Source organism: Onychostoma macrolepis, chromosome 11 (assembly GCF_012432095.1).
Source record: "Onychostoma macrolepis isolate SWU-2019 chromosome 11, ASM1243209v1, whole genome shotgun sequence".
Taxonomy (NCBI): Eukaryota; Metazoa; Chordata; class Actinopteri; order Cypriniformes; family Cyprinidae; genus Onychostoma; species Onychostoma macrolepis.
Window position 1 is genome coordinate 12,323,754 of NC_081165.1, and position 60,948 is coordinate 12,384,701.

Below are 60,948 nucleotides of genomic sequence, written 5' to 3' on the forward strand. Positions count from 1 at the left end.
ATGGTGTGTTGAAGGTATGGTAATTGATTAATTATCATTCTAGGTGTGTCTCAAGGAGGTCACCATCTCACGGGACGGCTCATCAGAGAATCTTCCGCTAAAGAGGACCGTCAGGGTGGTGCGGGTTGATGAACAGTGCTCCTCTGGTACCTCGACCGATTTGTCCTCTATTGGCTCTGAGCTAGAGGTTAGAACGCCATTCCTTTTCTTTTCAGAGTTGCACATTATGTGGCCCATAAATGACGCTTTGACATGACTTGAAATGAAATGACCCAACCTGTATTGTCTGAGAATCTGAGACCTACATGTGTGATTTCACACAGCTGAATTTGTGTACACACAACCAAGTTAAAAGTAAAATAAAAAATAGTAGACAAAAATAAATAGAATTGATAAAATGGAAGAAAAAAAATCAAATATTTATTTTTATTTGTTTAGTATTATATAGTATATTTATAGTTTAAATGTAAAATTTTAAAATATATATTTTTTTTCATTTTTATTCATTTAATTATTATAAATGTTATGTTCTAAACCTGTAATATAAATAAATTCTAACATTTGATGTTTCAATTTTAACATAGGTTTATATATATATATATATATATATACACACACACACACACAGTATCTCACAGAAGTGAGTACACCCCTCACATTTTTGTAAATATTTTATTATATCTTTTCATGTGACAACACTGAAGAAATGACACTTTGATACAATGTAAAGTAGTGAGTGTACAGCTTGTATAACAGTGTAAATTTGCTGTCCCCTCAAAATAACTCAACACACAGCCATTAATGTCTAAACCGCTGGCCACAAAAGTGAGTACACCCCTAAGTGAACATGTCCAAATTGGGCCCAATTAGCCATTTTCTCTCCCCGGTGTCATGTGACTCGTTAGTGTTATAAGGTCTCAGGTGTGAATGGGGAGCAGGTGTGTTAAATTTGGTGTTATCGCTCTCACTCTCTCATACTGGTCACTGGAAGTTCAACATGGCACCTCATGACAAAGAACTCTCTGGGGATCTGAAAAAAAGAATTGTTGCTCTACATAAAGATGGCGTAGGCTATAAGAAGAATGCCACTTAGGGGTGTACTCACTTCTGTGAGATACTGTGTATATATATATATATATCACAAACCTCAAATTATACATGGAAAAACTAACATTAAACTAATAATAATAATAAAATTATAAATAATAAAATGTAATAACTGGAGGCTGCAGTACTGCTTTAGGAGGGTAGATGGTAGCAGAGTTTTAAAGACTAAAGCAAATCACATGTAAAATCTGTGTAAAATAAATGTTTGAGTTTCCTGACAGTTTTTCAAAAGGATTTATCTACAGTATCTATTCAACATACTGCTTGCACACTTATCTGAAAGAAAATTGTCTATATAATCTAATCACTCAGTATAACAGTATCACACAACAGTAACACTCAGTATCTTAATATAAATTGTACATGTCACAGTTTTGCTGAAAATGTTGTTGTGTTGCAGTCTAGTCCTTTCTTGGCTCTCTAAATGGCTTTTGAGAATGCCAAGTGATTGAGGATGTCATTTAATCTAAAACAAAGGCAAATCGCCCCCGGACGAAAACAATTGAACTTTGTTTTATTCACTAAACAGGAAAAAGCTAAGCATGTGAACCGCCTTAGACACTGTGTGTGAGTTCAGAGTTCAGACATCTGCTGTCAAGAGCAATCTTCCAGTGATGAATGTGTGTTTTCTGATAGCTGTTACTGTAGGGAAATTGTTCAATTTCTGAGCCATTAGCATTGGTTACTGGCAGAATTGTAATGTAAGTAATATAATTTGTTATATAAGGACTCATAACTAGCTGTGAGAATTGAAAAAATATTTAAACAGATCTAAAAAAGTATCTAAATCAGAAAAAATGGGCATGGGCATTTTTAGGTACAACTATGACAATCAAAATGGGAGATTCCTGCAATTCCATTGCATTGTGTCAGTTACTGTAAGCAGTTGTGAAAGAGAAAGCTGGGCTTGGTGTTCCAGAAGTTCATGTTGTTGCTTGATTGTTTTGCTGTTAAAGATCTATAATAAAGGAACAGGGCAGGACCTTTCTGCATCGGAAGTGGTACAAAATGCTTGTTCAGTCTACAGGAGATTTGGCCCTCGCTCTGCTATTTTAAGAGTGGGTCTGTCGCCCGCCCGATGCGTGGAGAACAGTGGACAGGCCGAGGGGTTTTCTGTTTATTGAGGAGGGGTTGTTTGTGTCTGTGCTTATGAGTAACTAAACATTCCTCTGCAGATATTTGAGCCTTAAAGGAGTAGTTTAGCCCAGAATAAAACGTTACTGCCTCCAAATCATACACAACCTCATCTCGTTCCAAACCTACATAAGATTCTTTGTTCTGCGTAACCCAAAAGTAGATCATTATGAATTATTAAATGCATTTTATTCATGTGTATGTTTTTATTTATTAAAGGAATCATTCACTAAACTTATTGAGTTATTGGTTAAATTACATACTAAGTCCATTTCATTTATTCATTTAATACATTATTCACTAAATGTATTTATTAAATTAACTTATTAAATGCATTTTATTTATTTTTTGTTCATTAAATTATTTATTCATTAAACGTTTATTAAATAAATTATTTATTAAATTGTTTATAAAAAGCACATTTATTAAATTAATTTTATGTTACTTAAAGGCATTTCATGTATTTATTTATTTCCATGTATGTGTTTGCTTGACATTTTATCATAAATTCTTTATTAAATACATTTTATTCATTTATTTATTTTATATATTTAAAGACATTCACAAAAATTGCTGAATTATTGGTTCAATTACATATTAAAGGAATTTAATGTATTCACTTAATGTATTTAAGTGAACTTTTTATTAAATGCATTTTATTTATTTTTGTTTATTAAATCATTTATTCATTAAATGTTTGTTAAATGAATTTTCTTAACTTTTATATGAATTATTCATTAAGTGCATTTATTAAATGAAATTTGTATCAAATGCATTTTATTTAATTAATTTTTATATTATTATTAAAGCCATTTTTTTTTATATATATATATATATATATATACAGTGAGGAAAATAAGTATTTGAACACCCTGCTATTTTGCAAGTTCTCCCACTTAGAAATCATGGAGGGGTCTGAAATTGTCATCGTAGGTGGATGTCCACTGTGAGAGACATAATCTAAAAAAAAAATCCAGAAATCACAATGTATGATTTTTAACTATTTATTTGTATGATACAGCTGCAAATAAGTATTTGAACACCTGAGAAAATCAATGTTAATATTTGGTACAGTAGCCTTTGTTTGCAATTACAGAGGTCAAACGCTTTCCTGTAGTTTTTCACCAGGTTTGCACACACTGCAGGAGGGATTTTGGCCCACCTCCACACAGATCTTCTCTAGATCAGTCAGGTTTCTGGCCTGTCGCTGAGAAACACGGAGTTTGAGCTCCTCCAAAGATTCTCTATTGGGTTTAGGTCTGAGACTGGCTAGGCCACGCCAGAACCTTGATATGCTTCTTACAGAGCCACTCCTTGGTTATCCTGGCTGTGTGCTTCGGTCATTGTCATGTTGGAAGACCCAGCCTCGACCCATCTTCAATGCTCTAACTGAGGGAAGGAGGTTGTTCCCCAAAATCTCGCAATACATGGCCCCGGTCATCCTCTCCTTAATACAGTGCAGTCGCCTGTCCCATGTGCAGAAAACACCCCAAAGATGATGCTACCACCCCATGCTTCACAGTAGGGATGGTGTTCTTGGATGGTACTCATCATTCTTCTTCCTCCAAACACGTTTAGTGGAATTATGACCAAAAGTTCTATTTTGGTCTCATCTGACCACATGACTTTCTCCCATGACTCCTCTGGATCATCCAAATGGTCATTGGCAAACTTAAGTCAGGCCTGGTTTAAGCAGGGGAACCTTCCGTGCCATGCATGATTTCAAACCATGACGCCTTAGTGTATTACCAACAGTAACCTTGGAAACGGTGGTCCCAGCTCTTTTCAGGTCATTGACCAGCTCCTCCCGTGTAGTTCTGGGCTGATTTCTCACCTTTCTTAGGATCATTGAGACCCCACGAGGTGAGATCTTGCATGGAGCCCCAGTCCGAGGGAGATTGACAGTCATGTTTAGCTTCTTCCATTTTCTAATGATTGCTCCAACAGTGGACCTTTTTTCACCAAGCTGCTTGGCAATTTCCCGTAGCCCTTTCCAGCCTTGTGGAGGTGTACAATTTTGTCTCTAGTGTCTTTGGACAGCTCTTGGTCTTGGCCATGTTAGTAGTTGGATTCTTACTGATTGTATGGGGTGGACAGGTGTCTTTATGCAGCTAACGACCTCAAACAGGTGCATCTAATTTAGGATAATAAATGGAGTGGAGGTGGACATTTTAAAGGCAGACTAACAGGTCTTTGAGGGTCAGAATTCTAGCTGATAGACAGGTGTTCAAATACTTATTTGCAGCTGTATCATACAAATAAATAGTTAAAAATCATACATTGTGATTTCTGGATTTTTTTTAGATTATGTCTCTCACAGTGGACATGCACCCACGATGACAATTTCAGACCCCTCCATGATTTCTAAGTGGGAGAACTTGCAAAATAGCAGGGTGTTCAAATACTTATTTTCCTCACTATATCTATATCTATATCTATATATATATATATATATATATATATATATATATATACTTTTTTTTTCTTGCTTGAAAGTTTGTCATTGTTAATTGCCTAATGTTATTCTTAAATGTATTCATTCTTATCATTCATATTCTAGTTCTAGTACAAAACAAATAAAAAAAATTTCTTCATGTATTAAGTGGGACTTTGAAGAACCAAAAACGCAGTGGATCCCGGTAGAGGAAGCTCCAGAAGATCTGGAGAAAGCAGAGGCGTTCCCTCTCCAGGAGTGGCCAGCGAATTCGATTTCAGAGTCAACCGGCCGACCTGGTTCTCACGTCTGCTTCTGCAACCGTGCACAGCTAGCGTCCACATAATCAGACGACTAAACCTGGTGCCACTGACTCGGTTGAATGGTTATTCATTAACATGATTTGAGTGTATTTGAAGTTTAATAAAGCAGTGTAAAACTGAATGTCGTTCATGTTTTTTTTATGGACATTTTTGAGTATACTTGAAGAGTAAATGAGATGATGTAACCCTGTTTCTCATACGGTACCTCAGTACTTATTGTTACCAGCTTTAGAAGGCTGATCTACACTTGTATCCTTCCCTCACGGCAATTAAGTCTCCTGGCACTTCCCTGTCATTCACGGTGACGACTTTTTCCATTGTCGTCCCCTTTCCTCTCCAGAGCCATGCTGTTGATTAATGAGATGGCTCTGAAAACCTTATCGGACCTGTCGTTTTCATAGACGATACCAAACACTGACAAATGAAGGGAGGTGTCACATTGACTGCCCTAATAAAAACAATATCACCCTTTTGCAGGCTCGCCAGGTCGAAAGGTCACTTCCTTTATTTTGATAATTTATGCTGGTTTATTTGAGCTGGACTGGACACGGCCCAGCAGCCCGAGATAAGGCATAGACGAGACCTTGAGTGCTTTCAGCGTCTTCGTTGGTATCCAGACTTGACCTGCCTTGACTTGTGACTTTGCCTTCCATGCTCTTTGTATCTCAGTCAGTCGGGTTTAACAGATGGATATTAGACTTCCTTAAAGCACAATAGCAAAACAATGTGTTGATTAGAGTATGTCAAGAACATGAGGACATTTCTTGTCCTGATTTGTGTTGGGGATGTGAATAATGTGTAGGCCCACGCAGAATCTGAATGACTTGTCATTTACAAAGTTCTACACATTCTGCGTCTTTAGGTTCTGAGAAGATACACTCACACATACAGTGACTTGTGAAAGTATTCATACCCCTTCATTTTTTTCACATTTTATGTTGCTGGCTTATGTTAAACTGCTTTAAATTACTTTTTTTCCCCACATCAATGTACACTCCATGCATCATAATGTCAAAGCAAATAACAGGGTTCTAACACATTTGCAAATTTATTAAAAATAAAAAAACTTAAATGATTCCATTGTATAAGTATTCACACCCCATCTGGCTCAGGAGCATTAAAGGGATACTCCACCCCAAAATGAAAATTTAGTCATTAATCACTTACCCCCATGTCGTTCCAAACCCGTAAAAGCTTCGTTCGTCTTCGGGACACAAATTAAGATATTTTAGATGAAAACCGGGAGGCTTGTGACTGTCCCATTGACTGCCAAGTAAATACCACTGTCAAGGTCCAGAAAAGTATGAAAAACATCATCAGAATACTGCGTGCAGCGATACTCTTCAAAATGGCGCTACGGTGACGTTATGGTGCCGAATTGTTGAATAAAGTCGTTATTTTTGTTTTATTCCCGTACAAAAAGTATTCTTGTCGCTTCATAAAGTTACGGTTTAACCACTGATGGCAGATGGAGTATTCTGACGATGTTTTTCATACTTTTCTTGGCCTTGACAGTGGTATTTACTTGGCAGTCAATGGGACAGTCACAAGCCTCCCGGTTTTCATCCAAAATATCTTAAATCGTAAGATGGGCTTGAACCCAATCAAATATTTCTGGATAAACCTGAAAATGTGTGTCTGCCCCCATCCAACCTGACAGAGCTTGAGAGGTGAAGGGGTGAGGTGAAGAATGGCAGATAATTGCCAAAAGCTGATGTGCAATGCTTGTATCGTACCCAAAAATACTTGAGAAAGTGAAGGTGAAGTACTGAGTTAAGGGTATGAATACTTATTGCTTTGTCAGTATGGTGTATGGAGTGTAGATTGATGTGGGGAAAAAGTAATTTAAAGCAATTTAACATAAGGCAGCAACATAAAACATGAAAAAATTAAGGGGTATGAACACACACACATATATATATATATATATATATATATACACGGTTATTTTTTCCTGACAATTTATTGCACCAATCACTTGGCAAATTCTTTATTTTGTATTAATAAACATTAAAAATGGTTAATTTAATTACACTCTAAGTACTGTATGTACAATAACAGTATATTATCCATTCTGCAGATTCATGCTGAAAAATTAGAGATATTAAAGATATAAAATTCTGTCATCATTTACTCATGTTATTGTTATTGTATGTTATTGTATATATTTCTTTGTTCTGTGGAACACAAAAGAAAACACCTTTTTTTCCCATTGAAAGTCAGTGGGGTCCATAGTTGTTTAGTCCCCACTGCCTTTAAAATATAAAGTGTTATTTTAGTATTGTTTATATAATGTTATAGTTTTTATTTATATTTTGAATTAGCTTTTCATATTTCCAGTCCTCTTTTTATTTTATTTCATCTTAATTTTAGTTCAGCATTTGTTTTCATTTAGTTCCAGTTAAAAATCTTGTTGCTTCAACCTAAACTTATGGAAACATTTCTAGTATTTCATCTAACATTTATATTTTATTTCAGTTAAGATGCTCTAATATTTTTAGATTGAATGATAATAACCTGTTTGGAATTGCATGAAGGTGAAGACATTTATTTTGGGGTGAACTATCCCTTTAAGCTATAACCTACAAAAACGTCGCTCGTGGGTTTTGTGCATGAAAAAAAACAAAAAAAAACTTAAGACTGATTTCAATTTGCTCTTTAACATACATGTGAACTGCTGATCCATCATTTCAGAGTCTCTGACGTAACACTCTTGTCTGATGTCACTGAACTCGGCCTGGGCGTCAGCGAGTGGCCCGTCTATACGGGGCCTGAGTTTGTAGTTAATCCTCTCCCCCCCTTGAACTTGGAGAAATGAAAGCAAACTGTCCGCTTTGTTTAAAGAGGTGGAATTCTGTTTGCACATCTGACTCGAGCATGGATTAGAACATCTGAACCTGTGGTTATCCGCGAGGACTCTTGTTTTTCTTTTGGATTGGCACGTACGTCATCTTGAACTTGCTACGAGGGGCAGAACAAGGTGGAGTGAGTTCAAATTCAGGCCCAAATTATTATTTTTTAATTCGAAAAAGACAATTAGAACGTCATAATGCTGCATATTCATCCATTTCCTGTGTGGTTTTGAATGAATCGTTTCTGTTTCAAAGCCTGTGGTTTTATCACATCCTACAAACACACTAGATCTCCAACATCACGTCAAAAACATGGCTAATCAGATAAACAGTTGATTCATTCAGTCACTTATAATAAGAGGCAGTCCTGTCACATCCTCTATGTAAATTATAGAAGCGCAGTTACTAGTTAGACCTCATTTTGACTTTCAAAACAGCAGGTCTGAAAGGTTAGATTGACCTTTGAACGGACAAATAGATGAAACATGGACAAATAGCTAGACAACTCATTCTTATGTAATACAACTCGTCAGTCAAACAATCCAGCTTTCAGTTTTTCTCTATTCACCACTTTCAGTTATCACAGGTTGCACATTATATTGATTTTAAGGCAGATATTGTATTGCTGTAACTTTAAAATTAGGTTTAAAGACAGTAAACTAATCTAGGAAGTAGAGATGAACGTGGAAATAGAGGCAACATTTCTAGCATTTCTTTGGCAATCTATCTTCTTATATGCTGTTATCTGAATATAATAAAGGCTTATCACTTTTTATCAGTGTGTAAATGCAGTATAGCATGTATGATTAGATCATTCTTAAGATTACTCTTTCAGCATCGATAAGATAGTTCAGGGCAGTCACATGGCTCTGTGGTGACGTCATATCCTGAATGTCACGCTGAAGAATTTTTGCAACGTTCCTGAGGAGGACATTGAAATAATTATTTTAGATCAACCCTCAAATGAACAGATTGATATACAAAAAAAAAAAAAAAAAAAAAAATTTAAATTGAAAATACATCTCCTTCCCACATCTTAATACTTTTTAAAGTTATTGATAATAATCAGAATGTAATGGAGGAGACCTGGGGCAAGTTGTCACATATTTTACTCCTAAATTAAGTCAATTTCTGCACAAATACTGTAAAATATAAATTTGCATTAAAGCATAAAAATTCCAAATAACCATACATTAAAACAGTTAAACATTTTTGAGACAAAACATAGGCTATAATAAAACGTCAAAATGTAAATCTTAACAGAATAGTTTTTAATTAACTTTTGAATTTGATATTTTACTAAATTTGTAATATTGATTAAAATGTTTTATTATTGCCTATACAATTATTAATGTTTCTCTCACAGTATTAAGATAATTCAGCAAAGCAAATGTTACAAAGCAAAGCGAATCATTTTATAATCTGCCATCTAATTAAAAGTTCACATAAATATACTAAAAGCTTCATAGTGCATACAGTATTCTAAACTGTAAAAAACAAAACAAACAAACAACAACAAAAAAACAACAACATAATTAAGTTTATGGACATTTTCTTCAACACTAAAACAATGAAATAGGCCTAAGTGATTCAAAATACTGGTGAATGTGTCAATAATCATCAACAGAGAAAATTATTTCATAATAAGACGTTTCATTGTGCCATATCACAGGTTTTAAAAAATGGAGAAAAAAATATTTTAGAGTGTAGGGCCTTTTTATATTTATATATGCTTACGAACACACAGATACACACACACACACATATATATATATATATATATATATATATATATATAAAATATGCTTTATAATTAAAAGCGATAAATGGTCTGGTTTGGAGCCAGAAGGGCCTGTAGTAAGCGCGCGCTCACACGCACCTGACGCAGTTCCACGGTGACCTCATATCCTCTGCATCACTTCCTGTACATGCTGAAGCAGAACTGAGCAGTTTGGCACATTTACACATACACACTCTCATCTGCTGTCAGCAGTACACACGAGCTGAGCCCCGCGTCTCTTTGTCCGCGATCCCAGCGCTCTCATCATGACCCAGAGGTGATCCTCGTTCCCGGTGGTTCTGGGTGAGTGCGACTTAAAACACACACATACACACACACACACACACACACACACACGCACGCGGATCTCTTCATTGATGTGTCAGAGTATGAAGTCATGGCTGCCTGTATTTCTTCCTCGTGTGTCCTCGGTCAGCTTATGGGATTTATTTGATTATTAAACGACTAAAATGAACTAGATCGTGTTTTATAACGCTGTAGTGATTAATATATTGATTTATATCGGTCTGTTTAGTCAATAACGGTGTTGTGATCTGTAACGTTAGTGGAGTAACGTTATGAGTAATTTGAATTTTACTCGGCTTTAGTAACTAGTATTTGCATCAAGCGGTTATTTAAAGTGGTAACGTTAGCTCGCCCATTTGTTGTTGTTTTTTCTGTCATAAATTACACAGCCTCATGTCCTTTTAAACCTGTAGGGCATTTTTTCTTCATATGAACACAAACGAACATTCGGCAGAATGTGATGGACTGACAGCCTCAGTCACCATTCACTTTAATTGCATAACTGAGTCATTCTGGCATCCTATTTTGTATTTCACAAAAGAATGTCCTACGTTTCATACAAATAAAATAATTTAAATTATTTCTTTAAGTAAATGCAATTCATATGTATGTACAATATACTTAAAAGTTAAGGGGTACACACACACACACACACACACACACACACATTCTTATATGAGCTATGCCGATGTTTTTGTTAGTTGTTTAATTACTGGTCAAATGACTTTCTTGAACCTGTGTTTAATGCATTTTTTTTTTACACCCCAGACTAACAAACTGCTGACAGACCTTGTGATTAAATGTTTAATTAATGGTTGTCTTAAACATAACATAAATTCCTGATGGGGTAGCTGACATGTCAAGGTGTGATGCATGACATTAATTCGATTTTTTTCAGAGTTCTTACCTTTAAATTTGAGAATAAATGCTGTTCTTTTAAACTTTATATTCATCAAAGGATCCTGAAGAAAAAAAATATATATATGTATGTATATATACAATGTCTGTATTAAAATATTAGGCCGCTTTGCTAATAATAATAATAATAATAATAATAATAAATTTTAAGGACAAAATTAGAATGATATCTGAAGGATCATGTGACACTGAAGAATAATAGATTTAAAAAATTCAAAATGATACTGACCCTGAACATTTGAACAGAAGTGTATGTATATATAATTTAACCTAAAACTTGATGCTCAGGTCCATGTTTTACATTTTCAAGCTGCACTGTTAATGTTTGTTTAGTTTGTTTTGTTGCTGCATTTTAACTTTTGTATTTGTAATTTTTGTACTTTGACTCAAAGGGCAGCCATTGATCTTATTTTGCATCATTTTCCATAATCTTGGTATTTTTAATGATTGACTAACTTCAAGTGACCACTTTTGTCCTTCTTTATATCTTCTATTTTCAAGGGTGATACACATCGCTGTTTACACCTGGTGTTAATGCATCTCAATGCGCATCGCTATGTCAGTCATTCACCGTGTGTTGATATAAGCACAAACATGTTTCAAGAAAAAATTTGTGGCTGAGTTAGCTGCATTAGTTGAATTTTGGATTTGCTTCAAATAATCTGTCTCTGCATGTTGGTTTCAGACTGAAGAAGTTGAGTGAAGTCTTGTGTATGCATGGCCCTTTCCAAATTTTTATTATAACAGTTTAAAACTGTTTAAGCACAGATGTTTGGGTGTTTACAGCATCTTTCTCTTAGTCTGGTGAGTTGAAGATATCGGTGTTTTGGGTACAGAATGAGTCTGAAGTACATTTGTTTAAAAGCTTGGTGTCAGTATTTCAATTTTATTTTTTTTCTTTGAGAGGGAGAGGAATTGGCCAAGGGTTGCAAAGGGGCAGAAAATTTCTGGTAAATTTCCGGAAGTTTTCCGGAAACTTTCCATGGGAACTTCGTCTGGGGAACTTTGGAAATATTCCAAATTTGAAATTTACCAGGAATTTATTGGAATTTACGGGAATGTTTGGGAATTTATGGGAATTAATTGGAAATTTATAAAACTGAATCATATACAAACACACACACATATATATATATATATATATGTATGTGTGTGTTTGTATATGATTCAGTTTTATAAATTCATATTTATAAATTATAAATTTTATAAATTCAAATTTATAGATTCATTTATAAATTCAGTTTTATAAATTCAAATTTATAAATTCATATATATATATATATATATATATATATATATATATATATATATATAACATTTATTTATTGATTTTTTTGATCATAGGCTCACTTGCATGCAAACTAATACAAATTTTAAAAATGACATCTTTGGGGGGGGATCTGTGATGCTTTTTTCAGGATTTAGTGATGAATATAAAATATATATAAAATATATAAACTGTTCATAAGTTTTTATTTTCTAACAATACAAGTCTTTGCTACTACTTTTTTAAAATTAATTTAACACATCCTTGTTGAATAAAAGTATTAATTTATTTCAAAAAAAGAGAAAAGATACTGACCCCAAACTTTTGAATGGTAGTGTATTGTTAAAAAAGGATTTCTATTTTAAATAAATGTTTTTTAAAAAAAAATCTTTATTCAAGGAATCCTTGAAAAAAGAATCACAGGTAGTAATAATAATAATAATAATAATTATAAAAATTAAGCAGTACAACTGTTTCCAAAATTGATAATAAATAAGCATATTAGAATGATGTCTGAAGAATCATGTGACACTGAAGACTGTAGCTTTGATCACAGAAATACATTATATTTTAAAGTATATTACAACAGAAAACCATTATTTTAAATTGGAATACCAGCAATACTGCATAATATCACTGTTTTTTTTTTCTTCTGTATTTTTGATCAAATAAATGAAGGCTTGATGAGCAAAAGATATGCAATGTTTAAAAACATTAAAAATAGTAATGTGTCCAAACTTTTGACCAGTACTGCACTTCTGTATGATAACAGAAAACTTGCTAGCAGAAGGAGCATCACAGCTTGAGCTATATAGCACATACCTCATAAACTGTCTAGCTACTGTATAAACACTTTTTGGTTTTTACTAGTTAAACGTGAATCCCATAGATCAAATATATTTAGAATGTAGTCTTTGGGCTCAAATGCAGAAAGTGTGGCTTCAGAGAAAATGGAGAGGAATCCCTCTCTTAGGTGACTGGAGAGGATTGTGTGTGGGGGAGGGTCATTTTTAGACTTTTGTTTTATTATTATCTCACCTAAATGTTAGTTCAGTCAGTGTATTTGTTTTTACTATGGTATAGCCTAATTTAGTTGCACAGTATATTACACACAGCACAAGGAAGTTTTAAACATTTTTTGTAATATTCATGTAATTTATATGAATACTTGCCAAGATGGACATTTTGATATTTTGTGTGCAGGATTTAAGTGAATGATATGTGCATGTAATGGTAGATAAGCACAATGCATGTAGGGGGCGTGGCCTCGATAGCCCGCAGTGTGCTGTGTGCGATTGAGCAATGTGTAGAGTAGAAATTAAACTGAAATTGCACTAAATCTGGTTGTTTTAACCAAGATTATGCTGCAAGTTTTTGTTCTCAACCACATTTAAGGTCCCAGTTCCTGCAATTTAGCAAATTTCCAGTTTATTTCCATTAATTCCCATATATTCCCGTTAATTCCCATGGAAAGTTTCCAGTCTTGAAAATTCCCGGAATTTTGCAACCCTAAATTGGCCTAATAGTTTTCTTCTGCTAGCATACGTTAAATTGATCAAAAGTGACAGTAAAGACATTTAAAATGTTATAAAACTTTCTATTTCAAACAAATGCTGTTTATTAAGCAGCACAAGTGTTTTCAACGTTCATAAAAAACAAAATAAAATAAAAAGTTTCATGAGCAGCTAATCAGCATATTAGAACGATTTCTGAAGAATCATGTGATGCTGAATCTTACCGACCCCAAACTTTTAAATGGTAGAACAGGAGAGAAGAATGTGACTCAGCTGGTTATTTAAGTTTAGTTTGATTAATATGAAAAGAGAGAAATCATTTAACAGGATAAAAAGGTTTGCATTTATTTGACTGCAGAGGTTGATGTATGTTAAGATGAGGTTTATAAGGGGCAGGAAGGTTCACAACGGCTTTCAAAACATTGCAACACTTGTGTGGAGTGTAAATATTATGATTTGCATGGCTCAAAAAAGCATTAAATGTAAATTAGTGAATCTTTAGCAAAGAGATATGATCAGCATAGAACCAAAAGTGGATCACTTTGATTGAAGTGACTGACTGTTACTCAGTTAAAATGCGTTATACTCCAGGGTTATATCTTTGACATGGTGACACGGATAAAGTGGAATTCAGAAGTTTGTCTGTGTGGTTTTGCTGTCATGTCCCGAAGAGCTTTGAGGTGATGCCGAGGTTACTCAGAGAGTACTTTTAGCAGACGCGCTCTAAGACAACAGCGTATGACAGAAAGTCTGCCAGTGTTGAATCAGAGCTGAAGTGTGACATATCGTGACATGGTGCAAGTCCCTTGTGCAGATTTCTGAGTGTTTGCTCGACGGTAGTGGAATGGACGAGGCTTTTCTAGCCATCCGTATGTGGTTTACCTAAAATAAGTCCCACAAAAAATGTGACTCTGTTCATGGGAGGCACGATAAAAGACACTGGATTAAAATAGTAACTGATGTAGAATTTGGTACCAAAGTGTGAACCAAAACCACAGATTACAGCCAAAAGTTACAGCCCAAAAATGTGAAACAAGACTTGAAGAGAAACTCTTTTAACCAGAGAGCAAGAGTGGCTAACGTAAGATACACTGTAAAAAATGATCGTGATTTTAACGGTAAAAAACTGTGAAAATGCTACAGTAAAAACCTGTTAAATGGTTAACAGTAAGTTCCTGTAAAATTTACAGGGAAAAAACGTAAACTGACGTTCCCAGAATTCCCTGTTGCATTTCAAATTTCTTCTTAGTTTTTTTCTTATCAGTTATGTTTATTAGGGTTGTATGTTACATCTGATGTTGTTAAATGAATGTTTATTGCAAATTTCAGTTTGAGTCTCACCATGATGGTGTTTAGTGTTTGTGTGAATGACGCTGTGCACCTTCTATATATGTTATTATTTAAAAGCTGCTTGTGATGGGCTTTGGTTCATTATGTGACTTTCTCATCACCACCTGCATTTGGTGGTTATCAGTGTATTTCAAACGTACAAAACAGATTTCAGTACTTCAATAAGTTGGTATATTAACATTATATCAGTTAATGAAATTACGGTATTTAACTGTAAATTTAAGTTAAAACCTAAAATGTTGTTACCGTATTTTTTACGGTAGAATTCCGGCAACCACAGCTGATGTTTCTTTACCGTAAATTTTATGGAATTTTTTTTACAGTGTAGTATGACAGCTAGATTTTATTTAATTTTATTTCAATTAGAATTATTTTAAACAGACTGCCTCGTGGAAGAGAGTCTGACAGCTAGATCTTTATTTTATTTTTCATGATCTAAATTCTCTCTCTCTTTTTGTCAGAGTACTAAGTCTTCATTTGTGTTTACTAGACCTTGTTTAACCTTAGTATATTTCCGGATTGATAAAGGTTGTTTACTGCAGCTAACTTTTATGAAGGGTAGTTTACTCTAGGCTGTGGTACTTTGAAACAGGCAGCATTATGTATAAAATCATAATCTCTTGAATTTCCTTAGTTTTTTCTTTCCCCAAGCGGCATTGACAATGGGAGTTTCTAATCCAAGACCATGTGGCTAGACTCTGGTCCCCTTTTCTGTTTGATCTTTTTGTTTTTACGCTGCTTTCTCGATGGGTAGGCTACACCTCTGTGCTCCATCTTTTTCTTTTTTTTTTTTTCTTCTCCAGTCTTACTAAATGGGCTATGAAGTCAACCGTAGTACAAGAAAAGCCTTGATATCTTGCATAAAAGGGTCTTGGGATGCATGAGAATCTGAAATTTTGATGGACTTATCAACTAGGCACTTAACTGGATAATTGTTAAAGGAGAAGATAAGACAAACTTTGCAGGTATGTTTGTATTTATTTTCTTTAAATATTATTATGTGAGTAATATTGTGGTTTCTTTAATTTTTTGATTTTGCACACTTGGAGACACTAAACCATCACATCAGAACCGTCTTAAACGGGTTCACAACATTCTGTGAGAATTTCTCATGGTCAAGAGCTTTGAAGTGTAAGGAGATTGTCTTTTTTTTTTCTTTCCTTCTTTCACTACTTTGATCATACTTTTTTGACCTGGGTTATTGACCACGATCGGATTAGAGGATTTTTTTTTTCTGTGCTGTCCTTGACTACAGAAGAATCACTTCAAAAATGCTTGAGAAAAGCACACAATTGTTGTTCTCTAGATCCCGAATGATGGCAAGAAATGTGCCCATGAATTAATGAACCGCTCGTCCAGCTGAGAGTCAAGCTGCTTTGCCCTGTTGGTGTTTGAGATTCAATTGTTTTTCAAACGGTTTGTAGTTTTTTTTCAGTAAGCTTATTAGAGGACATTGAAGCTTATTTCCTATTAATTATGTTGAATATTAAGGCTAACAATTAATGTATGATAAATAATTACAGACCTGAAAGAAGCATTTCAGAAACTAAAAGCACTATTCCAGTAAAACGTGCACTTATTCCAGTATTTTCTGCCAAAATAATGTAGTTACTACCAATTTATTTTTTACAGGTTGTACTGTAAGTTCATAATTATTATGGACTTTCCATCAAATGCTCAAAATTGCCTTTCCCTTCATTTCTAAAATGACAGTTACTATAATACAAAGTTAATAAATAACTTGGAATAACATTTTTATATGAATATTGTGGTAATTATTCAGTACCATGGTATGTATTTGCTGTGATCACTGTACTATGGTACTACCACAATATTTATGGGATTTTATTACTTTTTTTTTTTTTTTTAATAGTTTTATAGGTTGTTTTGGTTCAAGGTCCAAAATTGACATCTGTCATCCAAAAAGCAATCTCTGATCTCATTATAAAATGTTGTGGAGTGTTTTTATGTTCGATGTTGAAGATAGGCTGATGAGAAAAATGAGGGTTGTTTTTTTTTTTTTTTTTTTAAACCGAAAAAGGTAATTTTTTTTTCAGTGTGCGTTTTTTGTTGAACTTTGTGAGAGAAATCTGTTAAATCAGTGTTTAGGCATTCATCTTTTTACAACTGTCCTTGTAGGTCAAATTAACAACTTACCAGCTTGTTTTATGAAATCTTATTTGGATTTATCTGGAAGCTTAATATGTTGTTTTCTTGTAACTTTTATAAAAAAAAATTCTCACCATGATCTCCTTTTTCCTGCTCAGTTTTATCTTTATGATTCCAGACTAAATCATGCAAGCAAACACACCTTTATTGTGACACATTAACCCAGCGGTTAACTCCATTGTTTAGGCCATCTAATTATTAAACCTTTACTGTTTATCTTACCGCTTCTCAGCAAATATGCCATGAGACTGTTCCGTCATTGTTCTTAAGTATTTTCCGAAACATTTGAACGCAGTGATACTGGAGTCGTGCTGTCTAAAAAGAGGAGTAGAATTCAGGTCAAAGCGATGGTGGCCCAATGCAGTGGAAAAAAAAAAAACAGAATGAAGAAAGCACATTAAACCCAAAACGTGACTGCAATTGAATACTTTTTCCTCTGAAGGCTTCCATGAATTATCGTGAGGGCCGTCAGTAGGTCATTGCACATTGTTAGCTCATGTCTTCGAGTAGGGTGGGTGGTGTTTTCACTTCTGGAAAGCGAGACTGACCATGTCTGACTTCTGAAACGGCTTGTGTTTCAAAGCGTTCCTGTGAAACTGCTTGCAAACGGAGCTACCTGCACAATACTGACTCAGCAGTTGCAACACGCTCAGAAAACGTGAAAAAAAAAAAAGAAGAGAGGAAAAAAAAAAAAAGCGATCTGCAGGGATGGCAGAAAGCCGTGCATGTAGGATTGCGAAATCTATCTGGCAGACTTTCTTACCTGAGGCTATTTTTTTTTTTTAATTCATTTTTTTTTTTTTTATACGTTTTTATTGACGTTTTTCCACTTTTATTGAGAACAAATCTTTGCACAAAAAGAAAAAGAGTAGGAACAAGTTATTTGATGGACTAGATTCAAAATGACCGCGTGAGTAACGGGGCTCAATCTGCCAGAGCTCGCACTAATCGCTAGGTCTTCTCAGATGGTTTTAGATTGTCATAAATGCATTTTGTGCCAGCAGTTCTTGTTGAGAATAGGTTAGTCACTCAACAATTGACAGTCTAGATTTGTTAACAAATTTGTGTTAGACAGTTTGCATGGTAAAACACATCATGTTTTGTCTAGAAATGTGGTGTTTTATGATTTCGTTTGTTTAACAATTTAATTTACGATATTAAATATTTATTATATTAGAAATAAAGAAATATTTATTTGCACCCATAATTAATAAATACTCATTTGTTCTCACAATGAATTAAGCACAATAAATGCTTAATTTACTTGTTTGTTTGTTTGCTAATTCCCAGAATTAAACTTATTTTTGTTTTAAATATTTACATTTTAATTTATTTGCATCTGAAATTATTTATTGGCACTAAGAATGAATAAATATTTGTGCTTGTAAAAATTTATTATTTTAAATGTAATTATAATAAATAATGTGTACTGTAAATCACTTTGTATAAAAGCATTGTTTTTACACGATTGTAGTAGAAACGGCACTATAGTAGTCTATAGCTATAGTAGTGCTATAGTAGACAGCACTCTTGTCAAAACGATCACATGGATCTGCGATAATGACTGTCATTTCTTTTTAGTTAAATACTGTCACATAAACACTGTGAATGATTCATTAGTAAATGATGGTAAAGGCTGTCTAACCAATCAGGTGAAGTCTTATCAGTGGAGACCCATCCCCCATAGCACAGGATGGCATGGTAACCTCTCTGACCTTTATTTTATTCAGTCTTTGTATGAAAACAGAGTCAGATGTTCTGAGTAACACATTCATCATATAAATTTTCTTGTGGCCTTTATGCTGCGCTGTTGGCGTTTTTGTGAGCTGTGGCTTATTTCTATTTTTCAAATTGCCAGTATGCCAGCCAGACGCTGTTTGATTTGTTAATGTATAGACAGAGCCCTTTTCTATTTCATTTCTTCAGTGTCTTTTGTTCAGATGTTTAAATCCAAGAAAGTGAAAACCTGGCTTGAACCGCTGGTCACTTTAATGTTTTCTCTCTCTGTGAGCTGCTTAGAAACACTCGGTAAATCTTTCAAAATGTTCTTCACATGTCACATTTGAGAGAGCTGCAGAATTCTTCCATTAAAAGACTGAAGGCTGTGTGATTCATGGAGTTTAATTAAGATTTCCTCTTTTGTTTTCTCTTAGGAGTCCAGGTCTGCAGTGAAAGAGCGTAAAAGAGAGAGGCCTCTTTATAGGTGAAGGGATTGCCCAGGGCCACAGCGCCCAGAATCTGAAGGTAAGGGAATGTTGTTCAAAATCGCCTTCCTTTGATTTCTTTTCTGCTGCCCCTATCCTATACAACAAAAGCAAATAATGGTAAACTGGAGCTGTCAAGTTCCAAAAAAAAAAAAAGGCCCTTAAAAGCTGTGTGGTGAGACTTTATATAATCACTATTGATTTGGATATACTTCACTATTAAAAAAAAAAAAAAAAAGGTTTTCAGTCAAAAATTGAACTACTGAATGTTGTATAAGTTGATTTTACGTAAAATCAATTTTAGGCCATTCACTATGAATAAGTTGAAACGGCTTGAAATATCAGGTTTGGTGATGAGGATCCAACTAACATGCTGTAGAATTGTACTTAACCTTTTCAGTTTGCTCAACAAACTGATACAAGTTAGACAAACTAATAAAGCTCTACATCATTATGATGTAATGTTAATGCTCAACTTAACTTAAAAGCAAGCTTTCTTAGCTTAATGACACAAGGAGAAAGCATTATTCTTGAGTTGGATCTTGTATTATGTTTGATGGAAGAATTGCTTAATATTGGAGATATGTGTTGACTGATTTTGTGTATTTAATTACTCATTAATACTCATTTTTACCTATTTTTGCCTGAAGATATCCTTTGCCATAATCTAACACTCAATGTTAATCTTTAAAGATATAATTTAATAATTTCATTTAAATCTATGATTATTATTACATTTAATAAGTTAAATGCTACCTTTTAGCAAATCTCAAAATGGAAATATATTTTTTCATACAGACAGTACACTATAATGTTGATATCTAAATTCAGTTTTAACATTTACAATGATTTCCATCTAGTTTTTTATTTAGCCATTTATTAACATTTAAGCCACTTATTTTTTTAGTGGCCACTTGAAAATAATTATGACATGAAAATAGTGTTGTCAAAAGACCAAGTCGGTACTAAAAAAAATGAAAACGTCACGGTACCAGGTTTCTTTAAGTACCGGTGGTACCGAGTACCCGGTCAACCCGGTTCTTGACGCGTACAGCCCTATGATTTCCGCGATGCAGAAAACGCGGACGGAATCTCGGAATCCAGTTATAAAAATAGAATTTACAGTTTAGCACGGAATGTCACGGAACTTGTCAAAGTTTGGAGTAGGTCATTACACTTAAATCAAATCTCGACATGGATTAGTATCTGTAAATATTAAGCCGCAAAAGTCGATTCAGATATGAATCTTGCATGTTCTGCGAGACTGTGTGAATGAATGAATAGCAGAGACGTGCGGTTCTTTTTATTTATTTTTTTTACTACACACACTGAAGCGCGTGTGACGCTCGTGGTGATTTCAGCATCTGCTGTCTCAACGAGGACATAAATGCATAACATCTACAGAACTGCTCTGAGAGTCACTTCACGAGCATTTTACCGTTTCATTTGAGTAAAACCAGCGTCATATCATATAGCTACACACAGAAATTTAAAGGTATTCATGGCAACCCGTCAAAATAAGTTTATCTTAAAGACATTGTGCCAGAAATATATTACTATTATTTAGAAGAATGTATGTGATACTATTACTACTGTTGAAAAACATTTATATTTATTTTTAAAGAAATAATCACACAATATTTCTTCCATATTTTAATTTGAATAGTAAATCCCCTTTACTTACCAAAAAAATAAAATGTGTTTAAAATTTCATTTAATTAAAAGACAAATTAAATTTGGGTGAAACTTTACTGTTTACTGTTTTTCATACTTTTTTTACTTGCGGAAAATCTTGAAACACAATTTAAATAAGTATAAAGAATAGCATTGATTTTTGCACATTTTATTTTTGTTTGACTTTATTATTAAAAATAGTGTGTTTTTTAATTAGCATGTGGTACCGAAATTGGTACTGAGAACCGTGGATTTTCACTGGTATCGGTATTTTGGTACCGTGACAACACTACATGAAAATATGAATTTTAAAGTCAGCATGAAATAAATTTTGGAAATGCATGTTATTGATTTTATTGCAAACCATTTATCCATGCATATGTTGTTTTTAATTTGAATAATTTTGAATCATTTATTTTGTTTTTATTTAACCAAGTCCACATCGCACACTTTTTCTTTTTCGCTAATCCGCTATACTCGCAATACAGAAGAAAAGATCTGTCGCAACTTAAATGTCATCCTGACTTTAATGTTGCATCGCTAATAACAAATATTACTTAAAACAAAATATTTGATCACTTAAGGTCATTGCACACTCAGTCCAAAATTTTCACACGTTAAAAAATAAATACAACCTCACATTGTCAATCACGTTTACACACAGCCTCCGAAATTTTCATCCATCATAAAAAAATAAAAAATCAGATCGGGTTCGAATTTTTTCCATTTTTCACATCCTTAGCAAGCATTTTGAGAGGTGTTTTGACCGTTCAGAGCCACCATACAAGCGAACACAAACAAAATCCAGAATGGCGATTGTCAAGTTCATCCACTTCGTCTTGCAGCACAAAGCACTGTATATAGATCCTTGCACACGGAGTTCACAGAAATTGTTGGTGTTCTTTTTAATATGTGGCTTTAGTATCGCTAGCAAAGCATCAAACTGAGCCACTGACATCCTGAAGTAAACTTTGAATCGCCCGTGATAATCCCGCTGCTCCTTAACAAGGACGGGGAACTCTCCTTCCTCTCTATATCTCAGGATTGGATGGACCCAATATTTCCTTGCTTTTTCTTTTTTTAAGAAGCGAGAGGACAACAAAATCATCCTCAATGCTTGAAGACTCCATTTAGTAGGCTACAGTTTTGCAAATTTTTTTGCGGATTGATTAATACGCATCGTACTCGGTGTGCAAGGTTTCTGTGCGTGACGAATTTTTAGGATAATGAATATGAAAAAACGCATACGAAAATTTTGGACTCGGTGTGCAGAGACCTTTACTCTCCAGATTGGTCTGTGAAATGCAGCCTGTCTGACTATTTTAACAATGTCGTTGCTACCTTCCTGGTCCTTGAACCTGGTAGTTCCATTGCTGTCTATGAAGGGTCAGAAAGCTCTCGGATTTCATCAGAAATATCTTAATTTGTGTTCCGAAAATAAACGAAGGTCTTACAGGTTTGGAACGACATGAGGGTGAGTAATTAATGACAGGATTTTCATTTTTGGTGAACTGACCCTTTAAGATGATCTTTTTGCTGTCAGTTGAACCTGGATTGGTAGCCAAAAGGAAAAAAAAAAAGTGTGTTCTATATGACTGCATGACAAATTGACATGGGTTGGGTAAATAGGCCTGTCAGGTTTATGACTGCAGTGTTTCCTTGCATTCATAGTATAGTCTGCTCAAGAGGAAGTTAAAAAAGTGCAGCATGTTGCACTTGTGATTTGCGTATAAATTGTAGCCAAGAGCAGAATGTGGCCATATAGCGGCTGCTCCAGAAAGGGAAAATGGTAGGAAGGGTCGGTCCTGAATTGGGTTTCCCCTTTCTGTGGTGTGTTGTACGGGTGTGGGGGGCTGATAAGATCAGGGCCTGTGGCAGAGGGCAGGGAACAGTGAGCAGGGCATGACCACTGACACCCGACTGCCTAACACACACTCACACACTTTCCCTGTTTTCTACCATGCTGCCTCCCTGCTGCCCTATTGTTGAGGCGACCACACCAGCACGGTGCTGGTTTCCTCCCAGCTGTCCCCTCCGAGCAACATGCTGGAGCTCGGTTCTAAAACCTAGTGAGCGGCCTTATAGGGAAGCATCCTAACTATCATGCAAACCTCATAAGAACTGAGTTGTAACGTTTTCAGTTGGCAGCCACTCCACATTTATCCTGTATAGGTAGCTTAATTACTCCATTCCTTTTTTTTTTTTTTTCTTCAGCAATTACATTGTGTACAATGCTTATGTTGCCTTTAAAGTGCTGTCTATGTAGGCAGCTCACTATTCGGTCTATCTCAGTACCTTTAGCGCCTTATCAGAAGACTGGATTAACGTTTCTGATGGGCATATATCGTCAGGGTGTTTTTATTGGTGTCTGAATGCTCAACGTGAGCTTACCCTCTCTTAAGGACAAGCTGTTTGATTGGCTCGGAGGCTGACCAATAGGAGAGCAGAGCATGCAGATGGAAAGTATTTGGTCATTTTGACTGGCTAATAATAATGTGAAGAAGAGCTTCTGCTACATTCTGATTGGCCAGGGGGAGGATTAATGAGAAATTAAAGCAGATTACTTTAAATAAATAAACAAACAAACAAAAATCTTTTTTGTTGTACATTTTCAAATTCTTGTTTATGGATCAATCTCACAAAGAAATGTCTACATCAGAGGTGTCAAACTCAGTTCCTGGAGGGCCGGAGCCCTGCAGAGTTTAGTTCCAGCCCTGCTCCAACACGCATACCATGTAGTTTTCAAATAAGCCTGAAGGACTTGATTAGCTGAATCAGGTGTGTTTAATTAGGGTTGCACCTAAACTCTGCAGGGCTCCGGCCCTCCAGGAACTGAGTTTGACACCCTTGGTCTACATCATATTTCACCCAAAATTTGATTTTGAATTGAAAATTGTTTCAAATTAATTGTTTAAAATTTAAAAAAATTAAAATAAAATGAAATAAAATGTAAAAATAAATATATTGCTTGTTTTTCTGCAAGCCTCACTAGATTAACCCTTACAAAAATCAAGATGATAGTCATATTGAATAAATGGGTAAATATTGTAAATTACGAGTCAACACTTATTACACGGGAGGGAAAAGCCATCATTTATGGCCAAGACTTTGTTCAGCTGGTGATTTGTAGTGAGAATGACGGGATTGTGCTAGTTCGTCTAATGATTATGAGAGCTGGAAAGAGCCTTTTGAATGACTGAGCCCAGTGTTTTCTCCTTCTGTTTCCTCTGCAGAGAGCTTTGGTTACACATACACACAGCTCGCTGTACATTCCTGTCAATCTTCAAGACAACTGTACTTGCACAGTCATGAAATATTTAACCATTAATCTCTCTCCTCTTCAATGTTTGCATCCAAGGTCCAAATTTAACACCCAGTCAGCACCAAATGAGAATAAAAAGGGACTTTTGGTGAACAAATAAACTTGGGATGGATGGGTTGGATGGTAACTTTTTAATTAAAGTTGAATTTGAATTGTGAAAGTTTGATAGTTTGGTAAAACTATCAAATGATAGTTTGACCCTTATGATGTAAGTGATTGGAGCAGTTCAGTTTCAAAGTCTGCTGGAAACATTGTAACTCGGATATCTTTGAACTGTATTCTAGATTAATGTTCTAGGCTTTAGGGGTGTGTGATATATCTACGATAATTTCATAATTGATATGCGGTTTGACATTATCAAGTATATCGCCAGTGTTGGGCACGTTACTTAAAAAAAGTAATTATAGTTACTAGGTACTTCTCACAAATAGTAACTGAGTTACATCATTATAAAAGTAACTAATTACCAGGGAAAGTAACTATTGCGTTACTTTAAAAAAAAAAAAAAAGTTCAAATGTCAAATAACTTTGGATGCCTCCAATATTAAGTGTTAAATTAATGAAATGGACACTAAAAAGAATAAATTATTATAAAACATTGTACATTTAATCTACACTATTTATCTACTGACACTTAGTATCAGTCAAGTATTATAATATAATGTTATGATAATTTAATATTATATGATGATAGAACTTTAGTAATTAGAATAACCAAGTATGAATGCATATTTGTCATCAATATAAAACGCACTAAGGATTAATGAGCTGCTGGGTTCATGAATATTAATCACGTTGTCTGCGTTCGCTCGAATTGATTTGCTGAAATCAAAACAGGGATGATAATAGGTGAGCGCCAGCCAATGAGATTGTCGTTTGCGCATTAGCTCCGCCTACTACCGGAGAACCCGGCAGTTCTTAAAAGCTGAAGAATTCCAAAGGAACTCCTTTATTTTGACAGGAAAATACAACAAAGAATATCGTTTACATGTAGCGCGTCAGTTCTGCATGTTATGAAAGACTCTCTTGCTCTGTATCTTTCTTTGCGTGCGTGTTTGTGAGAGAAAGCGACGGCGAGTCGTGCGCCTTCACACTAGAGTTTATGGTACGTCAAATACAGCTACACTGCGCATCCATTCAGATGAACTGAAAAATTAAATTCTAATAATATAATATAGTAACGCCACATTTTATTGTCAGTAACGGTAATGGCGTTGTAACGGGGGAAACAGTGATTCGTTTGATTACTCGTTACTGAAAAAAATAACGCCGTTATTCCCATCACTGTATATCACAAAAACCAAACAAACATGCAGAGAGTGCATGCATACACTACATGATGTAGGTTAGACTACTGCCTGAGCACATTTGCCGGCATTTCAACGTTGATTCACCGTTGAAACAACGTCAGGTACCTTGGTTGAATCAACGTTGAATTACCTTTCGGTTTTGCAAAACGGATCAACGTTGATATTGTGACCCTGTTTCACCGGCGTACCTTTCAACGGTCGATCGTCGTTAAATATCCAACCAAGCATTCACTTTGGAAATTGTTAATATTGCAATTTAGCTGAAACGTCAACACTGAGATGTAAACTATGATTTTCGGCGTATATTTCGTGTTTTCAGTAACTAATAAAACTTGCTGTACATCAATCGGACGGCATTAAAAAAAACATTCTAACAATTAGATGTCCATAAATCTGCAGTGATGAGATGCTTCATTTTCTAAAGAAAAACTTTTGAACAATTATGCCAAATGGAAAAATAATTTTCTTAGAATTTAAATATACAGTATATAGGAACACTTTCACAGAATTTCTTGAGAAAATTCTCAGTCAACAACAAAGCACTTTATTAAGGGTTTAATGATATATCAATGCAGAGAGGAAAAGCTTTTCATTCTAATTTCATACACACTGCAAAGATTCACACAATATATATAAATAAATAATTATAAATATAGTTTGAAACTTGCTCAAGTCTGTTTGACCAAAAATACATAAACCATCCCATACAGAAGTCACATAGATCGAAATATATTTTTAATAACTATATTTTATATATTTAAATATCTTAAACTCAAATAGAAGAAAATATATTTTACACAATATATGTAAATATATTTTGAAATATATATTAAAATATTTGATTTTGGCCGCTTTTTAATATTTTTCACATATATTCAATAAATATTTTTTTTATCGGAAATATTTACATATATTTATTTCCTTTATATGTAAATACATTTAGATATCAGACTATGTAAATATATTAATTTGCAATATTTGTCCATATATTAATTTCTAATATTTGTTAACATATTAGATTTCTGTACATGTAAATATATTAGATTTCTATAAATGCAAATATATTTTAAAGCATTAAAATATTCAACTAAATAAACTTAAACATGCTTCATAGAATATATTCCCGTTTACTCAAACTAAATGTAACTAAATTAAATCTCCACACATGTAAATGTTTTCATTATCGAGATTATAATTGGCCTCTTCATAATAAATAGAATACAAACAACATTTGGACACTAAAAAACTGGAAAACTCTCCAGACAATGTAACTTAAAAACAGCGACAATATAAACTGACTTTATATTAATAAGAGTACATTTATCAACACCAGTTCAGCATGAACCAACAAAATTATGAATGCTTATGATGTTTCTGGCACATAAATGAAAGATTATCCTTCTGTAAGCATCCAGGGTCAAAATATTATGCACAAATATGCAAGTCTTAGTAGGCATACAACACACTGTATTTAAATATTTAAGATCCATCATTAACTATGTACAATTTCTCAACTAATCACATTCTCCTCTATTCAACCAATCAAATTGGTGTTTGGTAAAGAGTTTTTGGCTCAAAGTCTGCATTTAAAGTCACACCAGAGGTGTTCAGCTTGGATTAGGACTTGGCTTTCTGCAGACCAGACAAGTTCTTCCACACTGACTAAATCAATCATTTCTTTTTGAACCTTGCCTTATACACAGAGACATTGTCATGTTAGTATAGAAAAGGGTCCTGTCCAAACTGTTGCTATAAAATTAGAAGCACACAATTCCCTAGAATATCATTATATGCTTAAACATTAAAGATTTGTACTCATGGAAATTGCTAAAGTAGTCAAACCTGTTCATTAGAAGGGGGTGACCCAATACTTTTGGCAATATAGTGTGTATATATATATGAAGAGTTCAGATGCAAAAGCCTCTAAGTGCCATCTAAAATGAGCATTTTGATCAGGCTGCTGTGTTTAGGTTCAGTTATTTTACTCTAATGGCAATATATAGGTCCTTTTCTATGCAATTAAAATGAAATAACTGAACATAAATATAGCAGCTTGAGAAAAATGCTCATTTTAGAAGAAAATTTCAGATGGCATTTAGAGGCTTTTGCATCTGAACTCTTCATATATATATATATATATATATATATATATATATATATATATATATATGATATAGTTTTCATTATATCTAAAAATCAGGTAATATCTCCATGCACCTAACTCTAAAGAGAACATATAATATGCTAGTAGACAGCAGTCCTTGTGCGTGAGAAGTCTGGTGTGGAGGCTGGATCTGGAGCTGAATTCTGTCCAGGTCGTCACAACATCTCTTGATTTTCTGTCTTCACAAAAGCCTGAAACACAAGTCAAACATTAACAATAATTGTTATGAATGTAATGTGAAGCTTTTACATTCACAATGCTCATTTTGATCTTGGTGGTGAAGTGTGCAGAAAATTCGGCTGGACTGAAATGTAGTCTTTGGTGAACAGTTTTCAAGAGTGCAAATAAGATTTTAAGTTTTAACACTAGAACCGCCAGGGGGTAAATTTGACCTGTGGCTGTTTTTCAAATGTACATAACAGATTTTCAACAAAACATTCAAGTCTTCCAGTCATTGGCTTTTCCTAAAATTATGTAATTTACAATCCAATGTTGTTAAAAATTATTTAGATAAACCAGATAAAAAAACCCCAGAGCTTTTAGACCTATAAGTGCCGCACGGATCAAATTTACCCGCTATATAATGCATGTATTTTCACGCTGTCATTTTCTTGACGCTTGTGTTTTAACATCGTACATTTCTAGGCAATGCCTTTCACTCACCGATTTAGCGGTTATCAGTTTAAAAAATAATGTCAAAATGACTAAAAGAAGGCGATTTATGGAAGGTCGGTATTAGAAACACTAAATTCCATGAGTGATGGAGAGTCCGATGGTTAAGTTATGCGTCCTGGGTCGGCTCAGCATCTGACGGCTCATCTGACAGTGATCCAGACTTCATATTTAGATGTTTTAGCCTAACGTTACTCATAATTGGTCAAACTTTGGTTTTATTATTTCATTTTTGTCTTGCCATATCGTTTATTGTCTGCTACTGTGTTGCTATTTATTCTAGTCTGGCTGTTTCCTGAAGAAAAAAAATCTAAAAAAATCTATTACATCTATGATGTAATGAATAAAAATTGTTTTTGATTACCCGAAGTTTATTGGTGGTGTTCTATTATTAAAATTATGAATGATATAACTAAACAAATTAATAATTGGGCCTAGGTGAAGCTGTGCGCTTGAATTTGTCATAGCATCTTCCTATGCAGTGTGGTCAATTATTATTGCTCATTATTGTCTATTGGCTATTTAGATAACGTGGGTTATCCTAATATATTGATTAATGACATTGTATTATAATATTACACCACCCAAATATTTACTACCTTCTAATTTTCGTAGTCAGTGCAGGCTTTTTTTTTTTTTTTTTTTTTAAGCTTACTGACCTTTATGAATTAGTGTTGGCTGCATTAAAAAGTCTTGAACATAAAACAACAGGGTAAAAACATAGCTGACGACTAGACATAATCATTTCATGACTCTAGACACTTCTTTGTGAAGACAGTGGCATAATACAGTGAAATAATATGTTCTTGAGCCATATAAAAACAGTTGCCATGTGTGTGGGTAAAATTTACCCGCTGGCGCTTTAAGTATACAGCGACCTCTGGCGGATCTAGAGTTAAGTACCTTTCAGGCTTGTGTGAGGTTTCCACAAGCAACAAAGTCTACTTGAACAAACACGTTAGTACATTTAAAGTCTAGAAAATCAAACTTATAATTCCCACCTTCACCATCGATCTGGCATGGCAGATGACCATTACAGACTGTTTCACTTTGAAGTGAGGCACAGTCACGGTACTTGGTTCTGTCTTACCATTATGAATTTTAATTTCCAAGCACTTTTTTTTATTATCATCTGTGTCTCATTTTGAATTATGTTGTACCTCTCTGGTTGTAGTGTCCTCATGCAGTGTTAAACGAGATGGCCTTGTAAGACATACAGGACTCCAAAAATATTTTATATTTATTTGATATATTTTTTAATATCTGATAAACTTTTGAATGTTTGAGGTTTTACTTACTAGTCAGATGCTCATAGTGTCTTGGAGATGTTCTTCGACAAGAGGTCCCCTCCAACTCTGCTGCACGGCCATCAGCATGGAAGACTACAGGAACATAAACAATCTGTCACAGAGCCAACAATAGTATACAATGTCAGGTTTATTAGAAATAAACTACGGCAGGGGTGAAATGCAGAAATGAGAGAGAATAATGTACAGAACATACAAAAAAATCTTAAGAAACGAAGATTTACGTTTTTAGGTTTTAAAGATGCATGATGATATAGGTGAAATATATTGGGAAAAATGCATATGAAGTTATTTAATATGCTTTCTCAGATCGCCTATGTTTCCAATATATCTATCAGCAGCATTCGAGGGATTTTTCTGACACTCCTAAAATCACAGTACAAATTTTATCAATATTTGTCTACAATGAAAGATAAAAATGTGTTTGAAATAACGTTAGCTTCAGCCCATTTTAGTTCATGTAACTTTAAGTTGATTAACAGTACAGTGCATACTTTTAGGTTAAATTAATTAGCTTATTTCAATTCATCCATTAACAAATTGCCAGCAAAACATTTACAAAGCTATAAAAATCACTCATCTACACATAATCTGTGATTAAAATCCCAAACTTTCATAAATAAGAGCTCAAATCTATAGCTAGCTTACCTCTTATAGTTAGCCTCTGGTTAGCTCAGGGTTGTGCTAACGGACTTTTTCCGATGACAATGAACCATTTCTGTAAAGTAAATATTCAACAGAAGCGTGTCAATTACATGTAAGAAAGTGTCAGGAACAGTTGTATGTATTATTTGAGTAATTTTAGGGACTAAACTTACCTGAAAGCAGTAAAAACAACAGTGAGAGACGGAGATTTTTTGCTACTTGTCAGCTGAGTTGCTGCCCCGTTTCTATGGAAACTCCCTCCACTCCAGTTTAAAAGCGCCTCGAATGTTCAACGCGCGCGCCCATCAAACACATGAAAGTTATGCAGCGTTTACATAAATAGTACCAGTATCTATAATATAATAGCTTTAATGGTAAACGTTTTTTATACAATAATTATAATTCGGGACCGACCTGGCAGTTTTATTGCGCAGCAGCGCTCTCACTCACAGCGACCTCACTCAGAAAGACGGTCAGGATAACGGTCATATTTTCAAACATAAAATGGCGGCACAGTTTCATTGGCCAGTTTCATGAATGACAGCCAGATTAACCAATCATGATCAAAGCAAATAAGTTAAATAACCAATCGGAATTGTTTCAGTGTGGTAAGGAAGCGCAATGTGTTTAGTTTTATTGTTGATAATAGTTATACCAGAAGGTTTCATGAAATGTAAAATGATAATAAAATAATAATAACGATCTTAATAATAACTTAAAAGGCAGAAATGATTTATTCTGTACATACATTAAGTGATTCACATACAGGTCTTGTAAAAAAAAAAAATCAAAGTTGATTTATAAGTGTTTTTATTACCCTTTTTCAACCATTTAGCATTAAACATTATTTCAACGTAGTTTCAACACTGAAACAACAACTGTCATTATTTCAACCATATTTCAACGTTGAAGGTTGGTCATGTACCGGTTGGTTGTTAAGCATTAAACATTGTTTCAACGTTGTTTCAACGTTGAAATACGAACTGACCTTATTTCAACCATATTTCAACGTTGAAGGTCGGTCATGTGCCGGCTGGGAGAGTTCATGTCAATTAAAATACATTTACATTTCCCCCTAAATTCAAGGTAAGGGGGCAAAAATACCCTTGTATGACTTTTATATGTGATATAGTTAATATCACACGAAGAGTGGCATTTTTCTCCAAATTTCAGCACGATTTTGCGTCTTTGAGTAACACGACTGTTTCGTTACTGAATCAATCAGCCGTTTGAACAAATCAAATGAGTGACTCAATGGGTCCAATCATACAACCGGCGCAATGGCGTGACACAAGTGTTTTTTGCTAGTTTCAGCATGACGCAATTATCATTTTCATGTCCTGCACCACGTTGTTTAAATAGCAAATGCATTTGCGCCCATCTGGTCTGAAAAGGAGGTGCGTTCAGGCCAATTGTTGGCGCGTTGCTATTTTGAGGCAGCTGGAATAGACTGCGCCATTGACCAACTGAAACCTGGTCTAAAGTCAATGCCACAATATTTTTTTTTATTTAAAGAGCGCGTTAGTAATGTGCGCCTATAGGCGGGTTCACAACGCGCACACACTCTGTTTATTACACACAGGGATGCGCAGCAGCACACAAACATGCCAAATATTACAAATTAAAGGACTACAATGTAAAAGAATATTGTGTAGGCTACATAAATATAAAAATGTCTCTGTCATTATGGATAGTCATTGCGTGTATTAGAATAAGGCTACCTATTTGCTGGCGCACGAGCAGATCCGTTTCCTCTCTGGAGACGCGTTCAGTCTTTGCGCCTGCAAATCCCTCCGTGTGCATAGCGAATCCACCATGGCGCGAGCGCAACTCGCTCTTAAAGGGAATTGTATGAAGGTAAAATGACGTCAAAAAGATTTGCATGCGCAGGGTAAGATTTGTGAAAGTCCCCACAATAAGAATGACTCTGAGTTAAATTAAGATAAAGATGTGTTCTCACATCTGGAGTGTTTATTGAACCAATCAGATAAGAGTAAATCGAGAGTCAGCAAGAGCTTCATCTGATTGGCTGAAAGAAGGAGGTCCCGCCTTCCACACGCGCTTGCAAATCTGAAATCAGTGAGAGAATCGTGCCAAAACTGCAAGCGCAAAGACGCAGACGTACACAGCGGGTTATTTGGCGAACATTTTGCTCTATGCACGCAAGAAGTCATTTAGACAGTTGCAACGATTTTTTTTTCTACACACACATATTGGTTTTACGCAGTCAATCCGTTTTGCAGTTCTTGATAAGGTTGTTTTCAATTGCAAAACACTGGGCACAGGCTTGCAATACTTTTGGCTGTATTTGGGCGAAACAACAGCGCCAAAAGTGTAAGCGGAAAATGAAAGTCAGAAGAATACAGATCATATTTATTTTGCCTTAGCATGAAGTTTCAGTTTCACAATACTTGATATACACTTACAAAAAACAGTAAAAGGCTGCAAATCTTTTTTTCTTACGCTTGAAATGCAATTTGCACTTTTACAACTCTCTTCTTGCGAATGCAAAATTAATTTACGCTTGCTATCTTATGTACACTTTCACAAATCTTACCCTGCGCATGCAAATCTTTTTGACGTCATTTTACCTTCATAGAATTGGTTTATTCCACGTTATGCCCAAAACGCACCCATGACTCGTTAAGAGAATAGGGACAAGAATTATTAGCCTTTTGTGCAAAAAAAAAAAATAATTATAATAATAAAAAAATAAATAATTTGATCTCTCTTTCTGCATTTTTATTATTATTGTTTTTTTTTTATAGTGTCTGATTGTCAAATAGTCTCACTGGTTTGCCAGCTGTTGTCTGGCTCTCGTGTGTCTGAGAACACTCTCAGCGTGGCTCTCAGCTGTAGCGCTTAAGATCGTGACTCACAGGAAGTTCTTCTCAGAGTGTTTGTGTTTGTGTGCACATGATTGTGTGTCATCTCAGGTCAGCTGGTTGTCAATACAATCCAATGGTATAACAGCTGTTGTTGGGCCTTACACAATTCTTACTGTACTACACACACTCACTCTCTCTCTCTCTCTCTCTCTCTCAGCGTGTGATCTCTGTGTGTGTGCAGGAGAGCAGCAGTTATCCAGGCAGGACTAAAGATCAGGATGGAGAAGGAAGATCTGAAGATTATCAACAAGGGTTTGGAGGATGAGATGGTATGTTTCTCCTTCCGTTTTTTGCCCTTTTTTGTCTTATAAAGCATATGAGCTGATTTTCTTTCTGTCCAGGAGCTGAGCGGGTATCGGCTGTGCCGATGGAAGGTGGTTCTGGTGGGTTTGGGTGGTCTCTGTACGGGCGGTTTTCTCTTCCTGCTGCTTTATTGGATGCCTGAATGGTGCGTGAAGGCCACCTGCACACGGACCACCGTCAGAGACGCAGACGTCGCCCTCTTACGAAGCACCGTATGTATTAAACCTCAAGAAAACATTTTGGGCCGTCTTACACCTCACATTAACATGACTTTTGTATCCGTATAGTATCTGGATACGCTTAGATGTTTTAGATCAGTTGATAATTAGGTTTCAGATATTGGCTATAAACTGATAAATGGTCAATTTTAAAATTCTGTGCTATTTTGTATAATTTGTGGACACTATATAAACAAGGTTGGAAAGATTACTTTGGAAATGTAATGGGTTACGCTAATGCACTAATGAATTATGTATAGCAAAACATTACAAAAATTGTTTTCATGTTAATACCAGGATTAAATGCTCCTTTGTGTGAAATTTCACACCTTTTGCTTAGTCAGCGCACATCTTTCTGCCTGATTTCATATAGGAGAGTTCAAGAACACTACATTTCAAATGCTTCATCTTTATATTCTTTCGGATTTTAGTATTAAGACTTACAGAATTACATAATGCTTCAGACGTCATGTTGTTCAGTGGTAGATAACCCTCAACTCTGAGGCAGATCATTTGTGAATGACTGCCAGCCATAATTATAGTGCAGTGGTGGGCTGTAAACCTGTTTGTGTTGTAACATGAATGCTAGCAATTGAATCAGTCGCTTGAAACACCTTTTTTTAGCCAATCATCACCTTGGAATTCTTTAATGTTGGTGTGTAATGGTACAGTTTGTGTTCCATTACAATGCTAGGTTTTCTAATTTGTCTGCAACCTTTTTTTAATTTCGTTTGTTTATAATCCGTTTGTGTGTTTGCCCATAGGACGAGTTCAAGCGGTGGTTTCGAGCGAGGATTCGAATAATGCTGGCCCCTGGGAAGGACCCTTACGACAACCTGGCCTCTCAAACCGCCTCCCCTCAGGCCAATGACCACGCCCACAACCCCTCTGACTCTGCCCCTGGGAAAATTACCAGGAATCCAGAGGACCAGCATGTGCCGGTATCATACCATCCTTCCCATATAGTTCAATTCTGCAAATTCTACAAATTCTGGTATTGGCAAACCATATAGTTAGGCTTTAGCTGTGAGTGGGAAAATATATTTTTCTTTCTCTTTTGTGTTACAGAGACGTTATTTTACCCTCCACAGCACTAAATACTTTTGGAACGACCCCATTCAGAACTTTGAAGTATTGAAGTAAGGAAACATACCCGTCTGTGGTCTGAATCTGATGATTTGTGTAAATTCTGCTTTGTGAATCCCTAAACCTTCACTGTTCTGCAGAGGCCTGGAAGATCTGAGCATGACCTGTTCATCCGTTCACTCAAAGCACAGTGCCGGGCTCAACAAAAACCAGCAGGAGTACAGGTGAAACCTTTGAATTTTTCATTGTTAGCTGATGCTGTATCTGGAATTGAATGTTGATTGCTGGGCTCAACAATAAAGTTGACTTGTTGATCAGTGTAAATTGTTTTTTTTCCTTTTCTTTTTTTTTTTAGGAGATTTTTTTTCGGACTGAATGAAATAGACGTGAAAGTGCCTTCTCTTTTCAAGCTGCTAATTAAGGAGGTACGAGTGAAATGTGAAACTGACCCTGGCCGGAGAACAGCGTGACACAACACTGCTGACTCTGCTGTGGTGAATATGTCTTCTCAGGAACTCAAAATAAAGGAACTGATACTTGTCTCCATCTTTCTCTCTCTCTTTCTCAGGTCCTCAATCCTTTCTACATCTTCCAGCTCTTCAGTGTTATTCTGTGGTGTACTGATGAATACTATTACTACGCAATGGCCATAGTTGTCATGTCAGTCATATCAATAGCTACCTCTCTCTACACTATTAAAAAGGTAAGCAGTGAAACTGTTTAAAACGGCATTTGCAAAACATTTTATTTCTGTGCTGCTATATTTTGAGTGGAATGGAATAATTAATGAGTAATATAGGGCAGAACTTTTTAAAATTTTGATATAATCTTTACATTTTGGGATGACTGATTTGTGAGATGTTGACCAATACAGACAAGTCGATGATTATTTTTGGCTAGTAACTGATTAATGGCTTGTTAAAATTGTGTGCTATTCTGTATACTATACAAAGTATGTGTGCATTTGTACAAAGTAGATGTACATGGTGTTTTATATAGTTTATTATACTTGCATTTATTTGAATAATAAATGCATTTCAAATTTTGGCCTTTGTTAACCAATTAAAAACCAATATTAAAATTCTGTTTTGTATAAAATACTAAATTATATACTATACTATAATTTTGCATGCTATACTATTTTAAATGTAGTATTAATAATTTTTAAATATTATTTTAAAGATGAACATTCCCCATTAAGTAAATAAACACTTTTGAATATTATTAAATATTATTAAAATACTGTCCTGTTTTCTTTTCAAGTAAATTGATTTTAATTTCAAAATATCATTATGTAACCCACTTGTTTTACAGATCTATGTACAAAGGATGCACTGATCAGGATTTTTCGTGACCGACTCGAGATCCGGTGTTGTGCCGAGTTTTGACCCCCGCCAGATTATCACCCCCCTAGTATTGGTAGGTTTAGGGTTAGGTGTGGGGGAGGGGTTAGGATTAGGCAATCGGGTAGCGATTTCAACGAGGGTGGTAATAATTTGGCAGGGAGTCAAATGGGCACAACACCGGCACGGTGCCGGAGAAGAGAACTTATAGTCGCGTCACGCCGGGCCGCTCGCGTCCAAGTACGTATCGCTGCAGCCCGGAGACCTCCAAGTGGGAGGGATTTATGCCGCAAGTAGGTTGGGGGAGGGTAGGTTTAGGGTTGGGTTTGGTGTAGACGATATTAACAAATCCCACCCATTTGCAGCTGACCCGCCCATTTGGAGCTGCCTCCGACCTCCGTTTATACCTAACTCCTCGCGGCCGCTCTAGACATGTGTCACAAAATGCCGGTGTTCTGTCGATTTGTGCTTGACAGTGTTGCCAGATATTGCTACGGAAAACAAACAAAACTATCTAAATAGAAATAAACCGCAATGAGTCCAAATCTTGACTAACGGAAATAATATTAAAATATCGCTGACCCTAACCTTATATATCGCTTATATATTTGTGTATGTATGTGTGTGTATATATATGTATGTGTGTATATATGTGTATATATGTGTGTGTGTGTGGATATATGTATGTGGATATATGTATGTGTGTATATGTATGTGTGTATGTGTAAATAAATACATTTCAAGTTTTGGCCTTTATTAACTGATAAATGACCTATTACAATTCTGTACTGTTTTGTATAATGTACCACATATTTATGATATACTTGATACATGATTAAATATGTAAATAAGACAAGGAAAATACAAAATATATGAGTAAACTATAATAAATATAATTGTCACAATTAATTAAACATAATTAAAAAATAATAATAATCTAAATGTAATAAAATGTTTTATTAAAGACTAAAGTCCCCCTGTAAATAAATAAATAATCAATCAGTCATTTCTAAGCAAAACGTTTTTACATTTTAATGGAATTTTCTTGTTTTACAATAACAAACACTGATGAATCATGCATAATAAATGATTATGACATTAAAGACATTTACTGTAACATGGTAATGCTAATATGGCCTTTTTGATTCTATGTTGTTTCTACAAACAGATGAGTTGAATTAAGATAAAGTTGCATTTTTAAAGTTATCAAGCATAGGGGTGTATCCAAAGTTAGAGTTGATGCTAAATTTCTGATTGCATAACTGAGGTCTGCTATCAGTTAATGTGTTTATTTTTATATGCCTATTAGATTATCTGTGCTGCCTGGTCAGGAGAATGTTTATTTGTGCTTCACATGAACTTTTTGTTTTTTGTTTTACAGCAATATGTAATGCTACACGACATGGTGGCAGCACACAGTACTGTTCGAGTTACAGTCTACAGGGGCAAAAACGGTACGGCTCAGAGTGAGGAATATGCTTTTGCAGTACATCTAAGTATATTTGTAATGATCGCGCTGCATCAGGATTGCCTGCATCAGGGAGCCTGGTGCAGTGGCCAAAGTCATGATGAGTCAGCACTCCTGTGCAAGGAAGCATGGGTAATAAGTGATCTGCTGAGACAGACTGGTTTTATTTCACCTCTCTTTGTCTTCTGTTTTTGCTGTACAGAAACAGAGGAAGCCCTGTCCACAGACTTGGTCCCCGGCGACGTCATCGTCATCCCCAGCAACGGGACCATCATGCCCTGTGATGCAGTGCTCATCTGTGGAACCTGCATTGTTAATGAGAGCATGCTTACAGGTGATTGGCTGCATCCAAATGTGAGGTCATGAAAGTCGATTTAAAGAGGGGTGATTTAGAGAAAAATCATATATTCTTCATGATTGCTCAAAAAAAGTCCAAATATATGAATCCTGTCCACCTTATTTTTCTTTGCAGAAGTAAGTCATTTTTGACTTCCAGTTCATTAGCCGCTGTAGGGAAATAAGGAGAAGAATAACACAGTGCAGTTAAACTGTTTTTACTACGAACCAGTGTGTTCATAATTAAGATAATAAATAAAAAAAATATGGTAAAAACACCGGTTTGCAATGTAAGTGTAAGCGGATGACCCCAGAAGCCAGACCCATTAAATTTACAAATGACTGTGCCTGCTCATACGGGAAAAATAAGGTGGATATTTATTTCTAAACAACATGACTAGTACTCTGAGAAGTTTTCAAACAAAATAAATTAATTTTACTTGCATAAGCTTTCACTTTGACACCTAATGGTGTCCAATTTTTTTATTAATTAAAAAAATTTGATTTTTATGATTAAGTTAATGAATGTATTAATATCCAGTAAGATTTTGTTTACTTCAGCTTTCTTTTCTGAAAACTGTTTTTATTTTATGTGCTAATGTTACAGATTTCCTGTTTATGTTGTGCTTTGTCATTATTAATGGCTATTATTTTCATTCAAGTTTTTTTTTTTTTTTTTTTTTGTTTTGTTGCTTGAGCATATTGTTATTGTGAAATAAAATAAAGATATGTATATCTCACAAATATTTCTGTGTTCTCTTCTCTCATTTCATATATTCAGGTGAGAGTGTTCCAGTCACAAAGACTGACCTTCCAAACCCTCAACGGGACAAGAAGGGTGGGGATGGAGACGTGATCTACAGCACAGAGGAACACAAGAGACACACGCTCTTCTGTGGCACAAACGTCATACAGACCCGCTACTACACAGGAGAAATGGTCAAAGCCGTGGTGGTCCGCACGGGTTAGTTGCCAGAACTACTTCAACTACATTTTAAGCAACATTTTACATATTTTGTCTGCCACCTTTTTGTCACTGAAGTTGTATTTCAATGTATTGTGGGATTTATCTGATGCTGCCTTGAGTTTGCACTAAAAAGGTACCATAGTAGGCAGCACATCTGCCAACATAGGCAGCTGACTAGGTTTTGTAACAGAGCCCATTGTTACAATTTCAGTATGTGTATATATATGTGTGTGTGTGTGTGTGTGTGTATATATATATATAATTTTTTTTTTCTTTTCTAGGTTTCAGCACTGCTAAAGGGCAGCTCATCCGCTCTATCCTGTACCCAAAACCCACAGATTTTAAGTTGTACCGGGATGCCTACCTGTTCCTGCTGTGCCTGGTGGCCGTTGCCAGCGTCGTCTTTGTCTATTCTTTGGTCATGAAAATCATAAATCAGGTTTTTATGTCTTTACTGTCTTTTAAAGGAACAGCAGCATTTTTGTGACATCAATCCCGCTTGTATGTACAGTTGAGTTCAAAAGTTTACGTCCCCCTTTCAGAATCTGCAAAATGTTAATTATTTTACCAAAATAAGAGGGATTATACAAAATGCATGTTATTTAGGGATGCACCGAATGTTCGGCAACCGAAATTGTTCGGCTGAAAATAGCATTAAAAAAAAATATTTCGGTGTTCGGCTGAATAAGGGAAAAGACCAAATAAATTGTACCGAATAATGACGTGATGCGATCAAATAGAGGCGCGCACTAATGTAGCAAACACGTCTGCAGTGTGAAAGTATTTAAAACTGTCAGAGACTGTTTAGTGCTGCATCTCATGTCTCTGATGAGAAGAGGAAGGGGTGGTTGTTGCTGGTTACTATGATGATGAAATCGCGAAATGGCCACAAACGATTAGTAAATAAACTGCAGAATGTTGTGCTTTCAAATACACGCACGAATTGCATGTATTCAAACAGCGCTGCAAGAGGTCGCGGCACCAGGGTTCAAAGTCCAAAGCATGAGAAAAATCTGCGCTAAAACACTGTTACTCGTCATTTTCTCAGTAACATTTTTATAATTTTTATTAAAGACGTGACAATGTGATACGTGCGACAAACATTTTCCCAAATTCGTAATGAGAATCATTTAAATATCTGCATGCTGTTGTCAACAAAAAGAAGCACTGAGGTCTTCCTGCGGGTTTCTGCCAAAATAAAATGTAAGTAAAAGTAACAACTCCATCAACATTCATAAATGTTAGTATTGTAATTTCTGTTGTTCTGTAAAATAAAAAAACAATAGTGTTCAAATTGGGATCTGTAATATATTCTAATGTTTTAAAGTCTCTTCTGCTCAGCAAGACTGCATTTATTTGTACAGTAAAAAGAAAATACATGCCTGATTCAAGAAGGGGGTCTCAAAAATGGCCCAAAAATATTATTTTAGTAACTTATTAATTTTAAGTTAAATTGTGCTTTGCTGGTATAATGTCTGATAGAATGTTTAAAAAAATGTTCAGTGTTAAGTAAATATTTTTAAATTGTTGTGTTGTAATAGATTTTTTTTTATTTCAAAAGCAGGACAAAACAGTAAAAAGCACATTTTGGCTATTTAATTTATGCAATGGTGAAAAAAAAAAAAAAAAAGGCAAAATAGGCCTATATGGGGGGGAATGCGGAAAAACCGTGTTTGGTATTCGGCCTTTGACCCAGTGTTTCATTTTGTTTGGCTACAGCCAAGAATTTTCATTTCAGTGCATCCCTAATGTTATTGTTTATTTAGTACTAACCAGAATAAGATATTTCAGATAAAAGATGTTTACATATAGTCCACAAGAGAAAATAATAGTTGAATTTATAAAAATGACCCTGTTCAAAAGTTTACATCCCCTTGATTCGTAATACTGTGTTCTTACCCGAATGATCCACAGCTGTTTTTTTTGTTTGTTTGGGTTTTTTTTTTTTTGTAGTGATAGTTGTTCAACCGAGGGACTCATATGCAGAAGGTTACAGAATTATTACTCTATTACAGAAGGTTCAAATGCTCGCTGATGCTTCAGAATGAAAAACCATGCTTTAAGAGCTGGGGGTGAAAACTTTTGAACAGAATGGAGTTTTTTTTTTTTTTTTATTTTGTCTAAATATCATATTTTTTCATTTAGTACTGCCCTTCAGAGGCTATAGAAGATAGTTATGTTTCCCAGAAGACAAAATAAGTTAAACTTACCCTGATCTTCAAATTCAAAAAGTTTTCACTCCCTGGCTCTTAATGTATGGTTTTTCCTTCTGGAGCATCAGTGAGCGTTTTAACTTTCTATAATAGTTGCATATGAGTCCCTCAGTGTGAAAAAGATGGATCTCAAAATCATAGTCATTGTTGGAAAGGGTTCAAAATTAGGGGTGTGCGATTATATGTTGTCTGCGATTTATAATATCGCAGTTGTTGTTTAACCCTTGTGCGGTCTTCATTTTGGGTTGTGCACTTATGGTCTTTGGGGTCTCTGGAGACCCCAGGCAACAAAACGTAATTTTGTAGCAAGATAGTTGGGGTTTTTTTAAACCAATGTAATTTTACTCTGTTTATTAATGTTTTTACTCCACATTTGTGTAGTTTTTGGAGGATTTATGATGTATTTTTTAAATTTATATAAATAAATTAAAAAATATTTTTATATAGGTTTTATACAAAAACAGCTTTTATGTAAATTTCACTTAATAAAAGACCCACATTTCTAACTTTCATTCATGGGGATAACATGGATCATTTGACATGGTTTAGTGTAAAATGTTTGTCCATATTTTGGAAATTGCAGTTTCAAAAGTAAAAATTATCATTTTTACCACTAGATGGCTGCAGAGCTCCACTATTTACTATTTGCTATTTGACCAACTGAAAGATGTCTTTTCACAAGTTTTTTTTCAGTTGGATTCATATCTACATATTGTGAAATCACAATTATAACAATAAAAATGATTTTTGTCAAAGTTTTGCATTTTTAGAACTGAAAAAAAATCTAATTTTCAATAATGTTACATTATGATTTGAATCAAACCTCAACAAGATGTTACAAAGAGAAAGGTTGGAGTCTTTAGAGTTCATCATTTATTTCAATCATCTGTGTTTCATATAATTTTCAATGTGTGTGTGTGGGGGGGTGATTGCGTGTGCGTGCAGTGTCGATGTGTCAGTATCACCAATTTATTTTTGTGGTGGCTCTGCATTTCGGATTATTTTATTTGACAAATTATAAAAGAGCAGTTTTTTTTAGTCTCACAAATTTATTCCTCTGTGTTTGTGTGTGTGACTGTATGTGTGTTCACAGCATGATCATTTTGCAATATTGGAAGTGTGACGCTTCATTTCTGTCCATGCGTGTTCTGTGTTGTTTCTGATTTTGAGCATGAATTTTGTCCATTTTCTATGCGGGGTCTCTTCAAATAAAAAAAATAATCCAAAATGCAAAACCACCACAAAAATAAATTGGTGACACTGACACATCAACAATGCACACGAACGCACGCACACACGCACACACACACACTTAAAATTATATGAAAAACAGATGATTGAAATAAATGATAAACTCTAAAGACTCCAACCTTTCTCTTTGTAACATCTTGTTGAGGTTTGATTCAAATCATAATGTAACATTATTGAAAATTTGATTTTTTCAGTTCTAAAATGCAAAACTTTGACAAAAATCATTTTTATTGTTATAATTGTGATTTCACAATATGTAGATATGAATCCAACTGAAAAAAACTTGTGAAAAGATATCTTTCAGTTGGTCTAATAGCAAATAGTAAATAGTGGAGCTCTGCAGCCAAAAATGATAATTTTTACTTTTGAAACTGTAATTTCCAAAATATGGGCAAAATTTTACACTAAACCATGTGAAATGATCCATGTTATCCCCATGAATGAAAGTTAGAAATGTGGGTCTTTATGAAGTGAATTTTACATAAAAGCTGTTTTTGTATAAAAACCTATATAAAATGTCTTTTAATTTATTTATATAAATTTAAAATATATCATAAGTCTTCCAAAACTACACACATGTGGAGTAAAACATTAATAAACAGAGTAAAATTACATTTGTTTTAAAATATATATATTTTGTTAAAAATTACATTGATGTCCCAAAGACCATAAGTGTAACTTTTTTTTTCACACTAACATAAAATCAAGAAATCATTCCAATTTTATTTTTTATTTGTAGATCTGGAAAGTGTTGACGACCGTACAAAGTCTCATGCCATTTGGAAAAAGAGAACATTTTGTTTTAAATTTAGCAAACTTCATTTGCGGGTCAAAAAGACCCCGAAGAACGCACAAGGGTTAAACAATGTGCGATTTGACGACATCAGTATATTCAAAACTATTCAAAACACACCTACAGAGGTGCATGCATTCATTAAGTGAAGTCTAGACTAGTGCGCATGCGTAGAGTTTGTTCTTTCACTGCACTTTCACTACATTTAGAATGAACACAATATTAAAGACATGGGGGCAGAAAATGTATATAGGCTATTTTGTACCACTTCATATAGCCTAGTTAATCAATTAATCAATTTCACACGAAGAATAACGAAAAATAACGCTCCTAAAATTACCATGATTACAAATGTGATATTGATTTATTTTTTTTTACAACAGTTCAATAAACGAGAGGTTAATTAAGAGACTTACGTTTTAGACACCGTATATCCTGTTTTTGCTTTATTTCGACAACAAAGATCACTCCAAACACAGCCACAGCACTGTTTTGCATCTCTGAGCAATATGAGAGCGTTTCATTCATGGCGATTTTAATTTCATATTCAAAGTATCTTTTATTTAAATAATTTCAAATATCGGTATTTAACATTTTGTTTAATATATCAAAACATGATTTATGCACTTGTAATTGCAGGTTAAATGCATTCATGTCTTGCATTAAACTGTGTGTAAATGCATCTAAATGCCACTTCAGATGCAGCTTCTGTGTTTTCTCTGCATTGCAAAGATGAATCTTGTTGATACTGATTTCATTTGCTTGGTAACAGCCCAAAAGATTAAATGTAAGAATTTGACTCAAACGATAATGGACACTTTTAGAAAAAATGACTTTATAAAGGTAAAAATGCAAAAATCAGTTTAAACTTATTGGAAAAGATTCATTTCTATCAGTGTTTTTATTTCTACAGCAAAATATCGTCTAATTATCGTTATCGATAAAATCCCAGAAAGAATTGAGAGATTATTTTGTCAATATCGCACACCCCTAGTTCAAATACACAAAAATGCTGGAAAACCAAAGAATTTGTGGGACCTTAAGGATTTTTCTGAAGAACAGCAGGCAGTTTAACGGTTCAGGACAAACAAGGGACTCATGAACAACTATCACTAAACAAAAAAACAGCTGTGGATCATTCAGGTAACAACAACACGGTATTAAGAATCGAGGGGATGTAAACATTTTTGAACGGGGTCGTTTTTATAAATTCAGCTATTATTTTCTCTTGTGGACTATTATAACATATTTTATGTGAAATATCTTATTCAGGTCAGTACTAAATAAACAATAAAATGCATTTTGTATGATCCCTCTTACCTTGGTAAAATAATTAACATTTTGCAGATTCTGAAAGGGGGATGTAAACTTTTGACCTCAACTGTAGGTTATATTACACAATTTGTGTATATAGGATGTTGCTTTGATCAGAATTTTAAATGTGAAGTCTAGGAAAATGTGACCTGTTTAATGAATCAATTGAGTAAATATAGTGTGGAAAATGTGCGCTTCATTGGTATGATGTGTATCCTGCAGGAACCAGTAAAGGAAATCATAGTCAAGTCTCTGGACATCATTACTATCACAGTGCCCCCTGCGCTGCCGGCAGCCATGACAGCGGGCATCGTCTATGCTCAGCGGCGCCTCAGGAAAGTCGGGATATTCTCCATCAGCCCACAAAGAATCAACATCTGTGGGCAGCTGAACCTGGTGTGCTTTGACAAGGTAAAAACTGAAATGGGAGACTGAAGTCCTTTTCTTTTAAACAAACCTGGATTAATCAGGATGTCTTTTAACAACAACTTTCAGCACACACAAGTAATCATTTAATCTGGTTATTTTTCATAAAACTAGGGTGAATTGTGGTGACATTTTGGCACCCCGTTGTCTAATATTATGCAGTATAAATTTTTAGGTAATACATAATTTAATCATTTATATATATTTTTCATTTAACAGTTAATATTTGATTATTAAACAGTTTATTTACTTATTTAAACATTACTATTGTTGCTAATAATATTAATGAAATTGATTATTTAATAAACTGTTTATTATTACTACTACTACTACTACAGGTGCTGGTCATATAATTAGAATATCATCAAAAAGTTGATTTCACTAATTCCATTCAAAAAGTGAAACTTGTATATTATATTCATTCATTACACACAGACTGATATATTTCAAATGTTTATTTCTTTTAATTTTGATGATTATAACTGACAACTAAGGAAAATCCCAAATTCAGTATCTCAGAAAATTAGAATATTGTGAAAAGGTTCAATATTGAAGACACCTGGTGCCACACTCTAATCAGCTAATTAACTCAAAACACCTGCAAAGGCCTTTAAATGGTCTCTCAGTCTAGTTCTGTAGGCTACACAATCATGGGGAAGACTGCTGACTTGATAGTTGTCCAAAAGACGACCATTGACACGTTGCACAAGGAGGGCAAGACAAAAGGCCATTGCAAAAGGGGCTGGCTGTTCACAGAGCTCTGTGTCCAAGCACATTAATAGAGAAGTGAAGGGAAGGAAAAGATGTGGTAGAAAAAAAGTGTACAAGCAATAGGGATAACCGCACCCTGGAGAGGATTGTGAAACAAAAGCCATTCAAAAATGTGGGGGAGATTCACAAAGAGTGGACTGCAGCTGGAGTCAGTGCTTCAAGAACCACTACGCACAGACGTATGCAAGACATGGGTTTCAGCTGTCGCATTCCTTGTGTCAAGCCACTCTTGAACAACAGACAGCGTCAGAAGCGTCTCGCCTGGGCTAAAGACAAAAAGGACTGGACTGCTGCTGAGTGGTCCAAAGTTATGTTCTCTGATGAAAGTAAATTTTGCATTTCCTTTAGAAATCAGGGTCCCAGAGTCTGGAGGAAGAGAGGAGAGGCACACAATCCACGTTGCTTGAGTTCCAGTGTAAAGTTTCCACAGTCAGTGATGGTTTGGGGTGCCATGTCATCTGCTGGTGTTGGTCCACTGTGTTTTCTGAGGTCCAAGGTCAACGCAGCCATATACCAGGAAGTTTTAGAGCACTTCATGCTTCCTGCTGCTGACCAACTTTATGGAGATGCAGATTTCATTTTCCAACAGGACTTGGCACCTGCATACAGTGCCAAAGCAACCAGTATCTGGTTTAAGGACCATGGTATCACTGTTCTTAATTGGCCAGCAAACTCGCCTGACCTTAACCCCATAGAAAATCTATGGGGTATTGTGAAGAGGAAGATGCGATGTGCCAGACCCAACAATGCAGAAGAGCTGAAGGCCACTATCAGAGCAAGCTGGGCTCTCATAACACCTGAGCAGTGCCACAGACTGATCGACTCCATGCCACGCCGCATTGCTGCAGTAATTCAGGCAAAAGGAGCCCCAACTAAGTATTGAGTGCTGTACATGCTCATACTTTTCATGTTCATACTTTTCAGTTGGCCAAGATTTCTAAAAATCATTTCTTTGTATTGGTCTTAAGTAATATTCTAATATTTTGAGATACTGAATTTGGGAGTTTCCTTAGTTGTCAGTTACAATCATCAAAATTAAAAGAAATAAACATTTGAAATATATCAGTCTGTGTGTAATGAATGAATAGAATATACAAGTTTCACTTTTTGAATGGAATTAGTGAAATAAATCAACTTTTTGATGATATTCTAATTATATGACCAGCACCTATACTAATAATAATGTAAATCAGATTGTTGTTGTTGTTGTTATTATTATTATTATTGATTATTATTATTATTATTATTATTATTATAATTATTATTTTATAATTTATTTATTTAAAAAAAATAAAAAAGTTGTATTACTCTGCATAATTTCAGACCGGCACTCTCACAGAAGATGGCTTGGACATGTGGGGAATTCAACGAACAGAAGACGGCAGGTGTGATCATTATTCTAAAATAAAGATTAAATAGATTAACAGAACATTCTAAGTTGTTTTTGAATTATCACTGCAGGCATTTAAGTGTCTTTTCTGACCAAAGAATCTCTCTTCCCTAGATTCCACCATTCAGAAGAAAAAGCAGACGATAAGAGCTTAGTAACAACCAAGTTTGTGTCCTGCATGGCCACCTGTCACTCTCTCACCAAGATTGAGGGTCAGCTCTCTGGAGATCCACTAGACCTCAAGATGTTTGAGGCCACAGGCTGGGTCAGTGTCTGCTGTGACAGGATCTCATTCAAGTTTTGGAACAAGTTGTACTTTTTATTTATTTTGGTGTCGCTCTGTCTATCTGTGGTCTTCAGATATTGGTGGAAGCTACAGAAGAGGAGACGGCTCACCACGACCGCATTGAACTCACTTACGTAAAACCACCCAATCAGCTTCTGCCACCACCAGTCATATCACCTGAACAGGACATGGTGAGCATTTCTCTGCTTATTACAATCTAAATTATTTGTTTTTAAAACATTGTTCTGATATCTTGCTGTTTCTTTCCAGGAACTGTCTGAACTCTATGAGCTCTCGGTATGTACAATGGCTATTATTTGTGTTTCATTTATGAAATTTATGGACACACATTGGTGTTTACAAACTGTCTTTTGTTTTTGTTTTATGCTGCAGGCATCATATATGATCGGTATTGTGCGGCAGTTCTCCTTCTCCTCCGCTCTGCAGAGAATGAGCGTGGTTGTCCGTCAGATCGGAGAGAGACGTATGGACGCCTATCTGAAAGGAGCTCCAGAGGTTGTGGCAAGCCTGTGTAAGAAAGAAACAGGTTAGTTAAAAAATCTGTCGCTTATTAATCTGATCTTTTTTTGAGTTTCAAATCAGTGTTGGATTGAAGTATTTTATCCTCACAATGCACGCAGTACCAGAAGATTTTGCAGAGGTTCTGGAGGACTACACCAAACAGGGCTTCCGGGTCATCGCACTGGCACACAGACGGCTGGAATCCAAACTTACATTTCACAAAGTGCAGAACATTAACCGGTAAAGTTGAAGCTTTTTACTGGCACTTCAATCAAAATTAAGGTCTTTTACAAAATAATTTATGATGTTATGCTGGAACTTTTACCGTATTGTGCTCTGGTTTAATGTCAAACTAAATTTGGTCTCTTTTCCTCTACAGCGATCAAATTGAGAAAAATATGGATTTTCTGGGTTTGATCATCATGCAGAACAAGCTGAAAACGGAAACGCCAGGTGTGCTGGACGATCTACGACGTGCCAACATACGCACTGTTATGGTCACAGGTACAGAAAACATGACTTCTGTGGTCTACATGTTCTACTGGTGACTTTTGTTTTTCAAGCTTGTGTCCATGCCAGTTCAGTTTAAAAAAAAAAAACTTACTGACCCCAAACTTTTGAGCAGTTGCGTATGGCATGTGCTGCCCATAAAGTATAAATGTTCTCACAAACAGGACATGTTTGATCTGTGTCCAAAAAACCTGGTTCAGCTACGCCCTTCTTACCTTATTTATGTTATTTCACCTGGTTAGCATATCAGGAGCAGTATATGCCCATGTTGTTTGAAGATGGAAGGGAGTTTAGGGTGACCAGCCGCAGGCAGACAGGAGTCTGCGAGCTTTGTAGCTTAATTCATTAGGTATTCCTGGAATCTCGTCTAATAAGGTTCTCAAGCTCTCCAGATTACCAGCCAAGCGCTTCAAAGTTCAGACGAAGCTGAATGCTGCATTGTGAATGTAAGCAGATTGAATTTGTACATGACCTACTCTTGCAATCATGAGGAGCATTGGGTCATTGCCAGACACCAGCCATCATCTCTGTCCACTGACTAATAAAAAAGTACCTTTGTACCAGTATATTGAGTGGTCTGAAAGTCTCTGAATGGGATTTAAAAATCACTGTACCAGAGTATGTGGGGTTTTTTGTAAGGGTTTTTTTCTTGTTTTCTTAATCTTCTCTTTTTCTCTTGTGTAGGTGACAACATGCTGACGGCCATCTCTGTGGCACGAGACTGCGGCATGATTCAGCCACAAGACCGAGTAATTATTGCCGATGCTTTGCCCCCTAAAGATGGCCAGGCTGCCAAGATCACCTGGCACTATGCCGACAAACCCAGCAAACTCTTGAACAAGCCCACCAAACTAGAGGTCAGTGCGCCATCTACCGGCCAGACCCAGTCACTGTGGCTTTGTGGGAATTAATGTTCTGGGTTAATATGGTTTGAGATCAATCACCAGTATTTGTGGTTTTCAGATACTTTTAGCAAAATCACTGTAACATGCAATGGAAGTACACATGACCATGCAATATGCATCTATGGTAATCCGCAAAATAAATCTCAAGAAGCATTATCTTTAGCATCTCTCTGTGCTTGTGTTCTTTGGCAGGAGATGGAGATTATTATGGAAGATGGGCATTCTGTGGATGAGATGAAAACTCAGGAACAGTATCACTTTGCCATGAGCGGCAAATCATTTGCTGTGATTACTGAGCATTTCCAGGACCTGCTACAGAAGGTACAAAAAATAAATTTTTATTTAGATTTGTATACACATGGGTTATATTATATATGATATTTATTGTGTTGTGGTTGTTGGTGTAGCTGGTGCTTCATGGAACAGTATTTGCAAGGATGGCACCTGACCAGAAAACTCAGCTTGTTGAGACATTAGAAAGTGTAGAGTGAGTATTAAACACACATGCTCCATGAGAGATCCGTTTACATGTCTATTTAGAATAGTAATCATTGGAGTTTTACAAAGTATTACTCGTATTTTCATAAGTAGTAGTTAAAAACCTTGCTAAACTTTTTGTCCCTCTCTCCTCTGCAGCTATTTTGTTGGAATGTGTGGAGACGGAGCAAATGACTGCGGGGTGAGAGACTTTAAAATCTTACTTTCTAGGGTTATATGCGTCTTTTACGCTTCTGAAAGTGTCATGTGTAGCTGATGATCTCTGTCTGTTTTGTCCTCAGGCACTGAAGAGAGCTCATGCTGGGATCTCTCTGTCAGAGCTGGAGGCTTCAGTCGCTTCTCCATTTACCTCCACAACTCCCAGCATCACCTGCGTGCCCAATCTGATCAGGTGTCCTAACTGCACCACAGCACAGCTCTGTTTCAAGCCCCATCAAGAAAAATCATCATTTTCAGTTTTCAAACTGAATTCATTGCACTATAGTAACTTTCAGGACTCAAAACATCTCCAGTCCAACAAAAGCATTTATTAAAATGACAAACATTTGATTTTTTTGACGTCAGAAACCCCAAAACATGTGACATCCTGCATTGACATGTTAACAATTCCTCTGGCTAAGGCGAAACGATAAATATATTTACAATAAATGCTGCTCCACATGAACGTATGTATGAAGAGAAGCTTTAAGGGCTCTGTTTTTTTTTTTCTGCCAAAATAAAAGCTTGATGATATAATGTTAAAAATGAAGAAATTAAGACATGCATAAAGCTTGGCTATGGCTGCTATTGGCCTTCATCTAGACAACCTGATATCATAATAATATTTCTTATTTTGTTTAATAGTGATGATATATATAGTGATATTAAGTAAAATCTACATTTTAAATAATCATACAAACAAATTATGAGACTCTTGGCTTTGATTAACTTAATAATGTGAGTAATTGAAGTTTTTGCCTAATTGAACCACAGAGAGAAACAGGACATTTTGTCGATTGATTGGTTTCTGTGGAAACTGGTTAGGATGCTGTATTGATGAGGGTGCTTGTTTAGACCTTCAACATTGTAGACAGCGTTTCCCAATGACAAATGTTCTTTTCACAAAACGTCCTGTTTTTCGAGAGTCTCACACATGTTGTTTCTCCACAGGGAGGGCAGAGCGGCTCTCATCACCTCCTTCTGTGTGTTTAAGTTCATGGCTCTGTACAGTATTATTCAATGCCTCAGTGTTGCCCTTCTCTACTCCGTAAGTTCCCCTGTCATTCGTTGTACTACTTTCTATAGTTATTATACATCTTTCTGTGCTTGTTGTGAGTGACAGAAGGTCATTAGTTCATGCTGAGCTTGCGTCTACATTCCTGATCCATTAGTAATGCATTTCAGATTCGCAGCAACCTGGGCGACTTCCAGTTTCTCTTCATCGACATGGCCATCATTCTTCTAATTGTCTTCACCAGTGAGTATGATCTGTAATGTCTTTCCTGTTCAGCTCAAATTGTTCTCAATGTTGCCTGTTGTATTTAATGGCTTAAAACCTTTTCTTTAGAATAATATGCACTGGATATAATTTGGGACATAAATAGAGTAAATATTCTGACTTCATGTTGTCAATAAGCATTTAGATTTAACATTGAAAATTGAGGTACATTATTGATTATTCGTAAGTAAATGTTCAATAATTTCTTCCATTTGCTTTCCCACTCATTCCTAGTGAGTTTGAATTCCGCGTGGAAGGAGCTTGTCGCCCAAAGACCTCCCTCCGGTCTCGTCTCAGGTCCTCTCCTCTTCTCAGTTCTGACCCAGATTCTCATTTGCCTGGGTTTCCAGATCATGGCCTTTCTCTTGATCCAAGAATTAGACTGGTACTCCAAACCAGAGTGAGTACAGTGCATTAGTGGTACTGCAACACACTTAAACAGTCTTCATATTGTTTTTAGCCTTAGTTGCATTAAAAAAAAAAAAAATCGTATCTTACATCAGCTCTAATCTTTCTTTTCTTTAATTCACAGTTTCTACAACTGCTCTGCTCCCCATCACATGGATAACTCCACTGAAGAAGAGAAAGAAGAAAGAATCATGAATGATGTGAATACCACGCTCTTCTTCATCTCCTCTTTTCAGTACCTCATTGTTGCCATTGTTTTCTCCAAAGGAAAGCCTTTCCGCCAGCCCAGCTACAAGAACTGTAAGGATGAACCTTTTTCAGCTTGATGCATTCACAGTGCAGTGTGACAAACTCACAAAGCAGCGTTATTTTAAAATCCTTGCACTTTTTTATATTCTGTTTAATGCATATGGAATTTTGAAGAACTTTAAGAGTACATTTTGAACATTTCCTATTGAACCTTATATATAATGTTTGCAGTCTATCTCTGCATCCTGATATTTTTGTGCAGTTAATTTTGGGTATTTATTTATTTTTTTTATTTCTCTTAAATTCTCTAGAATTAAAATGTAAGTGATGTCATTGTAATATATGCATATTGAAATTAAATTGTTCTTGCCTGACATTGTCTTGAAAACAGAGGAAATGCGAATCCGTTTACTCTTTATTGACTCTGTTTCTGGTTGTCTGTTTTCTTTTCCCTCTTTTTCTTTCAGGGCCATTTGTACTCTCTGCTTTAATTCTCATCGTTTTCCTGTTATTCATCATGTTTGTCCCAATCTCTGGAATCTATGAATTTTTAGAGGTATGAAATGGTAATATATGGCCTATGCTTTGAGTAATTATCACTCAGGCCCTTATAAAGCCTAGACTGTTTAGAGAAGTGTCTAATTTTGAAAACAGTTTTGTGGAAACATGATGCTTTTTAAATTATTCTTTGATAAATAGTAAGTTGAGAAGAACAATGTGCATTTGAAATTGAAGTCTTACATAATTAAAATAAATTATATTATTAGTGTTATCCCTTTTGATCAATTTAATGCATGCTAGCTGAAAGTATTAATTTCTTTAAAAAAACATCTTACTGACCTTTTAAACTACCTATGTTTTAAGATGTTCATTATATTATCTACATTCTCCTCAGCTCGTATGTGTTCCTTTGAGCTGGCGTGTGTCTATGGTGCTCATCGTGCTGGTCAACACCCTAGTGTCTGTCTTCATCGAGGTAAGTGGGAACATCAGGCTGTTACATCTGCCACCTTATTTGTTGTGGATATTCACATGTGAAAATAAACTGGTCATTTTGTTAAAATCAAGGTTTAAATCATTATGTAGTTGTATTGCTAGCTCATATATATTTGGGAAAGTACAGTACTGTATTATGGATGATACTTTTTCTTATAGGATGTGACTGTCAGATGTAGTGGACCCTTCAGCCAGGGTCATAACACACTTCTCTTGCTGTAACCCAATTAAAACTCTCAAGTGTATTTGATGGGGATATACAGAAAAAACACACAAATAGGGTTGGGAATCAAAAAGCTGGTGCTTATTCAGAACCAGTTCCATTTTTATATAACAATTTTTATTTTATATATAACAGCTATGTAACATCTTTAACACACACACACACACACATATACATATATATATGAGATTATGACTTATGATTTTTCCATCAATTCAGAACAAATTAATCTCAAACTCATCTGTCTAAAAAGGCAATTATTTGTCGTAACTACTGAATTAATATCTGAACATCTGGTTTTTGTTGTAATACGTTTAAGTCTCTCTTATAATTTTTATTATTTGCAATTAATTAATTTAATTAACTAAGCATTTCCTCCTAAATAAATTCACTCAAATATAAATGCAATTCAGTTCAATATATGCATATGGTATAACAATATTAAAATCAGTAGCTAACAGCACTAAAAGAATCATTAATGAAAATAAGAAGCCAAGATTTCTTATGATTCCCATCCCTATACAGAAGTTAATTCCGCTCTGCTGAGGCTGATCCACAGGATTAGGAGACAGCATTTATATTGTACCCTGTACAGCCAGGCCATGTGTTGTACAGTGTGTCTGATTCCATCAGCAGCTCCTTCTGCCTCTGAATCCCAAAGAAAGAGTCAAATTATTCTTGTCGTCTTTGGGCGAAAGCTCCTCACCCTGATTAAGAAATGCCAGCAATCATCGTAGTGGCATAGTGGCTGTTTGCTTTGCCTTTTAGATCCCAATGACTTCCTGGTGCTAAATACAGGTCACACCGTTCTCTCTCACCTGTCAATCAGTAGAACACTAGACTACAACAGCCAATCAGTGGGACTCGATCCTGTGATCTTGCCGAATGTTCATTGCCAATGAACTGATGACACAGAATAATGTAATTATCTTACCTCCACTGTTTTTCTTAAACTAACACACAATCCAAAAAAATCACTGCCCTTTCAAGAAGTGTATTTAGTTTTGCTCTTGACAAGGAAAAAGCAGAAACAAATGATGACCATAAATCTTTTGCTAGCCATGTGATCCGTAGCTTTCTTCATTCTTTCCGCCCTACTGCGATATTCTTTAGACCGTCGTGCTTGACGTCATCTTATGGAAGCATGTGTTCAGCAGAGACAAGCAGGGCAGCTATGGCGTCTCCCCTGCAGGCCCGACACCACAGGTTGGGAAAAATCTGACACTTCTGTTCACCGCTGCCTTTTTACTTCCTGGTGTCCACGTTCACTCTTTCCCCCCTTTGCTTCCTCCTCCTCCTCTTCTCTCTCCCTCTCACCCAGCACCCTGTCTTAACGTTTGGCCTTGCATGCGCCAACATGATTTTTCTGAACGCTCTCTAGTGCCCCCTGTTGGGACTCTTGTTTTGTCATGCTCTGGGGGCTTACGATTACCCCACTTCCCCCCATTTTCCTCTAATGCTCCTTCTGTAGTGGCAACTACTGCATACATGTGTAAGCTCTGCGTCTGTTTAAACCGCAGTGACGGTGCAGGTATGTGGCAAACAGAGCAATGCTTAATGTCTAACTCGGTGAATCGCAAAACTTGCACTAACGTTCTGATACATTGTGTTTTGTGTGTTGATTTTAAGCATCTGGTTTGGTTAAAGGAACTTTCCGGGTTGTTTGCAACTTAATGTCTATGGGAAGGAGTTTGTTTTTGCGGAGGAACTATTGATTTTGTATAACTAAATGTAGCATTTGCAGTACGATGTAACTAGTCTTTTACGAAAAGTCCCATTACTGGTATCCCGTTCAAAAGTTTGTGGTCAGTAAGATTTTTATTTTTTTTTTATAAATGAATATCTTTTTAATCAGTGTTTTTGCCTTTTTAACCTTCCGTTTGTTGCCATCAGGAATAATTACATTTATTTAAAACATTACTAGAACCGTTTTTTAAAATTATAATAATATTTCAGAATATTACTATTTTTACAGTATTTATTCATTTTTTTATAATCAAATAAATGCACCCTTGGTGAGACTTGAAGAAAAAGTTCATATCTTACCAATCCCAAACTTTTGAACGGTAGTTAATGGTAAATTTGTCATAGACATTGAAGGGTAAATAACTCCGATTTTTCCTTTAAATGAATGTTCGGGGTTCAAAAATGAATCTGGCCTGCTGTCGATTTTCACAGGCAGTCATTTTTACTTGCTTGAATCGTCTTTTTAAAGTGGGACTACTTTTCTAGTTGGATAAACTTCTGGTTGCAAGTTTCCTATTGAATTGTTTGAGGTTGCATCTGAAAAGCACATGTGAAACGTGTTGTGGTGTCCTCATACAGATATTTTTATTTATACGGATTTTGTTTAATATTTAGAATTTTCTTAAAGGGGTCATATGATGCGATTTCATGTATTCCTTTGTCTTTGGAGTGTTTACAAGCTGTTTGTGCGCGCATAATATCTGTAAAGTTTCAAACCCAAAGATATATTCTTTATAAAAGTGAAGACTCTGCCACGCCTTCCTAAAACGGCATTCAAACACGCCCCCTCATGTCTACATCACGGTGTAGGAGGATTTGCATAACACCGCCCAAACGTACACGCAATGAAAGAAGGCGTAACTTTTATTCTCGCTGTAGTATTGTTGCTGCCGCCGCCATGTCGTGGAGACGCTGTGTGTTTCATTGTGAAAGCGAAAGTACTTTGTCTGGCCTTCCAAATGAGTACACGACTAGAAATCAGTGGTTAAGTTGTATTTGCAACACTGTTCCAGAACAGTTCAACCCAAATATTCGAGTGTGTGCTGCGCATTTTACAGAGGACTGTTTCCTGAACCTGCGAGAGAGTAGCCTACAATGTGAACACTATAAAGTGGGTCAATTCCAACGTCGCAAGGACAGTCTGGTGCTTCTGACTATTCAAACGCGAGTTTTGAGCAGCGTAGAGTAGTGCTTGTTTGGCGTTTCTACGATCACAAATGCAGACATGGTGTTATGTTTACGCGGCGCAATGCGTAAAAACACTGTATGAGTCATTATAATCAGTAATTATGTCCTCACTGAATGCAACAAATGCCTCGTTTATAGTGGGTTTTAGTCTCGCCGCACCGGGACGCGCATCACAATACGGTAAGGGGCATAACTTTTCCGTCACACGCCTGAGGTATTCGGCCAATCACAACGCACTGGATAGCAGGCCAATCAGAACTCACCTTGCTTCTCAGAACGATGAGCTTTGTAAAAATCGGCATGTTTCAGAAAGGCGGGGCTTAGAGGAGCAACAATAATGTACAGTATGTGGAAAATGTTTTTTTTTTATAACCTTGAACCATGTAAAAACATTGCATTATCAACATCATATGACCCCTTTAAATTATATTTTTATTTTTATATTTTCAGTTTTAGTAGTTCTGCTTTTTTTTATAAAATGACTTTTAATAGTTTCAGTTTTAATTAACAATAACAACACTGATATAATAGACTTTAAATTGCACATAACCTGGAATATTCCTTTTAAAGGAATGTTCCGGGTTTAAAGCGAGCTTTATTGACAGTATCTGGCCTGCCTTTTGATTACCACTAAAAAATAATTTTGACAAGAACGTAAAAATAAGCCAAAACGGTTTACAGTAATGCAATTACATTGGAAGTTCATGGAGCTGGGCCTCCAGATGTGTTCACAAAATGAAATGCATTGCTCATCATTTTGTTGAAGCTTATATTAATCCTGCCATACCAAAATATGCCAACAGGAGAATTAACTTGTTCATTATACTTTACCACATTAGCTAGTTTTGTAGTAGTAGTTTTGTCATGCAAGTACCATCTTCAGTTTTATAATTGAGTGTATTTTTTATATTTATCCCAGTGCGATGGCCTACCCCATATACTTGTGTTGTAGGCGCATTACTTTATACACAACTTTTGGTTGTTTTAAAAACTATTTAAAAACAATTATTTTCTGTGGTAACTGTCAGCATGCTATGGATTTGAACCCAGAACATTCTTTTTAATGCCGGTTGAGCTTCAAAAGTAGCTAAAGCAAGCATTTTGGTCTTACTGAATTTTGGTATTAATTTTAATAAGCATAAAGAGGCATTACCCTTGCATGTGCTCAGAGGCATGACATACTGTACAGACAGACCAAAGGCTCTGACTTTGTTTCTGCATATGAAAATGTATATCTCATCTTATTTTGTTATAGCTTAGTGTTTCCATCACAGGTTTGAATTCTGTCCTTCGAAGGAAATGATAAAACCAGATTTCTTGTTATCTTCTCTTGTCCTCTCCACTTCCCCTTTGGCCGGTGTGTGTATGTGTGTCTATAGGGAGGAATAGACATGTTTGGAACGAAATGCCTCTCCTGGCTCTGCTGCCGGCAGAAAAAAGTGCCCAAGGCTCGGTACATGCACCTGGCCCAAGAGCTGAGCGTGGATCCCGACTGGCCTCCCAAACCTAAGAGCACTACTGAAGCCAAACCCAACCCTCATCCAGACGACTGCTCCTACCAGATCGAAGCCGTTTCCTAGCGTTTCCACCAACACACTCCGTATCGCATGTCCAAACCACCAGGGATACCTTTAAACAAATGAAGCACTGTCAAATATAACGATTTTGTTAAAAGAGATATGAAAAAGACACCAAAAACCTGCAAAGGAGAGTTTGTATTAACACCTCAAAGATATCTCGAGGTGATTCATTGTCTCTCTTCTTTGATTTTTATTTTTTCTTCCTGCTGCTCAAGATTGTTTTTTTTGGGGGGGGGGGGTTGTGGGCGGGGTTCACAGGCTGGGAACTGTGGAAGCTCCGCCCACACGGGAATGCGGTTTGTCACCGATATCCCCTTAAGACATCATGTAGACTGCAAAGTGATTGAACTCTACCAAATGTGGCTCTTTACATCACCTTCTCCGTGATTTCATGGACCTGGTGGCTCTCCTACGGATATCAGCTCTTCACTGGATTTCAAGCAACGTCCTCTTATGTAGTCTGTAGCGTATCATCTCTACAGGCTGCGCAGCAGGGGCTGCATGCAAACGCTTTGGAAACCATCGCTGCATGCGGAACAAACCAAACTCTAGTGGCTCACAGAATCCAAGATCCAGCTTCATTTACAGCCAGCTCGTTTTTACAAATATATCGAGGTAGAGATATATATAATTACACATGATCTTTACTTTTCATATCTCTTCCCATGGAAGAATCAAGGTGGGATTCAGGTGAGGAAGGCCAAACATTGTGAAAGTTGTTTGTGTTTTGTTCACCTCTCCTGGCGCAGTATCCAGTGATGGGTTTCGATTTGGTCCATCCTGAAACTTTTTACCAATTTTTTTTTTCATGACAAGTCCTGGTTTATTCAGCATCATCATTTTTGCAATGACGCATTTCTAGGAATTGCATTGGTAATCAGCTGGAAGGGGCTCAGGTGCATTGATTGTTCACAAAGAAATTTAGGGCACATTCATTAGGAAAAAGTACAAATGATAGAGCGTTAAACTGGAGTCTTTGTTTAAGGTGGGGACTATCTGAAAATGGTATGTTCAAATTTTGCAATCCAAATCAAATCAGGCTGCCAATGAAATCACTCAAAATTGGCCTCATAACAGTATTACTTGTGCATGACTTATATTAACAGTTTTGCTGCTAATCTATGAAAAAAGGAACTTTTTTTTAAAATCCTAAATAACAAACTGAAGGTTCGAAATGTTGCAGTTGATCCCTTCCCTTCTTCCAGATGTGATTTACTTACATAATTTATGCAATGCAGTTCAACTATCCTCAACTTGCAGGCTTGCCTCAGTGTTTTTTTTTTTGGTTTATTTGTTTGTTTGGTTTTTGAAGGAAAACGTGTTTGTATTTTTACTTATGGTGTTCCTGAAATGAACCACTAAACAGTATCAGGTGGTCACCTTTGTTTGATCTCTGACAGTTTGTATTGTCGCTCATCTAAAAATCCAAGCCATTGATAGTCCATGTGAAGTTTTGGTCAGTCACTTCACTTAGGTTGGTGTCTTTGTTTTTTTTTTTTTTTTTTTACATTTTAATACACACACACACACAAGAAGTTTCGAATGGAAAATAAATGATAGTAAAATTTTACTATTAAAAAAACAAAAAAAAAACAAACAGTTTCATGTCTATTGGGCTTCTCTTTATTTAATAAATAATGTGAGGTAATAAAATTTTGTAAACATATTAAAGATATGTTCTACACAAACCTTATACAAAAACCTTCTACAAAAAGTTCATACAGTAAATCTTACAATCTGATCATAGGTTTTCTTCCATGTTTGTTTATTTATTGTTTGGACTTCAAATTCATGTTGATTTATTTTTAATTCTTCAGTTTAATCTGAAAAAGGGCTGAATCTGTCTCTGTATTTATTGCTCCATTTCTGCAATACTTTGGTACTGTTTTATGAAATGGTATTGATCATCTGAAATAATTGCAGTGTGTTCTTTTCAACCGTGTTTGTCCGATATTGTGTCCGTATGTTTGTTTATATCATAAATGCGTGTTTTCTGGGCATTCCTTGAACGAGGCAACAAAAAATAAATAAATCACCTTACTGTTATTGACCTTGGTGAGACGATCAATTACATGATGTATCAGTTTTGTAAACTACCACCTCAAAGCATCAGCTCACACCATCTACTGACCCCGGATGGATAAACAAACACAACAATCTTTTAAAAAGAAAAAAAAAACCTGTATGTCCTTAACAAATGTGAACACAATGCTGAATGATTTGGGAATTGGGGAATGTTAAATTATTTTATTTTTTAATTATTGTTCTTGTTAATGCTAAGTTTATTTTTTTTTTTTTTTTTTTATTTAAATGGTTTTGTTCGTCTTGATCTGAACTGTGTGATGTGGCAATCAGTTTCTCTTCCTCTAGGAGGCAGTAGGTTGCTGCTAGGCCTTGGAGAACATCGTTAAATCCTGTCACAATAACAAACCTGCACATTTGTATTGGTTTTGTTCACTTTTACATCTTCAAATGTAAACTTTTTCTTTTTTTTTCACAACCGGGGCAGTGTTCATGTTATCTGTCATATCTGCAGTTCACACAGGAATAAGAGTGTTTGATTACTGGAGGTTATTCAGTACACAATGTTACTCCTTGCTTTCGTTCATTTTGTACCGTATGTCATATTCATTGTCATTTGAGAACGGTGTTATCAAACGTGAACAAAAGATCAGCCACTGGTTCTTTTAAAGCTGGAGTGGTTAATTTCCTCAGGGAAATGTGTGTATTTGTAATGATTAATGCTAAATAAATGAGTATGGAAAAGTAATGCGAGTCCGTATTCTTGGAGATGTTCTGTAGGTATTCTAAATCCCACCACTATTTATTTTTGTAGAGATATAAATTTGTCATTGCAGTTTTTTTATACACACGTAATTTATTTTTAATAAAAATTGTAAGTTATCCTTTTCCTCCCCTACTTAATGCGCTGAAATAAATGTCACAAACAGAAGTTTCTTTTTGTTCATTGCTAAAATGCGGTATGGAACATTTTTATATTTTATGCATAATATTTTGGATGTTATTTATCACCACTCACTTCGAAGAAAAGGTAATAGAAACGAAGCAAGACAAATTAGTTTGTTGCATTAACTTCATGCAAATAAGCATCATGTTTGACTTTTGATTTACGTTTTAATT

General features: G+C 35.5%; 2 protein-coding genes and 1 long non-coding RNA gene across 10 annotated transcripts in view; 2 read left to right on the plus strand and 1 right to left on the minus strand.

The window, feature by feature from the left end:
- tmem44 (transmembrane protein 44) overlaps positions 1-5,111 on the plus strand; it is a 7,994-nt gene extending 2,883 nt beyond the window's left edge. Inside the window, exons 8-9 of the mRNA XM_058791872.1 lie at positions 44-187; positions 4,845-5,111. Of these exons, the coding sequence (XP_058647855.1) occupies positions 44-187; positions 4,845-5,021 (321 nt within the window). The 3' untranslated portion in view covers positions 5,022-5,111. The remainder of the gene's footprint in view (positions 1-43; positions 188-4,844) is intronic.
- A 4,669-nt stretch (positions 5,112-9,780) lies between these two features.
- On the plus strand, positions 9,781-60,577 carry atp13a3 (ATPase 13A3). 7 transcript variants are annotated; one of them, XR_009273435.1, is made up of 35 exons: positions 9,781-9,933; positions 19,308-19,398; positions 33,522-33,609; positions 33,682-33,855; positions 34,626-34,802; positions 34,930-35,000; positions 35,088-35,171; positions 35,303-35,372; positions 35,516-35,650; positions 37,672-37,744; positions 37,961-38,092; positions 38,876-39,058; positions 39,343-39,500; positions 44,855-45,043; positions 47,153-47,214; positions 47,334-47,484; positions 47,580-47,696; positions 47,776-47,802; positions 47,899-48,052; positions 48,147-48,267; positions 48,407-48,531; positions 49,222-49,394; positions 49,635-49,763; positions 49,850-49,929; positions 50,079-50,121; positions 50,222-50,331; positions 51,090-51,186; positions 51,324-51,396; positions 51,652-51,817; positions 51,950-52,125; positions 52,542-52,630; positions 52,970-53,050; positions 54,126-54,214; positions 54,407-54,499; positions 57,607-57,652. XR_009273435.1 is itself a non-coding variant. In XM_058791852.1 (34 exons), exons 3-34 carry the CDS (start codon positions 33,559-33,561, stop codon positions 57,805-57,807), a joined length of 3,765 nt encoding a protein of 1,254 aa, XP_058647835.1. In that variant the 5' UTR covers positions 9,781-9,933; positions 19,308-19,398; positions 33,498-33,558; the 3' UTR covers positions 57,808-60,577. The 7 variants fall into 7 exon arrangements, 5 of the variants coding, with proteins under 5 accessions (XP_058647835.1, XP_058647838.1, XP_058647834.1 ...); XR_009273434.1 differs by having other exon boundaries at positions 54,126-54,499; positions 57,607-57,662; XM_058791852.1 differs by lacking the exon at positions 54,126-54,214 and having other exon boundaries at positions 33,498-33,609; positions 57,607-60,577.
- Positions 28,810-32,759, minus strand: LOC131549578 (uncharacterized). Of its 2 annotated transcripts, none has more exons than XR_009273437.1 (3): positions 30,626-32,759; positions 30,456-30,525; positions 28,810-29,882 (listed from the first exon to the last, which is right to left on the minus strand). It is a non-coding gene; the product is annotated as an uncharacterized LOC131549578 (long non-coding RNA). The 2 variants fall into 2 exon arrangements; XR_009273436.1 differs by having other exon boundaries at positions 28,810-29,901.
- Positions 60,578-60,948: the final 371 nt, after the last annotated feature.

What these genes read in the sequence shown, in the direction of transcription:
- atp13a3 (XM_058791852.1), top strand. Translation starts at nt 33,559, where the DNA reads ATGGAGAAGGAAGATCTGAAGATTATCAACAAGGGTTTGGAGGATGAG. An exon ending in TCAAGCTGCTAATTAAGGAG is followed by an intron (nt 35,373 to 35,515) that starts GTACGAGTGAAA and finishes TCTCTTTCTCAG; the next exon opens with GTCCTCAATCCTTTCTACAT. An exon ending in CCTGTGTAAGAAAGAAACAG is followed by an intron (nt 48,053 to 48,146) that starts GTTAGTTAAAAA and finishes CAATGCACGCAG; the next exon opens with TACCAGAAGATTTTGCAGAG.